This window comes from Medicago sativa, chromosome 1, assembly GCF_051527215.1.
Source record: "Medicago sativa cultivar Bolivia chromosome 1, Bolivia_mono, whole genome shotgun sequence".
Taxonomy (NCBI): domain Eukaryota; kingdom Viridiplantae; phylum Streptophyta; class Magnoliopsida; order Fabales; family Fabaceae; genus Medicago; species Medicago sativa.
In genome coordinates, this window is record NC_140749.1 from 30,189,639 (window position 1) to 30,249,569 (window position 59,931).

Here is a 59,931-nt window from a genome sequence, read left to right on the forward strand (position 1 = left end):
CAACTTAGTTGTGATGTTTCTGATTCTCCTTAATGCCCTCCCTATCTCTTGCTTATAGCAAAAAGAATTCTAAGATAAGATTTTATTAATTTTAGTTGGAAAAACTTCTTTTTGCCGAAGTAAAGTTTACGGAAATTGTTAACGTTATTCTATAAACAATAAAAGTATTTTGAAAGACTGAATAGTCACTTTAGTCTCTGACTCTGCACCTCGTTGTCACAAAGGTCCCTGACTCATGATTAAATAAAAAGAAGTCCCTGACTCTGCACTTCTGTTATCACTTTAGTCCCTGACGTTAAATAATTCTATTAAGTGACGATGTGACACATGTTATACGATGACATGACATGTGATGTGTCACAAGGACTAAAGTGAAAGTAGAAAATGATCACTTTGGTCCCTAAACCAAAAATCAATATCTCCAAATTGAATCTCAAATCCCTAAATGTCATCTAATTCTCTCTTTTGTTCAAAATCAATCTTCCATTAAACACTAACTTACTATTAGGTCCATGACTGTGCATACTTACTATCAGTTAGGTCCCTGACAATAACCATGTACTCTCACTAAGGTCCCTGACAAGTTGTTAGTTTAACAGAATACACGTAGAATTAATTTACTTATTTTAATGCACATTCCTTAAGTTTTATTTCTCTATATTTTTGAGAAAATTTAATAAATATATGCATGCCTTATTAGCTGGAATACATTTGTCATTGATTGTTTAATTGTTTGGTTATATATAGGTTCTGCTTTTTTCTTTGAATATATATATATATATATATATATATATATATATATATATATATATATATATGTGTGTGTGTGTGTGTGTGTGTGTGTGTGTGTGTGTGTGTGTGTGTGTGTGTGTTTTGTTTGTGTTGCAGTTTTGGTGATGTAAGTAGAGTCTCATATTTAATGGAGAGATTTCTTGTCTATTGTACAAACATTGTAAATTTGTAATATTTCCGGTCTAATGTTTTTTGGTTTGATGGGTTTAGCCATGACAGTTTTAGTATTTTCTATTTCTAACTAAGCATAATAAGGAGTTGTTTTTGTTTGTTGTTAGAGTTTGGTTTAAGTCATAAGGGCTTTTTTTCTTTTTGTCTTTTTTCTTTTTGTTGTAGGATATATCAAGACATATTTTTAAAGGTTCACTATTATGATCCTTCACCTAGATTGAAGGCATGCTTGTATGATCCTTCATTATATTTTTATTGTATACTAAAAAGAAGATTAATGAAGTATATTTTATGGTAGTAAATAAACACAGTTATTTTTTACTTTACATAACATCTTTGTAAGTAATGTTTTCACCAATATAAAAACCACTGTTTTTTTTACCCTTAAACAATAAGATCTTAACCCTCGATTAAAGAATTGGTAAAAAGCATATGTTTGCTTTAGGATGGTCCATCAGAAGTTGTCTTAATGTTCAATACATATTGACAATTTGGAATCATGCACTCCCCAACTTATTTACAATTTTAAACTAACAATTTGGTAGGGACCTTAGTGAGAGTACATGTTTACTGTCAGGGACCTAACTGATAGTAAGTATGCACAGTTAAGGACCTAACAGTAAGTTGATGTTTAATGAAAGATTGATTTTGAACAAAAAAGAGAAGTATATGATATTTAGGGATTTGAGATTCAATTTGGGTATATTGATTTTTGGTTTAGGGACCAAAGTGACCATTTTCTACTTTCACTTTAGTCCCTGTGAGACATCATATGTTATGTCATCGTATAACCTGTGCCACATCATCACTTAACATAATTATTTGACGTCATGGACTAAAGTGATAACTGAAGTGCAGAGTCAGAGACTTCTTTGTATTTAATCCTGAGTCAAGGACCTTTGTGACAGCGAGGTGGAGAGTCAGGGACTAAAATGACTATTTCCTCTATATTTTTTCAATTATGTATGTGTGCTCAAATCAAGTGCTCAAACCCTTGTGCCTAATTAAGTATTTTCCACAAACTATACACAAATACCATTTTCTCCCCCCAAAAAAATTAAAGAATATCTCTTTGTAAAAATACAATTCAGCACAGATTCTGTGGCTTTCAAGACTAGTATCTTTTGTGCTTCTTCCCCCATATCCATCATATATGTTCTTCCTTGTCACAATGTAATGGTTGGATACCATATTTTCTCCAAGATGTATATACATAGAGAAATTAACTTTGATGCACTGTGTAACAACCCGTTTTTCGTAAGGATTATTTTATTATTATATGTGTTAAATTGCTTGTTTGTGTATTTGATTTGGGATTAGTGGATTTTTAGCCTTGAAGGGTATTTTGGTCATTTTTAAGACTAAAGTGATTTTGGTCATTTGAGGAGTGACTGTAAATTAGTAATTTTACAAGGAGTAGTGTTTTAGTGTTTTTAGTGAGAATAATTATTTTTATTAAGTTAGAAGTAACTACTGATAATTATTTTGGGATGGTGAAATAATGAGATGTTTAATGAGTTAAGTGTGTAGTAACTTTTTAGAATTAAGTGACAAGAGTTTTGAAGCCCAATAAGAATAGAGTTACCCTAGCCCATTATTGTGATATAAATAGATAACTTATGAGAGGAAATTAGAGTTTTGTAATTCTTCACACATTCTCACAAATAGAGAGGCTAGAGAGATTTGAGAGAGAAGTGAAAAATAGAAGAGAAGAAGGAGAACCATTTGAAGATGGTGAAGAGAAAGCTAGGAATCAAAGAGTAGAGTGAAGATTAACTTAGCTTTTGAAGATTTGATGTAAGGGGGATATGTTTGTTCTACTAAATAAGCTATAATCTACTTTTTCACTTATGGGTCAAAATTGCTTTGTGATAATTATGATTATGTGTGATGAAATTCGGGCTTATAATTGATGTGTAATTATGAGTATGTTGAAATTTGTGGAATTTAAGTGTTTATGTGTTCAAGTTCATGTTTGGTGTTTGAAATAAGTTGTTTTTATAAGCTTGATTGTGTGAAAACCATGAATTTTGTGAATGATTAATGTTCAAACATGCTTCAAATCACTCATTAAATGTTTGAGTATGTTTGTATGTTGTTGGGTTTTGAATTGTTGGTGTTGTTTGTGAAGTTTGGATTGAATTGTGGGAAAATGAGACTTTGGTGAAAAATGTATATGATTTTGATTTTATGGTGAAATGATGATATCATGAACTCATGATTAAAAGTGTTTTGATTGTTTCTTGATGTATGTTAACTGTTAACAAAGTTTGTGCAACGATTTTAGGTCAATTGTGATCAAAATTGGGGTTTTTGGAAAAAATTGTTGTGAGTTCTTGAGAGGAACCCAAAATTTTGGGTTCCTGTTGCTGTGTAACTCGCCGTGGCGAGCGAAAACTCGTCGTGACGAGTAATGCAAGACAGAGAACACAATTTTGGAGCTTTCGGGCATTTGGGGTCATTTTCGAACACCCCTAAGTGTTTCTTTTGATGTGTTTGACTGCTCTTTTACCTTATAAACCTATTGGAACATCTTTTACTTAGATTAAAATTGATTTTTATGGATTAGAGACGAACTTGGTTTGAAAATGGTCATGAACTTGGAATTTTCCGAAACTTGTTTTTCTTAAATAATATGATGAAGTTATGATTTAATTTCTGTAGCAATGAGCTTAGAATGATCATGTAAGGTGAATGTGAGCTTAGGACTTGGTCTTACTTTGAAAATGAGTTGATTTTAAAAAATGAGGAAAATGAGCCGAACTTGTGGATTTTTTAGAATAAGTGGAATGGTAAAATGATAATGCTATATATGCACAACTGAGTTGTGTAATATATGCAAATGATTTGTTGATGAATTTGAGCATGAATGTTTTATTTTGGTGAAATACTTGAAAATAGGAATTTTTAACAAAATAGACGAACTTTGTCAAAATGAGGTTTAATGGCCGAATAACTTGCAAATGAATTTATATTCATGATAATATGATGAAATAAGAATGAAATAATGATTGTTGGGTGTTTGATATGTTGGTTATCAAAATATGATTGTTTGTCGTCTTTTATGTGAATTGTGTTTTGTGAAACGATGTTGTTTCCTTGTGATGATAAATGTTGTTGATGATAGTGATGATGATTCTTTTGGTGATTATAACTTGATGAATATGATGATGACTCTTTGTGGTTTATGACTTGTTTATTGTATGGATGTAAATACTTGATAATGCGAATGTTGGTGAAGAACATAATTGATGGTGATTATTATGTTAATTGGTGAAGATATTATATGATGTGTAAATTGTATAATATAGAGTTGGTGATTTGTGCATTGTCGAGTCTTTACACGAAGTCCATGCATTTATAGTCATGTTGAGTCTTTTGGTGAAGAACATAATTGGTGGTGTTTATTACATTAATTGGTGAAGAACGTAATTGGTTGTGTTTATTACGTTAGTGGAACCTCGGTAATAGTTACCTCCGAATCCACACTTGGTACCACATGCATGTAGGGGTGGATAAAAAACCAAAAACTGAACCAAACTGTTGAACTGAACCAATCCAAACTGGTATTGAACTGAACCGGTACATAAAAAATCTGAACCGATCCATATTTAGAGGTTCAGTTATAAACTGAACCGTTTTTGAAAAAAAACAAAACTGAAGTTAATCTAAAACTGAACCAAAAAACATGTTGACTCATTTCTCTCCCAAATCAGATTTCAATCCATCACAATCGCAAAATCTCATATCCGCAAAATCCACCGTGTTCCGTACGGTTTCCGGCCACCACAACTTTGCTCCGCCGTGGAATTCCACCTGGTTTCAACAACTCAGGTAAATTTCGATCTCTCAGCAAATTTTGATCTCTCTGTATTCTATTTGATTATGAGCTGCGAATTTCGAATTTCGACTTTTTGATTATGTGTTGCAATTCCTTTCATGTTTGGTTATTGCTTTTGAGTTAGATTTAGGCCTTGTTTTGATGAATAGCTTAATTTGCAGCTTATTTATAAGCACTTATTTATAAGCTGTTTCTTTAACCAAATATAAATAGCTTAATTTGCAACTTTGTTTATTGCTTTTGAGTTAAGTTTTTTTATAAGTTGTTTTCATAAGCTATTGAGTTAAGTTTTTTTATAATTTGCAGTTTATTGTTTTTTATTATGCAATTCTTTTCATGCTTGTTTATTGCTTTTGAGTTAGATTTAGGCCTTTTTTTTTTATGAATAGCTTAATTTGCAGCTTATTTATAGGCACTTATTTATAAGCTTTGTGTATAAATGAAAAGAGCTTATGAAAAGGGCAATGTTTGAGAGACCTATGCACACCTCTTATTCAAATACATCTGCATTGTGTATCATGGATCTCTCAAATCTCTCTAATTGTTGGATTGAGATTGAGAAGTTTGCAGAATTATATTCTACTACAAACTCATAGTGAGGTAGTGACATCTGAATTAGTTCACAAGTAACAAACATAATCATGAACTTGAATTGCACATGTTTTATCTTGGTTTTCGGGTGTCAAACATTGATTACGTTTGAACCTTTTTAACCTTTGATATCTCATTTTTTCTTGGGAAGGGAAAAATAAGAAAAACCCTTGAGAATCGAGGTCCGGGAGTTGTTTTCGCTACGGGAAGGTGTTAGGCACCCATAACGACTATAGTATCCTATAGGAACCGTCTTTACTTTCTACGCGCGCGCTTTATTTTTAAATGCTACTTGAAAAGTGATATTTACACCTAAGGATTTACTAAGTCAAGAATTGGAGGGAGGAGAAAGTGTTTGAATTTTTATTTTTATTTGAATTGAAGGAATATTGGTTCCTTGCCTACGTACCCTTTTGAGGGATCAAATCCACCGTAGTTCTCTTCCAAAAATATTTTTTGTTTTTGTTGGTTGATTTTAAGTTTGAAAATTGGAATTTGAAAGAAGAGATAGGAGGCCTCCAAGGGCATGAGATTAAGGAAAAAGTGAAGTTGGAATTAGTTATTTGCAAAAACAAGTCCAAGTTGGAATTAGTTTCATTGATGCTTTTATTAAGAAAATAAAGAGAAAAATTCACTTGGAATGTGTTCCAAGAGTTTATTTGAAAAAAAAAGTTTGAGTGAGATGGTTCAAAATTTTTTTTGTTTGGAAAATTGGAATTTTCTCTAAGCATACATCTAAACATGCAATTACCTAACCATACATCTAAACATGCATATCCTAGCCATACATCTAAAGTGAGGTGTGTGCATGTGTGAGTTTTTAGTGTCCATAGTCCATAGTCCATATTACATCATTTCTCTACATACACACTACTTCCTTGTGGGAACTTAGTCCCACATAAATGAAATTTAAAGCAACATAAAAGTGTAAAGGGAAAGAAATGAAGAATTGAGATGAAGATGAAAGTGATGGAAGATGCTTATGAAACAATGAACAAATGGTTAGTAATAATAGGCATAGGATAGTAGAAAAATTGGCAAGGAAATAAAACATAAAACATGGTAAAAATGCAAGAAAAAGTAGCAAAAATGCACTTAATAAAACACCAAAATTCCAAGGCAAATGCAAGAGACTCATAACTCTCCATTTTGGCATTTTTCAAAGGGTTTAGGTTCAGCCCCAATGTGAGAGTTATGAGAAAATTACAAGTCAAGAAGCTATGGTATGATATTAAGCCTATTTTTGCTTTAATTCACACATTTAAACATCAAGTAACTCGCTATGTAAGTAACCAATTATCACATATTCAAAACAGCCCCAAACACTACTCATCAAGCATCAAACAACACTCCAAGATCATTCAACAAAACAAAATCATTATGAGCCAAAAGATTGGAATTAGAAAGTGCAAAAAAACTTCATGAAATTTGGACAAAACAACACAAAATCACAACAAATCCTACAAGTATATTTTCCTAACAAATTTCAGCATACAAAAATTCACATGCAACAATCCTAAATCAATCAACACAAATGCAAAAAGAACTCACCAAATTTTACAAGCTTTTCATCAAGATTTTTCAACAAAGAGTAAAAGAAAAAGCATTAAACCAAGGCAAAATAATTTTCTAGTATTTCTTGATCAATCTTGACATGCAATATATCAAAATTGATCAAAATATACTAGAAAAATTATAGGAATTTTCTTCGAATTTTTCAAAGAGATTTTAGGCATGCAAAGGTGTATTCAGCAAGAAATAGTGTAGCAAACAGCAAGAAACTAGCAAGAAAACGAAATTCAGCAAACACAGGCCCAAGCCCAAGGTGAAATGGATCCTGGATCATCCAAACGCATCAAGGACGTTGGATTGATCCAGTCCCCTAAGACCATAAATCTAACGGTTGAGGAACAAGGAGAAGGAATCAAAGTGAACCGGTCCGGTTCAAGCGAACCAAACCGGTTTACACCCATAAAAGCCATTTTCGGTTTATTCCTTCCATAATTCCTTCTTCTTCCTCTCTCTACAAACTTCTAGTGAGAGAAGGTCTGCAAGTGCAGCCTTCTTCTCCGATCAACCTTCACTGGTCCGGCGCGGTGGCCGACCACCGCGAGGTGGCGGCACCACCGCGTCGGAATTTTTTTTTACCCGATTCAATTTTTTTTTAGCTTTTTAACATTCCTTTTTCGTTCTAATCACGGATCCGGGCTTAGTTTTTCAAGAAAATCAATGGTGAAGCGTAGATCTAAGTTTGAAGTTTGAAATTTTTTGAAAGAGAAAGTAACAAAAAAGGATGAAATAAAGCTTCTATATCTTTACCTCAAGTCGAATCCGGTTCGCAAGCTTTCTTTCCTCTCTGATTAGGCTCCGGCCGCGAGTTTTTTCTCCCTCTCCTTGTGATGGCCGCGAGTTTTCTCCCTTCCTTGTGATGGCCGAAATCGGCCTTGTGTTTGTAGAGAAAAATGAGTCCGAAAATGACCCAATCGGTGATGAACAGTGATGAATTTGTTATGTATGGGTGATAATGGTGTTGATTGATGATGATTTTTGTGGTTAGTGTTCTTGAGAAGAGTTATTGGAATTTTTTTTGTGGATGAACTTTGGGTGTTTGATCCAAAAAAGAAGAGAGAGAAAAGTGAAAATGTGTTTGTGTGTGATTTGGCAGAAAATAAATAGTGTAAATGATGAGTTGGCCTATTTTTATAGGTGCCATGCAGTGATTCTGAACCAATGATGCGGACTACAAGTGTAACAAACTTTGACTGATCTCTAACTGCTTTGACTTTTGGGACTTTTCTGCAAAAAAGGAAAAATACAAGGACTGGACCGCAATTTTAACAAACTGGACTAAAAATGCAATTTTTAGAAACTTTAGGACTAAAACAAAAATTAAAAATAAAATTGAATTAAAATTGGTAAACGGAAAATAACGTAAAGTGAAACGATTAAAAATAACAAAACGGACTAAAATGAACCAACTACTTAAATGAGGTACTTCAAAGTAACCTCTCTCTGTCAAAATTTCGAGTGAAATGACCAAAATGCCCCTGGGGGCTAAAATGCCTCGAAACGACTTAAATGCAATTTTAAAATGGTTTTTTGACAGGGAATAAAGCAAGAGTTTATACAAGCAAATTAAAAGACTCAGAGACAATTTTTAAAGATTAAAAGAAATCTTAACACAGGAAATGACTAAAATGCCCCTAGGGGCTAAATTAAAATGACTTCAAATGCAATTTTTGAAATGGATTTTAACATGGGATTGAAACATGGACTTATACAAACCAATTGAAAAGACCCAACAATTTTCAAGGACTAAAATGAGTTTGAATGCAGGAAATGACTAAAATACCCTTTTTCATGAATTTTGCAAGTAACATTGAAATAAAATGCAGAGAAAGATGCAATTGATCAGACACAAATTCAAATGACTTGAGATGCAAGAAAAAATGTTTTGGATGACTTGAAATGCAAGAAAACATAGACAAATACACAGTTGAAAAGATTCTTAAAGCTAAATTGGAAGATAAGACAAAGTGAAATACCAGTGTAAGATAATAGCAAATTGGCAATTCTTCAAGAGTAATAGACCTATATCAAAGATGAAAGAAGATTTTGAACAAGTATTTTTAGGTCCAAAATTAGGGTATAACAGCTGCCCCTATTTAAGTTTCTTTGTCCGGAGAGTCAAGAGACGAAGTCTTTGATTTGACGGGACGAAGATACTTAAATATTAACATTTGCACTGTTTTTGGACATAATAATACGCTTCTCACATTTTCAAAAACATGAATGCCATGCAACATTTTGATTATGAATGCAAGACAAACAACTGGAGTCTACAAAGTATGTCATGTCACTGGGGATCCAGGTAGACATTGACAGGGTAGACAGACCAGGAGACAAAAGATAGGTACAAGCTGTTCTTTGGATCGAACTTGCCACTTGACCGAGAGATACAAACAAGAGATGGGTACAAGATGTTCTTTGGATCGAACTTGCTACTTGACTGGGAATAGAAGTACAAGACAGGTACAAGCTGTTCTTTGGATCGAACTTGGCACTTGACCGGAGACATAGACATATAGGAAGATACAAGCTGTTCTTTGGATCGAACTTGTCGCTTGATTGAAGATACAAACAAATAGGCAGGTACAAACTGTTCTTTGGATCGAACTTGCAATTTGACCTGAAGGCATAGACAAAAGGATGATACAAGCTGTTCTTTGGATCGAACTTGCGGCTTGATCAATATCACAACATGTAGGTTGGTGCAAACTGTTCTTTGGATCGAACTTGTCGTTTGACCGATAACAAACATAAGTAGGGTACAAACTGTTCTTTGGATCGAACTCGCCGTTTGACCGGAAGCATAGGCATATAAGCAGGTACAAGTTGTTCTTTGGACCGAACTAGCCACTTGACCCATAACAAGACATATAGCAAGATACAAATTGGAAGTTTGATTTAACAAGATACAAATTGAGAGTATGTTGACATTGACTTGACTTGAAGATAGACATGACCATTATTGCTGGCCCAAAAGAAAATTGAGAGTGGATTAACATTGTCTTGAATTGAATTGAAAGTTGACATTGAAAGAGACATTGAAAGTTGAGAATAATCAGAGACATAGACGTAGACATAGCATTGAATTGAATTGAGAATTTTAACAGAAACATAGACATTGGCATTGAATTGAGAGTTTGAAATGGAATTGAATTGGAATTTGAGATTGAATTGAATTGAATTGGAAGTTGAAATTGAGTTGAGTTGGAAATTGAAATTGAGTTGAATTGAAAGTGGAGATTGAACTGAATTGAAAGTGGAAACCGAGTTGAATTAAAAAATTGAGGTTGGAGGTGCAACATGTATGTATGATATAACAAGATCAGTAAATGTATGAGCCCATAAAATGCATGATTATGCATGTAAGAATGCTTGAAATGCATGATTGGTTTGTAGTTTGACAGAGAAGTTTCACGGAGACAGACAAAACATTGGAAGATTGGGCACGTAGTGGCTCGAGCTGTAACATATTCACATGGAAATCCTCTTTGGAGAGACCGTCGTTGAAAGACGTATCAAAACCATGGCTGAGGGCAATAAAACTTGTAGAGGAGGGACCCTTGGAAGATTCTTTGATACAGGTCGCCGTTGTTAGGCGTGTCAGTGCTGGGTAAACATTGGATGTTCGCATCTGTGGTCAATGCTTTTCATTCTTTCATTCTTTCATTCTTTCATTTTTCAATCCCATTTTTGCCTGAACCGCCCTTTCGGGTTTTCAATTCACCGGGAACAAATTCTTTTCATTGCCCCATTTTTGCCTGAATTGCCTTCATAGGTTGTCAATCAGCGAGGTGCTCAATTTTGCCTAAGCCGCCCTTTCGGGTTTTCAACTTAGCGAGCTTTCATTTTCATTTCATTTTTTTTCTTTCATTCTGTTTTTTCATTCTTGCCATTGACCACAGATCATCCTGGGGAGTAACCTGCTCGTAACATGTATTGGAATAGATATTGACACTCATTTATTCATGCATGTTTCACTGGAATGTACCTTATTGCTCAGGTTTGCTTTCAAAATAGACAGAAAAAAGGTTTTTTTAGTTTTCAACGATGTTCGTTTCGGATATTGACCTTATCAAATAAAAAGAAAATATTTTGTATACAACATTTGAAAATAGAAAGAAAATAGAGTTTCGAACAATAACACAGGCTCAAATTGATGTAGAAGAGTGAGAGTCAGCCAAAGACATGACTCCACGGATTTACAAAGCTTGGAAAATGGTAATTTTATTGGTTGGTGGTACATTGAACACGATGACCGCTACATTTCATAGAAATTTTGAATTCACAAGTACATAAGTTTCTGATGAAGACGATCATCGACAGTTGCAGATGCCCCAAGGAGTGATGGTGATTTGCCAGATATAGTTACTTGTCTTTTATTATCCACCTCATTTTTGCATGAACCGCCCTTTCGGGTTTTCGACTCATCGAGGCGCTCATTCTTACCTGAGTTGCGTACAATCTCAGCGAGCTTTTTCATATTCATTTTTTTTGTCCCTAACTTTTGCCTGGACCGCCCTTTCGGGTTTTCGATCCACCGGGAAGCGCATTTTTGCCTAGGCCGCCCTTTCGGGTTTTCGACCTACCACGCTGTTCTTTTCTTTTTAGACAAAGTATTTCTTGACTATATCGGCATTTACAGGATTCGGAAGTTCAACACCATCCATGTGTGTAAGGATCAAAGCACCACCAGAGAAGGCCTTCTTGACAACATAAGGACCTTCATAGTTAGGTGTCCACTTGCCCCTTGGGTCGGGTTGCTGGCTTATCCTTCTTTTCAATACAAGTTCGCCTTCTTTGAATTCTCGAGGTCGGATTTTCTTGTCAAAATCATTCTTCATTCGCACTTGATACAACTGTCCGTGAGCCATAGCATCCATACGTTTCTCTTCAATCAAGTTCAACTGATCATACCGACTTTGACACCATTCAGCCTCAGTTAGTTTTGCTTCCATGATCACTCGAAGAGACGGAATCTCTACTTCCAGAGGGAGAACTGCTTCCATACCATATACCAAGGAAAAAGGTGTTGCCTCAGTTGAACTGTGCACTGTAGTACGGTAACCATGCAATGCAAAAGGTAGCATCTCATGCCAGTCTTTGTAAGTAGTGACCATCTTGTGAACAATCTTCTTGATATTCTTGTTAGCGGCCTCAACTGCACCATTCATCTGAGGTCTATAAGGAGAAGAGTTGTGATGTTCGATCTTGAATTCTTCACATAAAGCTTGCATCATGCTATTGTTCAGATTGGAACCATTGTCAGTGATGATCTTGTTGGGAACACCGTTGTTTTATCTTGGTTTTCGGGTGTCAAACATTGATTACGTTTGAACCTTTTTAACCGTTGATATCTCATTTTTCCTTGGGAAGGGAAAAATAAGAAAAACCCTTGAGAATCGAGGTCCGGGAGTTGTTTTCGCTACGGGAAGGTGTTAGGCACCCATAACGACTATAGTAACCTATAGGAACCGTCTTTATTTTCTACGCGCGCTTTATTTTTAAATGCTATTTGAAAAATGATATTTACACCTAAGGTCTTACTAAGTGAAGAATTGGAGGGAGAAGAAAGCGTTTGAATTTTTATTTTATTTGAATTGTAGGAATTTTGATTCCTTGCCTACGTACCCTTTTAAGGGATCAAATCCACCGTAGTTCTATTCCAAAAAATGTTTTTGTTTTTGTTGGTTGATTTTAAGTTTGAAAATTGGAGTTTGAAGAATGAGAGAAAGAGGCCTCATGGGTATAAGATTGTGAAATTGTGAGGTTTGATTAGTGATTTTGGAAAAAGGTCAAGTATGATTAATTTTCATTGAAATTTGATTAAGAAAATAAAAAGGAAAATACAATGGGATTTTGATCCCAAAGTTTATTTAGAAAATGATTTGAGTGATATTGTTCATATTTTGGAAAAGAGAATTTTTCTAAGTATCGCGATTCCTAAGCATACATCTAAACATACATTCCCTAGGCATACATCTAAAGTAACCATGTGGTGTGTGTGCATGTGTCGGTGCTTATGTCGGTGTACATCATTAGAGTCCATAGTCCTTTACATCATTGGCCTAGATACACTCTATGGTCTTGCAAGAAATTAAAATATAAAGGAAATTACAAAACTCCTAGGTCTTTACATACTAAGTCTTGGTAAAAATTAAAGTGCAAGAAATTAAAGTGTGAGGTGAGGAATGCTTATGGATGAATGGAAACATGAAATGAAATGGTTAGTAGGACAAGACATAATATGGTAAAGATAAAGCAAGTACAATACTATAGCAAGAGCATAGGAATTGACACAAGACATGGCCAAAATAATGCAAGGTATAGCTAAAATTCAATCTCAAAAATGCAAGAATCATATGGCCTATAATTCTCACAATTCAACCTATTTTTTTAAAGGCATAAACTCTGGCTTTAAGATGAGAATCAAGGCAACATGATGTACTTGACATTTTAAAGTGAATTTAGACACATTTGCATTACTTATTCACAAACATAACTTGCAAACCAAGCAATTAAGCAAAATTCACACACATGCAGCAAAAGCACATACAAACAGTAGCTAAAACTTCACAAAACCATATGATATAGGTCACAAACATTTATCAAGAAATTGGAATTAGAATTAAGCAATTTTCACAAGCTTTTCACATAAAATCTAAGGAATAAGACAAGAAAATACATCCACATTTTTTATCAAATTTTCCAGTAAACAAGAAGCACAAAAAACATCACAAAAATATCAAGAACATGTGTAAATTTTTGAGGAATATTTACAAGGATTTTTAGACTCAAAAAGTATACAAACTTCACAATTTCTAACAAGAATAGTAAACAAAATAACAAGAAATACTACATATATTTTCCTCAAATTTTGACACATAAAAACATCACAAAAAGGTCAAGAAAAATATCACAAACATATGGGAAATTTTATGGAATTTTTATAAGAATTTTTGAGTGAATAGGGGTGCAGGAAGCAACACAGCAGGTGTACATAGCAAAAAATCCAACACAGACGAAGAAACCAAGCCCAAACCCAAACCTGCATGGATCCTGGATCACAAGGAAGACTATGGAGCGTTGGATTGATCCAAACGGATCAAACCCTAGATCCTGTGGCTACGAAAGAAAACCAGATGGACCAAGAATGAACCGGACCGGTTCAGGGGCCTATAAAACCCCAAACCTACCGGTCCAATTCATTTCCTACGTTCACTTCTCTCTCTTCTCTCATCCTAGTGAGAGAAACTCTCACTTCTCTCTTCTCCTCTGGTCGTCTTCTCCGACGAACACAACGGAGGAGGTGCGGTGGCTCGCCGGTAGCGCCGCCGCACCTGAACTCTTTTTTGGAAATCTTATGTCGTTGTGTTCGTCTTTGACTCCTCTTCATGATTTTGAAACTCGTTTTTTTGAAACAAGGCTTGGATTTGAACAGATCTACGCTTGAATATTACGTTCTAGGGTTTCAAATCTTTTTCTAATCTTCTTGAAACTAAACCCTAACTTGACCTATTTTCTACGCTGATGATGATTATGAACTCTAATCTTGCAAATAAACGGTGAATCTTCATGATTTTACATTTTAGGGTTTCGGTTTCAATTCTTTTTCAAAACTTTCAAGATTTTCACTTCGATTCACCGTTTGTTTTCAACTACGAACCTTCGATGATGATTTAAAACGAAAAAACGAGAAGGTTTCATGGATTTACCTGGAGATTCGAGTGAGAAGACGAAGAAAACCTTCGTGAATCTTCTCTGAGCTTCTGGTAAATGATTTGTTGTTATTGAACCGAGGAAATTCTTCTTCTCCTTCTCTGACTTGATTCTCCTTCTTCAATTCCTCTTCTTCTCCACTTTGATCGTATGGATTTGTCACTTTGGTGGCAAATTCACACTGGAATTGCAGTGTTTCAGGTTCAGTGATGAAGATTCAGTTTTGAATCTCTGAGAACCTCACAAAAATCACTTCAATTTTGTTCGAATTGTGCTTCTGGAAAATTAGGGTTCATAGATGAAGATGAACCTTCATCATGTTCTTGAGAGGATTCGGTTTCAGATTGTAACTGAATGGAGAGAGAAAATCTTTTATGTTTGTGTGAGTTGGCAGAAAATGAATGGTGTTCTTCTGTGCAATTGATGAGTTGGCTCCTTTTATAGCTTGACATATGGGTTTGTTGACCTGTGAAATTGTGACACCTGGATTTGAACTTGTGAGAAATTCGGCCTTGCTGGATTTTGATGAAAGGACCTTTCTGCAAAATTAAAAAATTACAAGGACTAATCTGCAATTATTGAAATTAGAGGACTGGACTGCAATTGACCTAAAAAGGACTTTAAAACAAAAGTTTGACCTAAAAAGGACTAAAACCTAAATTAAAAAGACTTAAAAAGAAACAAAATGAAAAAGGACTAAAGTGTAAAACTGTTTTTACAAGTTTGAAGGACTGATATGCAATTTCTAGAAATTTTGAGGACTAAAAATGAAAAATTAAAATAAAATTGAATTTAAAATTGGTAAATGGAAAATAACGTAAAGTGGAACCAATAAAAAACACAAAATGGACTAAAACGAACCAATTACTTAAATGAGGTACTTCAAAGTAACCTCTCTCTGTCAAAATTTCATGTGAAATGACCAAAATGCCCCTAGGGACTAAAACGACTCAAATGCAATTTTAAAATGGTTTTTGACATGGAATTAAAGCAAGAACTTATACAAGCAAATTGAAAGACTCAGGGACAATTTTTAAGGATTAAACAGGGTTTTAACACAGGAAATGACTGAAATGCCCCTAGGGGCTAAACTGACTCAAAATGACTTCAACTGTGATTTTTGGAATGGATTTTGACATGGAATTGAAATAAAGACTTATTCAAACCATTTGAAAAGACTCAAACAATTTTTAAGGACTAAAATAAGTTTGGATGCAGGAAATGACTAAAATACCCTTTTTCATGAATTTTGCAAGTAACATTGAAATAAGATGCAGAGGAAGGTGCAATTGATCAAAGACAAATTCAAAATGACTTAAAATGCAAGAAAAGAAGAGTTGAGCTAGTATTTTTAGGTCCAAAATTAGGGTATAACAACCGTATCGACAGATGATGTTATTCTTGATAAACTTTACTACCACTTGCTTGGTCACATTTGCATAGGAGGCAGCTTCAACCCACTTGGTGAAATAGTCAATTGCCACTAGAATGAAACGATGTCCATTGGAAGCTTTTGGCTCAATTCTTCCGATCATGTCAATGCCCCACATGGAGAAAGGCCATGGGGAAGAGATAACATTGAGGGCATGTGGAGGTACATGAATCTTGTCAGCATAGATTTGACATTTGTGGCATCTCTTGGCATGTCTGTGGCAGTCACGCTCCATAGTTATCCAGTAATAGCCGGCTCTTAACAGTTTTCTTGACATAGTGTGACCTGTAGCATGGGTCCCAAATGTACCGTCATGTACGTCATGCATCAATTTCTCAGCTTCTTGTTTGTCAACACATCTCAACAAGACCATGTCATAGTTCCTCTTGTATATAATTTCTCCATCCAGAAGGAATCTGCTAGCCCATCTTCTCAAGGTCTTTTTATCCCTGTTGGAAGCACCAAGTGGATATTCGTGATTCTGCAAGAACTGTTTGATATTATAATACCAAGGTTTTCTGCCATTCACATCTTCATCAGCCTGATCTGGGATATTTTCAATAGCAAACACGTGAGCGGGTCTATCAAGACGCTGCACCTTGATTACGGGCACGTCATTCCAATGGTTCACACGAAACATGGAAGACAAAGTAGCAAGAGCATCAGCCATCTGGTTTTCATCACGAGGGATATGGTGCAACTCAACCTTGGTGAAGTATGTTAACAGACGTCTTGCATAGTCACGGTAAGGGATCAGCTTCTCATGATGAGTCTCCCATTCACCCTTTATCTGATTAATGACAAGCGCGGAATCACCATAGATGTCAAGATGCTTGATTCTCATATCAATGGCTTCTTCAATGCCTAAGATGCATGCTTCATATTCAGCCACATTGTTCGTGCATTCAAAAGTTATTCGAGCAGTGAAGGGAATGTGGTGTCCTTGCGGAGTTATAATAATGGCCCCAATTCCTTTACCATAAGCATTGACAGCACCATCAAACACCAATCCCCATTTGCTATTGGGATACGGCCCTTCATTGATCAGTGGTTCTTCACAGTCTTTTGCTTTTAGATACATAATCTCTTCATCAGGGAAATCAAACTTAATTGACTGGTAATCATCAAAAGGTTGACAAGCAAGATGCTCGGCAAGGATACTCCCTTTGATTGCCTTCTGAGCTTTGTACACAATATCATATTCGGACAACAACATTTGCCAACGTGCAATCTTTCCAGTAACAGCACGTTTTTCAAAGATGTACTTGATTGGATCCATTCGGGATATCAACCAAGTTGTATGATTCACCATATAATGACGCAGGCGTTTGGCAGCCCAAGCTAAAGCACAACAAGTCTTTTCAAGCATTGTATACCGAGTCTCACAGTCGGTGAAATTCTTGCTCATATAGTAGATATCATGCTCTTTCTTTCCAGTCTCGTCTTGTTGACCGAGAACACAACCCACGGAATCATCTAACACTGACAGATACATAATCAAAGGCCTTCCTTCCACTGGCGGGACAAGGATAGGTGGTTCCAACAGGTATTCTTTAATGCTATCAAAAGCTTCTTGGCATTCATCATTCCATACAACAGGCTGATTCTTTCTGAGCAATTTGAAAATTGGCCCGCAGGTAGTAGTCATGTGAGATATGAATCTTGAAATATAATTCAGGCGTCCGAGGAAACCTCTGACTTGCTTTTCAGTTTGAGGGGCTGGCATCTCTCTGATGGCTCGGACTTTGTCAGGAGCAACTTCAATGCCTCTTTGGCTGACAATGAAGCCTAGCAACTTTCCGGATCTCACACCGAATGTACACTTGTTAGGATTCAATCGCAGCTTGTACTTTCTTAGTCTTTCAAACATCTTTTTCAAATACACAATATGTTGCTCTTCATCACTTGATTTCACAATCATATCATCAACATATACCTCAATCTCTTTATGAATCATATCATGAAACAGAGTTGTCATGCCCCTCTGATACGTTGCACCAGCATTTATCAAGCCGAACGACATCACCTTATAACAGAATGTTCCCCATGGAGTAATGAAGGACATCTTTTCTCTATCTTCAGGTGACATTCGTATCTGGTTATAGCCAGAGAAACCATCCATAAAAGAGAACACTTTAGACTGAGCAGTACTGTCAACAAGCACATCAATATGAGGCAATGGAAAGTTATCTTTTGGACTGGCTTTATTCAAATCTCTGTAATCAACACACATTCGAACTTTCCCATCTTTCTTTGGTATGGGTACAATGTTGGCAATCCACTCGGGATATTCAGCTGTCATGAGGAAACCCGCATCAATTTGCTTCTGCACCTAAGCCTTGATCTTGAGAGCCATGTCTGGACGAGACCTTCTCAATTTCTGTTTGACAAGAGGACATTCAGGTCTTGTCGGTATCCGATGTTCCACAATCTTGGGATCTAGACCCGGCATATCTTCATAGGACCATGCAAAGACATCTAGATAATCATGGAGAAGCTGAGTAATCTTCTTTTTCACTTCTGGCTCGAGTGCAGCACCGATCTTGATCTCTCGCTTGTTCTCTTCAGTACCCAGGTTGATAAGCTCAATCTCTTCCTGGTGAGGTTGAATGGCTCTTCTTTCTTGCTCCAACAGCCGAGTGATTTCATACGGTATCTCTTCATCATCTTCCTCATCTTCAGCTTTATATACAGGGAATTCAAAATTTGGAGGAACCATAGGGTCACTGTGTTCAACGGGTTTATTATGGTTCAATCTGCATAATATGATTGGGATGATTTTAGAAAATGTTTTTCATGCAGATTTTTGAAATTAATAAGAAAATACAGATGTTTTGGTTTTTTCTGGCATTACCATTATTTCCAAGAAAAAGGCACTAAAAAAAGTAAAAAAACAAAGAGTCGTGAGAAAAACAACAACTTTTATTGATAACGGCAATGCCGAAACAAACATGCCCTTACAAGGATATCACTTTCGCCTTGGGCAGAGAGAAAGGATTATTATTTTGAAAATGAAGAAAAACATGAGCAACAAGACACATTACATGGAAGCATGCATGACTAAAGGAACATCAATGGCCTCCCAATTTCTCACGGTGCCTCCTGGTACAACAAATGTAGGCACATGACTACTTTCAGCAGCATCTTCGGCAATAACATTGATGAACCCAACACTATAGAAAGTTCCTGTTGAAACGCCTGAGGTCGGGGAGAATCCAAGGCCCTCTTTACGCTTGTTTTCCAAAATCTGTATCACTTTGCCCCAGCCAGCAGCTTGCCCCTCTTGAACAGCTTTCTGGGCGTCTTTCAATGAAGCCATACTAGCACTAGCTCTCCAGGGTTCTGCACCTTCAACAGTCAAGCCTTGAAATGACGTCCCTTCAGCGAACCCTGCTTCAACATAAGAGAAAGATGATACTTGGCTAACCAGATACGCTTCTTCACCATGTACAGTGACAAGCTTACCATTCCTCACAAACTTGAGCTTCTGGTGCAGAGTAGAAGTTACTGCCCCAGTGTCATGAATCCACGGTCTTCCGAGGAGACAACTCTAAGAAGCATTGATATCCATGACCTGAAAAGTGATCTGGAATGTCTCAGGACCAATGGTAATTGGTAGATCTACCTCCCCAAGAACATCCTTGCGAGATCCGTCAAAAGCCTTAACCAGATAGCTGCTTCCCCTTAGAGAGAGTCCATGATGAGTTAACTGTCTCAGTGTAGACTCAGGCATTACGTTTAAGGATGATCCAGTGTCCACCAGCACATTGGATATCATGTCAGACTTACAGTGTACTGAGATATGCAAAGCTAAGTTGTGGTATTTCCCTGCTTCGGGGAGCTCATCGTCACCAAACCCCAAGTTATTGCAAGCAGTAATGTTACCCACTATTCCATTGAACTGATCCACGGAGACTTCATGATCAACATAGGCCTGTTCCAGTACCTTCATTAACACTTTCCTGTGAGCTTCTGAGCTTATGAGTAGAGACAAGATGGATATTTTTGACGGGGTTTGCAGCAGTTGGTCTACAATCTTATAATCGCTCTTTTTGATGAGCCTCGGAATTTCGTCCAGATTAGACTCCTCAATAGATTGGCCTGATGGGCCGGCGTTCCTGTCAATAGGAGGAGCAACTGGTGGAGTTATTGTAGCAACAGGTGTAACCACCTTCTTTTGGAACAAGGCTGGACAGACTTTTTCGCTTCTCAGAGCTGTAATTTCTCCAGCGACATTATCAACCGTAGCTGGGGATACTAGAGGCACTTCCACTCCATTCTCAATCATGGTTGCATCGTACTTGTAAGGGATTGCCTTAGTAGAAGCATAAGATATTGGGCCAGGTAGCCTGATCACCAAAGGTTCAACATTCCTTGTCTGAGATGCACTTTTAGCCGGAGAATCATGAAACACTGGCACAATCACGCAAACATCACTGGCAATCAAGTGCTTGTCATCCATTAGGCTTTGTATATCACCTTGCACCACACAACAACCCATAGGATTTTGCAGACATTCTGAACAAGAAGTATGATCGTGATTAAACAAAGAAGCTTGGCAAAGTTTGACATGTAGTGGCACCAAAGGAGTAGCGACATTACGGACATCTAAAGTGGGAGCCTCTCTAGGAACACGAACTTTTTCGAAAGCCTCAATCATGTTAACAGCAGCATGGTTTGGAAGTGGATTGTCATGAACATGAGGAACACTATTTTCAAAAGTCAACCGTCCTCTGTCTATCAGGTCATTTACGACATACTTCAGAGCATAGCAACCTTCAACATCGTGGCCTTGAACGCCTTGATGGAATTCACATGTGAGATCCTGTCGGAACCTGGGAGGCAATGGTGTAGGCGGAGGCTTACCTGGTCTGGTGTCGCAGTGGCCCTTAGCAAGTAGAGTTGGGAGCAGATCAGCATACCGCATCGGTATTGGTGGGAAATAAGTCTTGGGCCGCGGACCCTGTAGTTGCTGCTGTTGCGGTTGAGCAGGAGGCTGTTGTTGTACTTGTTGAGCAATGGCATTAACGGGCACTGGTGGTTGACCCGGTGGCAGAGGATATTGCTGGTAGAATGGTGGGAAGAAAGGATGTTGAGAGTACTGCATATATTGGTAGGGTAGAGGTAATTGAGTAGCAGCAGTGGACTGGTTACCAGATACCATCCCTACTTCAGATTCTTTCTTCTTATGGTGGCCATTACCATACTTCTTAGGTGCACTAGCTGAAGATTCCCCCTTTTCAAGAACAATGATACCCTCTATGACAGCCTCCTCTAGACGAGTTCCCATAGTAACCATGTCGGAGAAATTATTCGGAGCAGAGACTATCATTCTTTCAACATATTCCTTCTTCAAAGTCTTCAGGAACGTCTGCGTTAATTCTTCCTCATCAAGCCGAGGAGAAACACGGGCAGCTGCCCCTCTCCATCTCTGAGCGTATTCACGGAATGTTTCATCTGACTTCTGAGACAAAGACTTAAGAGAATCCCTATTCGGCTTCAAGCGGGTGTTAAACTCATAATGATTTTCAAAAGCAGCAGCGAGTTCCTCAAAAGTGTGGATATTATCTTTGCTTAAACCAGTGTACCAATCTGCCGCATCTTCCATCAAGCTATCCTGGAAGCAGTGGATCATCAGTGCATCATTATCTGCATAGTTGGCCATCTTTCGGACGTACCGAATGACATGGCTATGTGGACAAGAAGTTCCATTGTATTTGTCAAAATCTGGCACTTTGAACTTCTTAGGAATCTCAAATCGGGATACCAGGCATAGATCACGAGCCTTAGCAGAAACACCGTTCCCACGGCTAGCTTTGACCTCAAGGAGTTCTCCAGCTAACTCCCTTAACTGTTTCCTCATAGCCTCCATTATAGGGTCTTGTCCACGCGGAGTATCAACATCAATTACCTGTTGCATAATGTGTACAATAGGATCGGTAACAACAGTAGTCACTTGAGGCATAGAGGTAGTCGTGGGAGTAAAAGTTGTCACAGGAATCTGTCCTTGATTGCCAATACCAGAAATACCAGCCGCGGTATTAGGAGCATAGAATGCTGAGAGTCCATAAGGGCGTTCATTGGGCATAACAAACCGAGCATCAGACATCATAGTAGACAGTGGGATAGAGGGAATCATTTCAGTGGAAGTTGGGACAGATGTGGCTGGTTGTTCTTGTGCAGCCATCATAGTGGACATAGCGTCATGAGCCTTAGCCAAGTCTTCTTTCATAGCAGCCAATTCGGCACGGAGCTGAGCATTTTCTTCTTCAAAGTTAGCCATATTTCTTCTCTTGTACAATCTTGTTTGATGAACTCTATCTGGTTGGTAGACCTTACGAGCACGAGCCACTTTTCAGACTCTGTGGCAGAAGAACCAAGAGGCAATGAGCACGAGAGAAGTCTTTTGTGACCAATGAATGCACATGATGCATGAGATGTGTTAATGTATATGCAAAAAGACTCTTTTTTGTGTTATCGAAGGGTTTTAGACAAATTAGAAACTTGTAAACATTACTAAACGATTGAAACATCAAAATTAGACAAAACAATCAAACATCACAGAGTCTTACAAAATAATTCCCTTTGAAATACTAAGCCAAGGGATAGACTTTGAAACATAAACAACTGGAAATAACAACAGGAAAAAGAAATTCTCAAGCATAGGAAGTGGAAGCATCATCTTCAGACTCATAGCTGCAGTATCGGGCATAGAAGTTACGGGCACCCCTAGCCCTCTTGGAGTCCCTCATAAGCAACTTATCCTTTTCTTCAATTTCTTTCCTAGCTTTAGCCAACTCTTTCTTTAGTGCCAACACCTCATGAGTCTTCTGCTCATCTTTTCCATCCAAAGTCATGATCAAATTCTCAGCCTCATAGTATCTAGTCTTCCACTGATGCTTCTCCCGACTCTCCATAGCTAGATGCTCCTGATACATCTCCTGGGTAGGTGGTAGGAGTGGCAAAGGCATGGTTGGAATAGATGCGGACACATATCTCATGGCGGGGTAAGGCATGACAATCTTCTCAGCTTGGTTTATCACCCACTGTGTATAGGCCTCATGAGCAACACCGGACCTTACACCCATATGTTTCACCTCTTTCTTCCGTAGTTTGGACCAAGCCTCTATGAAATCCTCTCTTATTCCTGTGGGTGCATTGGAGTAGTGGAAGAAGTAAGGAGATGTAGCAAGATTGATGGGCTTTTCTTTCATTGGGAAACCAAATTGTCGCAAGGCGAGCTCCGGGTTATAGTTGATTCCACCCCGGGTACCAAGAAGAGGCATATTAAGAAACTTTCCACCACCAAGGATAATCTCTTTGACTCTAGCAGCGGGAGTGAGCCAAACCACTTCATTAGGGGTGAGAGCCATGATCCTCTGTGAAATAGTCCAATTCTCTGCATTGTCATGGAAAGACTTCGGAAGGTGCGAAATAAACCACCTATAGAGGAGAGGCACACAACAAAGAATGTATCCACGACCCTTGCCGGATCGATCGTCAATAGCATGGTATGTGTCAGCTAGCAGAGTAGGAACCAGATTCTTGGAGTGGAAGATCATAATAGCATTCATGTCCACGAAGTCATCAAGATTTGGAAAGAGAATAAGCCCATAGATGAGGAGTGCAAGAATAGCTTCAAGAGTGTCATGACAAGTGGTCTTGAGGTTGGCTTTCTCAAGTAGATACTCCAAAGTGAACCCTCGGATGTGAGCCTTAGTGACAAGATTCTTGGAGACATCGGTGGTCTTGAGATAGAGATCTTTAGCAATAACCAATGGAGTAGGAGGATTCTCAAGTCCCACAAAGGGTACCCCCTTAGCAATAGATAGATCCATCAAGCAAGAATAAGCCTCGAGTGTGGGCACCAACTGAAAGTCAGGAAAAGTGAAGCACCGATAGTCCCGATCATAGAATTGCACTAGAGTGTGTACAAGCTTCTCATCCACATTAGTCTGGAGAAGAGTAAGTAAAGCCCCGTAACGATGTCGAAAACTAGTCAGATCCTCGATCTTGAGTGCCAAATCTCTCAAACTAGCCAAATCCACTTCCTTGAACTTATAGGACTTAGTCTTTCCCATTCCTACAATGTTTACAAATTCAATTGGTCTAAGCCCTTCGATAAATGCATGGAAAAAGAGTTTATGCATGTATGCATGTATGCATGCATGCATGATTATGTTCAAGTACGGAGAAAACATGGTGGGTTGAAATTCAAAGTCAAGGAGTCATGGGTGGACACGGGGTCCGGTGAAACTAGGGCTTTAGGAGATAGTAACCGGGTTCTATAAAGTTCCCAAGTTGCAACCTCTCCGACGTATATCATGGTGTCACGAGACAAACACTCGCTCCATGATTATCCGTAAGAAGGTCTAACTTGAGTGTAGTATCGCGTGACGACTAAAACTCGAGACAAACACTCGGTTTAGCCTCCGCACTACATCCTAAAAAATGGCCATGGATGGGTTCGGTTATCTACGGTTCATAGCGTTATAGAACAATTAGAAGTAAAGTGCCTAAACGCGACAACACGCGCCGACAACATCACCCCCAAAATGCCTCAGCTATGTGGGATTGATCGCATAATCCAATACACGAGGCAACCCTCGAAATGAATTGTCGATTATATCCCTCCTAAATCCTAAGTTCACTTAGCCCGGGTGTAGGACTTTTGATATTCTTACCCCACACGTTTGCAAGAAATTAAACATTTATTCACAAAAGAAGCAAGTAAAAGAAACAAGTAAAAACGAAAGCGCAAGCGTGGAAATAAAGACTAGGCGTAACTCTCGAATCTCCCCAGCGAAGTCGCCAGCTGTTTTATCTTGGTTTTCGGGTGTCAAACATTGATTACGTTTGAACCTTTTTAACCTTTGATATCTCATTTTTTCTTGGGAAGGGAAAAATAAGAAAAACCCTTGAGAATCGAGGTCCGGGAGTTGTTTTCGCTACGGGAAGGTGTTAGGAATATTGGTTCCTTGCCTACATACCCTTTTGAGGGATCAAATCCACCGTAGTTCTCTTCCAAAAATATTTTTTGTTTTTGTTGGTTGATTTTAAGTTTGAAAATTGGAATTTGAAAGAAGAGATAGGAGGCCTCCAAGGGCATGAGATTAAGGAAAAAGTGAAGTTGGAATTAGTTATTTGCAAAAACAAGTCCAAGTTGGAATTAGTTTCATTGATGCTTTTATTAAGAAAATAAAGAGAAAAATTCACTTGGAATGTGTTCCAAGAGTTTATTTGAAAAAAAAAGTTTGAGTGAGATGGTTCAAAAAAAAATTTGTTTGGAAAATTGGAATTTTCTCTAAGTGTAAAACCTAAGCATACATCTAAACATGCAATTACCTAACCATACATCTAAACATGCATATCCTAGCCATACATCTAAAGTGAGGTGTGTGCATGTGTGAGTTTTTAGTGTCCATAGTCCATAGTCCATATTACATCATTTTTCTACATACACACTACTTCCTTGTGGGAACTTAGTCCCACATAAATGAAATTTAAAGCAACATAAAAGTGTAAAGGGAAAGAAATGAAGAATTGAGATGAAGATGAAAGTGATGGAAGATGCTTATGAAACAATGAACAAATGGTTAGTAATAATAGGCATAGGATAGTAGAAAAATTGGCAAGGAAATAAAGCATAAAACATGGTAAAAATGCAAGTAAAAGTAGCAAAAATGCACTTAATAAAACACCAAAATTCCAAGGCAAATGCAAGAGACTCATAACTCTCCATTTTGGCATTTTTCAAAGGGTTTAGGTTCAGCCCCAATGTGAGAGTTATGAGAAAATTACAAGTCAAGAAGCTATGGTATGATATTAAGCCTATTTTTGCTTTAATTCACACATTTAAACATCAAGTAACTCGCTATGTAAGTAACCAATTATCACATATTCAAAACAGCCCCAAACACTACTCATCAAGCATCAAACAACACTCCAAGATCATTCAACAAAACACAATCATTATGAGCCAAAAGATTGGAATTAGAAAGTGCAAAAAAACTTCATGAAATTTGGACAAAACAACACAAAATCACAACAAATCCTACAAGTATATTTTCCTAACAAATTTCAGCATACAAAAATTCACATGCAACAATCCTAAATCAATCAACACAAATGCAAAAAGAACTCACCAAATTTTACAAGCTTTTCATCAAGATTTTTCAACAAAGAGTAAAAGAAAAAGCATTAAACCAAAGGCAAAATAATTTTCTAGTATTTCTTGATCAATCTTGACATGCAATATATCAAAATTGATCAAAATATACTAGAAATATTATAGGAATTTTCTTAAAATTTTTCAAAGAGATTTTAGGCATGCAAAGGTGTATTCAGCAAGAAATAGTGTAGCAAACAGCAAGAAACTAGCAAGAAAACGAAATTCAGCAAACACAGGCCCAAGCCCAAGGTGAAATGGATCCTGGATCATCCAAACGCATCAAGGACGTTGGATTGATCCAGTCCCCTAAGACCCTAAATCTAACGGTTGAGGAACAAGGAGAAGGAATCAAAGTGAACCGGTCCGGTTCAAGCGAACCAAACCGGTTCGTTTACACCCATAAAAGCCATTTTCGGTTTATTCCTTCCATAATTCCTTCTTCTTCCTCTCTCTACAAACTTCTAGTGAGAGAAGGTCTGCAAGTGCAGCCTTCTTCTCCGATCAACCTTCACCGGTCCGGCGCAGTGGCGGCACCACCGCGTCGGAAATTTTTTTTTACCCGATTCAAAATTGTTTTAGCTTTTTAACAATCCTTTTTCGTTCTAATCACGGATCCGGGCTTAGTTTTTCAAGAAAATCAACGGTGAAGCGTAAATCTAAGTTTGAAGTTTGAAATTTTTTGAAAGAGAAAGTAACAAAAAAGGATGAAATAAAGCTTCTATATCTTTACCTCAAGTCGAATCCGGTTCGCAAGCTTTCTTTCCTCTCCGATTAGGCTCCGGCCGCGAGTTTTTTCTCCCTCTCCTTGTGATGGCCGAAATCGGCCTTGTGTTTGTAGAGAAAAATGAGTCCGAAAATGACCCAATCGGTGATGAACAGTGACGAATTTGTTATGTATGGGTGATAATGGTGTTGATTGATGATGATTTTTGTGGTTAGTGTTCTTGAGAAGAGTTATTGGAATTTTTTTTGTGGATGAACATTCATGAGGTGTTCATGATGTTCATGAGGATTGTTGATGAATTTTGGGTGTTTGATCCAAAAAAGAAGAGAGAGAAAAGTGAAAATGTGTTTGTGTGTGATTTGGCAGAAAATGAATAGTGTAAATGATGAGTTGGCCTATTTTTATAGGTGCCATGCAGTGATTCTGAACCAATGAGAAAGTGTCATGCGGACTACAAGTGTAACAAACTTTGACTGATCTTTAACTGCTTTGACTTTTGGGACTTTTCTGCAAAAAAGGAAAAATACAAGGACTGTACCGCAATTTTAACAAACTGGACTAAAAATGCAATTTTTAGAAACTTTAGGACTAAAATAAAAATTAAAAATAAAATTGAATTAAAATTGGTAAACGGAAAATAACGTAAAGTGAAACGATTAAAAATAACAAAACGGACTAAAATGAACCAACTACTTAAATGAGGTACTTCAAAGTAACCTCTCTCAGACAAAATTTCGCGTGAAATGACCAAAATGCCCCTGGGGGCTAAAATGCCTCGAAACGACTTAAATGCAATTTTAAAATGGTTTTTTGACAGGGAATAAAGCAAGAGTTTATACAAGCAAATTTAAAGACTCAGAGACAATTTTTAAAGATTAAAAGAAATCTTAACACAGGAAATGACTAAAATGCCCCTAGGGGCTAAACTGACTTAAAATGACTTCAAATGCAATTTTTGACATGGGATTGAAACATGGACTTATACAAACCAATTGAAAAGACCCAACAATTTTCAAGGACTAAAATGAGTTTGAATGCAGGAAATGACTAAAATACCCTTTTTCATGAATTTTGCAAGTAACATTGAAATAAAATGCAGAGAAAGATGCAATTGATCAGAGACAAATTCAAATGACTTGAGATGCAAGAAAAAATGTTTTGGATGACTTGAAATGCAAGAAAACATAGACAAATACACAGTCGAAAAGATTCTTAAAGCTAAATTGGAAGATAAAACAAAGTGAAATACCAGTGTAAGATAATAGCAAATTGACAATTCTTCAAGAGTAATAGACCTATATCAAAGATGAAAGAAGATTTTGAACAAGTATTTTTAGGTCCAAAATTAGGGTATAACAGCACAGACCACTTTTTTTTTCTGTCATGAAAATATCACTAAACTATACTTTAGTACACACATGTTTGGTATGAGACAAAGTATAGGATGCCATTGATCTGGATCATTCAAGTGCCTTTGTTCCAAATGGATAATGCATTTAATTTTTGAGTTATGACGAAGAAACATGTTTAGCTATTGTCAATCTGGGTATATGTTTCTAGTTTTGGCATTCTTCTTCCTTAACTTGTAACCCAAACTACAGAGCTTGTAACCCAAATGGATAACGGGCCATTGTTATCATCAATCTCAACATGATCTTATGTTGAGATGGATAGATGATCAGCCAAACAAATCAGTTGTTTTTCTATGTTTTGGAAGCGTAGGTTTTAAATTATATCAATAGGACTTAAGCATAGTGGAGTTAGGTTTTTGTGGGCTAACAATGCTGAGAAAAAAGGGAGTGCCAGAAGGGTTTTTAGAATGGATGGAATTGGAAGGTAAGGGAATGATATGTGGATGGGCCCACAAGTTGAGGTTTTGGCACATAAGGCTATTGGTGGATTTGTTTCACATCGTGGATGGAATTCTATTTTGGAAAGTTTGTGGTTTGGTGTGCCAATATTGATTAGCATTGGAGTTGAGAGTGGATTATAAAATAGGTAGTAAAGATCTTGTTATGGCTAGGAATGCCGTTGTTAGTGGTGGATCTTATTTCATTTCTGTTTTAAAACTTATTAATAATGATAGGAAGCAACTGATAATAATTTTTTTTAAGGCTTGGTGAGTTTAACTTTGGTCCATGGTTCAATATTTTTCTGCTATAACAGAGGGAAGATAATAGATAGTTTGTGAAAATAACTTGTCCCCTGTTGTGCTATTGTAATAACTTGTCCCCTTTTGTGCTATAGTAATAAGAATGTGCATATATGTTAGCTTCTAATAATATTTAATATAATTTTTGCAGAGATGATTTCTTCATCGTCTTATGGAATGACATCAGCTAGTGTGGTTAATCTCGATGATTGATGTGGTTGCTGATTGATGTAGAGTTTTTTTTTGTTACATGTCAATACATTTTAGTTTTTTTAGAGGCATACTTCAAGGCCTTCAAACTTATGTAGGTGAATTACATGTTGATGTTGTGTAATGCTGGGAACAATTTGATTCCATGATAACATTTTAATTTTGTGATGATGTTGCTGTTGCGTAAAACTGTTTGGTTCAGTTCAATGAATATCATAACAGTTCAATTTAATTCGGGAAAAAAAACCACTTAAGTTGACAACAGTTCGGTTTAGTTTTTTTTTAAGTGAAACAGTTCACTGTTTTAAAGAACAGTTTCAGTTCAGTTCGAGTTGTTACATTACAGTTCAGTTCTAACGAACTGAAAAACAGTTCAGATCAGGTCACATGCAGTTTTGGTTCAAAACCAAACTTTGCCCACCCCTAATTATAATATCAAAATATTTTCAATTATTGATCCACAAAGACTTGGTAAAGGTTAAACCTTTTAGAAATTTTCAATATTTTAAGCTAGGGTTCGTAAAAAGTGATTGTCTGAGTCACAAACGAGAAAGGAATGAAAATATCAGGATTTAAAGTTATGATGGGATTAAGTTTCATCAATCAATCCTTTGGTGTCTTTCCTTGATCAATTATATACCCACAATGTTTCTGTTATACCTCCACGCTCAACATACATCTCTAAGTATGGAAAACAACAGGAGATCTATGTTATATATTAACTTCTGATGTTTCGCCTAGTTAATTGATAAAATAGAATTATGTCTCGATAGTGATTTGTGATAGTAAACCTACCCTAATGTCTCAAATAGAACATAGAATTGCTTATATTCCACGTGTTAAATAAAAAGTCTATGTCTAGCACTTTTTAAATCCAATGATCAGTTTCGTAGTTTAACATCGAAAAAAAAAATTAATTATGGGAATAGAAACATTATCATAACGTCTCAGTGAGCTTAGCTCAGTTGGTAGGGATATTGCATTTTATATGCAGTGGCCGGAGTTCAAACCCCGGACACTCCACTTCTCCACAATTAAATTGTGTGAGCTCTAGCCATTAGGCTACTTGACAAAAAAAAAAAAAAAGAAACATTGTCATAACAAAACAAAACTTATATTAAACAAGTCAGGTCAAGTATTTACATCAAAATCATAATTGACTATGTCTAATTCTTTTTTTTGTTACAATTGACTATGTCTAATTCCAACACAATAAGAAATTTAGTTGCACATATTAATGGTATCTTATAACAAAAAATAGAAATGAGATGATATTGCAATAATTGCTTGAATAATTCCATCATAACTAAATTATTGTTACAATAATTTGCAAATTAAGCTATTCATCAAAATAGGTGCTTATTTAAATAAGTGCTATAAATAAGTGCTATAAATTGGTTAAAGAAACAGCTTATAAATAAGTGCTTATAAATAAGCTGCAAATTAAGCTATTCATCAAAATAGGGCCTAAATCTAACTCAAAAGCAATAACCAAACATGAAAGGAATTGCAACACATAATCAAAAAGTCGAAATTCGAAATTCGCAGCTCATAATCAAATATAATACAGAGAGATCAAAATTTGCAGAGAGATCGAAATTTACCTGAGTTGTTGAAACCATGTGGAATTCCACGGCGGACCAAGGTTGTGGTGGCCGGAAACCGTACGGAACACGGTGGATTTTGCGGATCTGAGATTTTGCGATTGCGATGGATTGCAATCTGATTTGGGAGTGAAATGAGTCAACACGTTTTTTGGTTCAGTTTTAGATTAACTTCAGTTTTGTTTTTTTAAAAACGGTTCAGTTTATAATTGAACCTCTAAGTATGGATCGGTTCAGATTTTTTATGTACCGGTTCAGTTCAATACCAGTTTGGATCGATTCAGTTCAACAGTTTGGTTCAGTTTTTGGTTTTTTTTCCCACCCCTAATTATTATCAGACTTTATCAAGAGACTTCATGAGAAGGTTCAGGTTCATGGTTCAATTTTATTGAATATGAAAATGCATTGTGTATTAGTTTGGATTCACCAATTATGGAACCATATAGTTGTCTACTTCTATATTGGCAGGCTTATTCTTGTGAGTTGTGAAAGTTTAAGGTTGGCATGGTTGTGTCCGGTAATTTTGGTTTTATTTTAGTTTTAACTAGTCCATTGATTTTTTATGTTTTTACTAGGAATAATGCTACATGTAGCGACAACTAATTTCACGAGGCTTCACGAATGTGTATTTTACTCACATAACACCACCACCACCATGAAATCCGGAATACATTATTAAAATTGTTTTGCAATATTTACTTATATTTAAGGTTTTTGAGATTTTCGGGAAAAATTCCTTCGTTGCATATAGCAACGCTGTTTTACTAAATAGATGTCAGATTATATGTTAGACTTTTTTTTTTGGTGGTGTCCAGGGTTCGAACCCCAGACTTTGCATAAGTTAAGCTCACGGGAACTTATATGTTAGACTTTACCGGATACAAATATCACTGCAACAAATAAAGTTAATGTTGAACTTGATGAAAATGATGTTCAATCTATAGTGCTGAACACGATGTTGAATCCGATGGTAACACTCTAACAATCAAAAATAGAATTCTGCTCTTCACCCTGCACTTTTCGCTCGCGCCCTGCAGCTATGACCAAAATACTCCTGCACTTGTTAACTAATGCAAATGTAAAAATAAGGGACTTAGTTTTTACACATGCGTGATTTAAGTCACGCTGCATGAGTTAACTTACGCAGGTGTTAACACATGTGTGAGTTAACTCACGTTAGTTACAAAATTGCAAAGTTGCAAAAGTACACATCTTATCTTATCTTAATCTTAATCTTAATCTTAATCTTAATCTTAATAATATACAAGCATGGAACAACAAATAGCAAATTTTTTTACATCAATCCAATGTGTCGCATCCTCAAGCCTCTTCATGTCACATCATCATTAAAAAATAATTTTATTTTTGCCACTTTAAGCATTCACACAATACAAATAATAAAATATCATTATCACACATTTTCCCTCTTCAATTCAAAATTTCAAAATTTTTCAAATCCTTCCATCCCTCCTACTTTTTCTCTTATCCCAACAAACATCACTTTCAAGTCACATTATCTCTCTCATTCATTCCAAACTTTTTTTTTCTCCCTATTAAAAGTTTATTTCTCTCTCTTTCTTCACTCATTCACTCTTACGACCCCTTTCTCTCTGTTCCTAGAATCACTCATCCTCCACTATTCTCTCTCCCACCTTCAATCTCTCTTTCACAATTCATATTCAATTCACTCTCTCTTTCTTCTTCTCTTTCTCAACCTTCAGTCTCTCTGATCCTTTCACACCGTCTTTGTTCAATCTAACCTAAATCTGAGAGTTCATCACATTCATTGCCGCAAACGAGAGCTTGAAAGAAGCAGATTACGAAAACACGGATTTATTAAGCAGATTACAGAAACACAGATTTAGGAAGCAGAAAGTTTCACTAAGGTATAATCTCATGAAAAACTTTTATTGTCTTGGGTTTTTTCTTTGATGTTGAAATCATATGCTATATTTTCATGAACATCTTCTTTCTTTCTCCTAATCAGGCATCATTAGAGGTGATTGATGCATTTGCTGAGTTAGCAGGGATTCTTTTCAAAGGTACAACTTTCTGGTATACATTTTAATTCAAATGTTTTATGTTATTAGCCTTTTGATTTGATTTTGTTCAGAAATTTTGTTTAATGTTTTCTGCTTATGAATCTATTTGGTTGGATGTGTTTTGTTTACAAATGAAAACCCTGTTTTTAATGGTTTACATGTAATTTAATTTTTGGATTTCATATGAATTATTTTTGTGAAATTGAACACTCACCAAGTGTTTAAGAAAATGTCTCAACATTGAAACTGATATGCAATTTTTTATTTGATTTATTTATGAAAAAATTTAGTACTCACCAAGTGTTTGAGGAAATGTCTCAATAAAAAAATTTCAGGAATCTTAACAATTGGAACCATTTTTGTGTTCCATGTCTCTATTTTCCTTGCATTCACTTTACCTGTAACAATAAAAAATTTTAATTTTGATTTCTATGGAAAGATAACCCTATTTCTTCATTTTATTTTGCAGATTCAATGTCTCTATTTGTACAAGAGAGAAAAAAAAAAAAAAAGGTATTTGCTTTGTACCCTGTTTCTTCCGAGTATTGGAACTGCAGTAGAATTTTGGATAGCTTTGGAATAGCATTAGACAATTTATAAATAAAACACTAATTTCTTAGATTAGTCATTTGTTGATTGTGTAATTTAGTAATTTTTTTAGATTAGCGGTTTGTGGAATCTGTAATTTTATAAATTTGAGGAAAACCATATTTAATGTGTACTTGAAGACATAAATGTTTTAAGGACATGAAGTTTTATATTGTTTTGAATCTTATGTGTCACTAACTTCATATTGTGCTATGTTGTTTTTAGATTTTGAGTTTAGTTTATGTTGTTAAGGTCGGTCTTTATATGTGTGATTCATGGTATCACGTTTTGTTAAAGAGATCCACTTATCTCTTAATATGCTTCTTTGAAGGACATTTGTTTTGTACAGTTGATTGTTGGAGATTATCATTTCTATATTTTTATTAGAAATTATAAGATCTATCATTAGAGAAAGATTCTATAAAAGGGGGGTTTTATTGTTGCCTTTTGTTTTATAACTGACATTGCCTTTTGTGTTCTGATTCTTCTTTTTCTTTGTTTTGGCAGATTTTAAAGCATGATATGAGATATTTGTATTTGAAATAAAGACCATGAGGTAATTTTGTTTCCTATTTTTGACTTATTTTGTTGTTGTTACCGGCTTAATTTTAAAGCATGGTATTAGAAGTCTTTTTTTTTTTTTTTTTTTTTTACAGTTTTTTTATCTAATTTATAGTTGGAAATTGACGGAAAAATTGTATTTGATGTGGCTGTCATATATAAGATTTTAGTCCAAATTTATAATTGAATATGGCCATTTTGATGTGTTTATGTTTCGATTTGCTCATGCCACTATTATTGATTAGAGTGAACTTGAAAGATTTGTTTGTTTGGTTGGTGAATTTTCCATAAATATATTTATTCTTGACTGAATTTGTTTTACCATAATTTTGTTTGTTTCAGGTCTTAAGTTCTTTTGGTAATTGGTTGTTGATTATAATGTATTAGCAAAGAATCAAAAGAAATAATAAATTTCAAAACTCAAAGTTCATGCTCTCTCTTCAAACCACCCTTTTTTCAAACTCTCTCTAACCTTTGATAATTCATATGTTTTTTAACCTCATTGAATTCAAGTTGGATACTTTTAAATTTTATTTCATTAATTTTTTTCTATTAATGTTTGGTAGGTGATTCAGACATGTGCTTGCTGAGTTGAACCAACCTGGTAGCTAACATTAGAAATATTCAATAAGGTAAAATATTTAAGTTTTATAATGATTCTAAATTTCTAAATTTAAAAATCAAAAAGTGATTCCTCACTTACAATACAGTAGAGAAGCCTAATAATATTTGTAATGATTAATCTCAGATTTTGATTAGAAATTTGAATTAATGTCATTCTGTAATTATAAGCCTTCTATTGTTGTAATGACAATTAATCAAAAGGGTTATAGTATGAAGCACGGACACCGGACACACCGACACAGCTAATAATTTGAAAAAATCACATAATTCAGTGTAATTACAAGCGTCGGTGTCGTGTCGGTGTCGGACACGACACGTGTTTGACACCGGGATACGCCTAATCCGAGGAGTGTCCGTGCTTAATGATTAAGCTTTCTATTGTTCTTTATTTGTTTGATTTTATTCTGCTACCAATCCCATTGATGCTATGTTGCTTTCTACTTTTTCATGTAGCAGACATCAATTCATGTAGCAGACATCAATCAAACCAAAGGTATTTTTCCTTTAATCAGTTTTATGTTGGAGTTTTATAAATTGGGATTGGTCCTTGAATAAATGTGAATATGCTTGAACGATCTTTTATAATATATGAATTATTTGCCTATATGCTTGAACTCCATGTTTGGAATGATAAATTACATGTAAAACTATCTAATAAAATTTCACTATGATAAAAGGCTCATGTGCTCTAGAATGAAACTCTCATGTCTTGGAGATCTTACTGTCAAATTACTAGGACAAGGAAAGTAGTTCTACATGTTCGCATTAACCCGTATGGCAATTTTGGCAGGTGTCAATCTAACTTGAAACATGAGCCTTTTATCATAGTGACCACATTTTAGTATATAATTTTATGATAATGAATTTACATAAGATAGTTTTACTTTGCCTCATAAAGTATGGTAAATTGTGTATTGGATGATTAGTCTTCATAATATGAATGGCAACAGTTACTTAACCCAAAAGAAATGGATTAAAAAGGAAAAGATTGTTTACTAAGAGGCTCCGATTGCATTTCAATTACAACCCAAATTATATTATACAAGTTAGACTCAATTTGACTTAATTAGAGATCATCTTTTCCATACATCCTGTATTTGAGCTACTACTACTTTTTCATGAATCTTTCTCCATATACACCTCAAAGCTGTACAACAAAAACAGGTTGTATGATTCCTCAACCTCACCTATTTGTCTGTGAAAGATTCCTCACCTCCACAATTCAAATTGGATCAAGTTACCCCCTCTTTCTACTTTTTTTTTTACTAACCACACTCTTCTGTTGACATTTTACTATTGTTTATTAGTTGATATTTAATAAAGACTAATTGAATTTCAAAGACATCATCAATTTATTTACTCATTACTTAATAAGACACATTTCTCATTACGTATTAGAAGGATAGTTGTATGTGCCATAAATTAGATGTAATATACATTGAAGATTTGTGATAAAAATTTGCTGCTTTTGGCCTGAATTTGGGTTAGCGATAACCATATTAAGATTGTTTGAGCTTGCCTTTTTATTAGAATAGATTTGTTTTGGTGTTTTCATGGCTGTGTATACTTCAATCTCACTGTTTTGCTGATGATAAATTATAGCATATGTGGTTCAGCCTGAGTTACTCTCCTTTACCATAATGAGATGATATGAGATGAGATGTGCATTTTTGCTTGGTTGTGTGGTTTCTTTATTGCGTTTGTTAGGTGTTTGATTATGTTATGTGAACTTTCTGTTTGTATGTAGCCACATGTGCACAACTTTTGCTTGGGGGGTGTTTTGTTATTATTTCATGTTTTATTTACCTTTGCAATTTTTTCTTTCAGTGGACAAATCTGAGAAAGATTTCAAGACGTTGGACAAGCACATTGTCATTATGTCAATGGAGAGACCTAAGAGGAAGCATTCACTGTATCTTGTGTGTGACAGTTCCATTTTATTCCATTTATTTTCTTCATTTTTCAACAACATTAGTTGAGAGTATCTCCATTATGGTATGCTGATATTATTGACATTATTCTGTAGAGCTTCTATATATTGTTCAAGTGCTTTCTTAAGCTTTCCAAATTTTATTCAATCATTATTTTATTTTTTTGTGACCGGAGACTTTCTACGGATTTTACATGTGGTTAGCTCCTCGACAAATTTGAAGACTTTGAATTGACAAGAAAACATGCAAACTAAATCATATGATCAACTAAATCATATAATGAACTTCACAAATAAAACATATGACGAAATTCATGCGTGCTCACACTAAAAACAATTACGAAACAGGAGAAGTTCCTTGACATTTTTTGTTCTAATAAAAGTTTCTTGACATGTTAGTAGCTTTCCTCATAAGACTACTAAAACTTACGTCAAATGTAGCAGGAAGATTAACACATGGCCCAAACTCATTTTTTTATCAGAAAGAAAATTGTTTTTTTTTTTGATAAGGAAAGAAAATTGTCCTGCTTCCTTTTATATTACCATTGATAGTAAACTAAGGTTTAATAACAAAAAATATATTAGTTTAGATATGCTATGGAATTTTAATGTAAGTGATGCATTCAAAAACACGGGGGCTATAGGATATATTATATGATATCAAAATCAAATATAAGACATTTTGTTATACATTTCTACTAATTCTTATGTTATTTAATGTAATTATATTTTATATTAGGTATAACAAACTACGTACAAAAAAATAGAGAAATGATATTTTGACAACCACTTTTTGACAACTTTTGAACAACTTTCTCTCTCATACTCACATGATGTTGTTATCCTCTCTCTTCCTTTTTCTCTCTCCATTGTTTTTGACCAATAAAAAGTGAGAAAAACAAAGTTGTCAACAAAGTTGTCATCAAATAGATGTCAAAATATCATTACTCATAAAAATAATACGTGTGTTTATATTGCAAATACTAGTGTGAAGGACATGCATCACACATCACACATGTGAGGGACAGGCATCTACTTTGCCCTATTCTTGCTAGGGAAAAAGGACAAAAACAACAATCTCATAAAATAAACGTTTTCTATACTCTAACTTATATTGTACACTTCTATGTACATGTTTTATCAAATCTCAAAGATGATTTTCTATCTTTGCGAATCATGAACAGTGTGATGGAAGCATTGATGCAGTAGATGCCTGTCCCTCACATGTGTACTTCGCAACTTTGCAATTTTGTAACTAGCGTGAGTTAACTCACGCATGTGTTAATACCTATGTGAGTTAACTCATGCAGCGTGACTTAAATCAAACATGTGTAAAAATTAAGTCCCTTATTTTTTACACTTGCATAGTTAACTAGTGCAGGGATATTTTGGTCATGGCTGCAGAATGCGAGCGAAAAATGCAGGGTGAAGAGGAGAATTCTCAAAAATATCAGTCTTATGTGTGGACCTACTTCAAACAGTTTCATAGTAACGTGGGACCTAATCAAGAAAAGGAGAAACACCATTCCAAAAGGGCAAATAGTTTCTCCTTCGGGCATTTAAAAAAAATAGTTTTATTCTTTAAAAAAAAAATTGTTTTGGTAATGTGAAGAGGTCTACATTCCATTAAAGTGTAATTAAAATGTTAGCGTAAATGATTGATATTTGGCGTATTTTACTTTCTTTTTTTTTTTTTTTGGACAGCAAACACATATGAAGGAAACTAATGACAAACAACACACACTAACAATTTTTTCATGAACAATTAATTAATTTCCAACGTTCATAACTATTGTTGTTAAAATCCCGACTTAAATCCTAAAATCCCGACTTATAAATTAAGTCATTTATGACTATATATCATTTATGACATATATTTAGTACTCCCTCCGTCCCTTAATGTAATCTCCCTTTGCTTTTTTCACATTTCTTAAGAAAAGTTGTCAATGTAATTATTATGTCTGTTTTGTGTGTTAATATTATCACATTGTCCTTTGTTTGTATATGTATTAAATTTGACTTTTTGAATTTCAAGATAAGTTAGTAGTATTAATTAGGGGTATGTTTAGGAAAATAATAATAAATGCATCTAGTAATTTGAAAAGAGGTTTAGATTTAGGGACAAAAATAAAGTCAAATGGGTGGTTAGATATATGGACGGAGGGAGTATTAATTTTTTTTGAGTAAAATTCATCGATTTTGATTGCGATTTTACAATTTCCTATATTGATTCTACAAAAGTCCTTGAGTAAAAGCCTTCGATTTTGATTGCAATTTTACGAGTCTCAATTTTGCTATTCCCTTTTGACTTGAAGTAAAGTTCCGGTTTTGACAACCTTGTTTATAACTATTCCAAAAAATCATAACTTTTTAGTCCTTATCTTCACCATATAGTCTTGTCCCTACGAATAGTTTCTCGATCTCCTGCTTCTTGTATGTAGACACCATTTACATAAATCATATGGTTGCCAACTATCAATTTATTTGAACATCCATATTTCCGATCTATGTTTCGATAGACAAAGGAATAGAGTGCTATAAAACAATTCTGAACCGAACCAGACAAAAATTAACTGAACCCGATTCTCGAACTAAACCGTTATTTTGACAAGAACCGTTAATAAATGCACTTCCGAACCGTTAATGAGTTTGTGTTTTTGCTTCTAGTTCATAAGATTGATATGTTAATGATATGAACGCTAAAAAAAGTGCTTCTGTTTGATGAAATTCTACTTCTCTGCACTGTATGTGTGGAGTTTTACTCATGGCTTGGCGTGAGTTAACTTCTTATGAATTCTACATGACATATCACAATCACACCCCTAAAAAAACAGATACTGACAGTTTTGCAGGACTCCCACCATGGGGTGATACATACAAAATTAATGGCCTGCTGTTATAGTAGATAGATTGGCAAAAACGCATGTTTAACACCTTGGTGAGTTAACTCACCTTGATCGAATGTGACTTAAGTCACGTTGGTTGTATTCCAACGTGATTTGGGTTTAACATCTGCGTGAGTTAAGTTACATGGGAGATGTATTTTGAAAAGTTTAGTTGGGAGTGAACAATTTTTAATGGGAGAAGAACAATTTTCCAATTCTTAGTCTCCAATATGCTTAGCATTCCTACGCATTAAGCCTACTGTTGATGAGTCTATGAATGAAATGGATGTTTTTTTTTTTTTTTTCCTTTAGAGATAATCATCTTACGAACTCAAGCTCCTAATCCCATGTTAATAGGTTAAGTATTTTTTTTCCTCAATAAAATTAAAATAATTATTGTAATATTTGCATAAATTTTATTTATTTAGTACCTATTTTTATTAAGTATTGCAAAAATGAGTATTTTTGTGTCATTTAATTGTATGTGTCTAATATAGACCTTTCAAATGCAGTCTAAAGGTGGATCTTTACTATTTTTAGTAAAAATATATAGTATTAAAAAATAGAGAATTACCACATTTTATTAAAGAGTAGTGCTAGGTACCAACACATGTTGGCTCAGTTGGTAAGGAACGGGACACTTCCCCTCAGAAGGTAGTGTGTTCGATTCCCGCTGCCGATGTGAAGACGGTGTTGGTGGGTAATCTGTAAGTGTCCTTTGGACTCGGAGGCCTGCCCTGACCCTGGTGGTGACCGGAGCCAAATCCACCTAAACTTTTTGTAACAAAAAAAAAAGAGTAGTGCTAGGTGGTGGGAATGATTTTTCGCGTAAAAGGCATGTAATTGAATTTGATTAAAAAATTATATTCAAAACCGTCAAAAATATTTTTCACGCTTGTTGCATTTATCTCTTGCTTGACTGTATATTTAAAGTAGAACCAAACTCCAATTACAATTCTTAAACCATAAAAACAACTATGATTGACATTATTAGTCCTTAGTTTAAGTTTAGTCTCTATAAAAAATTATTCACTTTTAGTCTCTCTTTACATCATATAGAGACTATTTTAGAGAACTAAAAGTATCATTTTTTTGTCAAAATTTTTTAAAATAGGGACTATTCTTATAAACTTCAATATTATGGAGGATTAAAATTACCATTAAAATTTTATAGAAACTAAAGTTGAAAACTCTTAATTTTATAGGGACTAGAAAAATAGTTAACACTGAATTTATTGATATTTCTAAATGCCAAAATATGGTTCAGTATAGTTAAAGTAATCAAAGGCTACTCCATAAAAAATAAATAAATAAATAAAAAGTAGTCACAGGCTTCTTTTTTTTTTGACAAAAAAAGTAGTCACAGGCTTGTTTAGTGTGAATCATCGTTATTTGACTAGTTTCGTGTGATTCCCGCGAATTAATTGTCGTATCAAACAACATTTTTCTTTATTAAAATTTACCAAGAATAAAAGGATACATCATTGGACTGGGTCTATATGAAACAACCCTCATTTAATCCCATAAAAGCAAATAGTTAACAACTAAAATTGACATGATTAAATTCATATAGGGATGAAAATTCAATTTACAAACTCTTGTAGAAAACAATTCAAAACCTATAGGACTGAAAATATATTAGTTAACCCCACAAATAGTACTCTAATTAAGGATATCAACTATATATAGTACTCTTGTAAGCCTACAATCATGATAATGTTAGGGAGTTGGAATTTTAGGGAGTTAGAGATGATAGAAGGAGAGATCAACAACTTCATCATAGTATGGAGTGTAGCAACAACATTATTTTGGTATAGCTACACAATTGGGAAGGTGATTCCCAAAGGAAGAAGACGACTTGTATCTCTTTTTCCACCCATAGTCATCCTTCTCCTTCTCCCTATGAGGCTAACCTCGGTCCATCTTGGAGGATTTTCTTCATTCTTTCTTGCTTGGCTTTCCACTTTCAAGCTCCTTCTTTTCGCCTTCGCCAAAGGTCCCCTGTCGTCAAATCCTCCTCTTTCTCTCCCTCATTTTGTTCTCCTGGCCTCCCTTCCCATCAAATTCCAACATAACAACCACACAAATAAAAATCAAATCAAAGTCGTGCCTCTGAATTGGCGCGAGTTAGTAGTCATGTCGATTCTCTCGTATTTTTTTATTCCTAGCTATGAGAAGAAAGAAAGTTTCCATCCATTAATTTTGATGTCCTTATACGGACTCCACTTGTACACTGCATTGGAGATATTTCTTGCCTTGATTACTACAATCGCTCGTAAAGTTTTACAAGTAGAGTTCGAGCAACCTTTCAACAAACCCTATCTAAGCACATCAGTGCAAGACTTCTGGGGAAGAAGGTGGGACATTATGGTCACACGTATCTTACACCCCACCGTATACAAACCAATGTTGAAGGCATCTAGCCATGTAATAGGGAGAAAATGGGCCCCAATCCCCTCTGTAATTGTGACGTTTACTGTGTCAGGGTTCATGCACGATTTGATATTCTATTACATGAAGCGGAAGAAGGCCACATGGGAGGCTTGGGAACCATGTTGGGATTCAATGTGTTTCTTTTTCATCCATGGGGTGTGTGTGGCTCTTGAAATTGCATACAAGAAGATCTTCAAACCGAAACACCCGTTATTACCTAGGGTTGTGTCTTGCATCCTCACAATGGTATTTGTTGTGTCTACTGCGATATACCTCTTTGTTCCGGCTCTTGTTAGGTGTGGTGTAACATTCAAACAAAAAATCTAGAGTTTCCATTGTATTTTATTTATATTGTAATTTTAATTATATTAAATATGCGTGACGATTTGATAAATAATGTCCCTATTGTTACAGCCTAATAATTTGGTTACATTTTAGGGGTACATTTTATGTGATATCACGTGTTTCCAAACTTTCCCCTCTTCATGTGTATAATTATTTGAGTATGTGTTGGTCATAGGCCAACAAAAATAGTGGTTACTTTGTAATGTCAAATATTAACTATGCCCTTTTTCCAAAAAGCCTTTTATAGTTCACACATAAATTAAAAAAAAAAAAAAACAATTTTCTTTCTGTTTTCTGTACTATGCAGTTTAGACTAATAGTAGCTAACTGCTGGTAACATATATCCCAGCTATACATGCTACTCATAGACTATATGCAATATTAACAAACTATACACAAATACAATTTTTTCCTCTTTTTCTCCCCCCAAAAAAATTAAAGAATATCTCTTTGTAAAAATACAATTCAGCACAGATTCAATGGCTTTCATGACTAGTATCTTATGTGCTTCTCCCCCCTATACCAATAATATTCATCCATTTCATCAAGTTCATCCATACTTTCTCCAAGAGGTATATACATAGAGAAATTAACTTTGATGCACTGTCTCTATAAAAATTTTTACACCGTCAACCAATCATAAACGGTCATTTTTATGACTTTTAACAGAGATATAATTAAATTGATCGACAGTGTAAAAAATCATTATATTGCAAGTGCATATCATCTCCTCTTTGCTAAATGGAATGTCCTCTTTAAGAAATAATTTGCAGCTCTATCATTTCTATGGCACAAAACTCTCAATATTGTGTTAGGGTCTGATCTATGCCACCTTCCAGTAGTAGGAGGCATAGGCAATTTCTGTCCATTCGTATTCATAACTCCGATCCCCCCTTTTTCACATGTTGCAATGCTGAAATCTTCCATCAACTGTTCAGTATTTTGTGCCATCAATCCAACTACACCTTTCACAACTGCAGCCTCTCTCTCGACCACGTTTTCCGACACCAATCCTTCACCGCAAGAGCAGAAAACTCTATTCAAGCTCTCGAAATCTTCTTGAATCATAACATGATCTGACCTATTGAACACTCTTGAGTTTCCTCCAGCTAGCAGAACCATTAAGAATGCATCAAAGGAAGCTCTCATTACTTCCTTCATTGCCAATGGTTGAGCTCTATCAACTAAGAGTGTAGTCAAGAGTGTGAGATTTTGTTTCAAGATTCTCAATGCTGGCCTAATACGCGCGTTGGCTACATCATCGACGTAGAGGCTGTCGTAGAATACTGAGCTTGAATCAAGGAATATGAGACGGTACGCGGCAACTTCTGAAACATTTTGACATGCTGGTGGAAGTGATGAGATTACTGTTTCAAAATATGAACCACTTTTTGTGCTTTGTGTTCTTAGGTTGCTTGTGAAGCTATGCCTTGTTGAAGGAACTAGGCAAGGGTTTTGAGATAGCGATTTTTCGAGAGATTGGATTTGAACAAGGAGGTAGTGTAAGGTGTTGAGACGAATGTAGAGTCGTTGTGTTCCTCGGCTAGTTGATGGTTTTGGATTGTGACCTTCGTTTGTTCCGGTTATATGATCTAGCTCTGATAAATTTGTAGCACAAGGGGCAGCTTTCTTCCACAGCTTGAAAATCTTTGAATCGCGGTTGCATCTTGTTAATGTAGGAAGTGGAGGAATATAGCTTTGTTTTGAGCCTGAAAAAGAGTGTACTTTAAAAGTTAAAACCAGTTTTTTGCAAGTGCTTATGCATAAGCTATTTCATAATCAACTAGATTTATTCTTTAATTAATTTTATATATTTACAGTACTTACCACATGCTGCAACAAACATCATGTAGTCCTCTAAGAGACTTTCCAATCCATTAGCAAGATCTTGAACTAGTTCTTCAGTTATTCCTATTGGAATTTGAAAGAACTCTTCCACAGTTGTCTTTGCCAATTTCACTATCTCAGCTGCTGATTGTGCATATAGCTCAGATTTTGACTTTGGATTCCATGTCTAGTAAAAAGAGAGAAAAGAAATTAATATCCACATTAAATTTTATCAAAATACATATTTTCATAAAGTGTAAATATCATATAAGTTATAAGCTACTTTCACAAGTTATTCTGGAGAGCTTATGAAAAAAAGTTGAAACGATTTATGGACATGGCATACTTGTTTCCAATTTTCCATAAACTCTCCCAAACAGTCTTACAAGTACTTACGACCTTACTTGAACAGGATCTGTTCTATAGGATCGTACTACTGTGTCTTTGATTTCTAAGGAGTCTTACAAGTACTTATGCCGGTAGATAAACCTAAATAAACCAATCCAAACAAACCTTTAATCATTGAAGCAAAAAAGATTATAAAACCAAAACTTACTTCAGTTTCTTTTGATTTTTGCACACACTCCCTTCCTTTATTCAATGATTCATTTATCCATTTTCTCAAAAGGTTGAATATAACTGAATCAACTTCATATGGAACCATATCTCTTATAACTGTTTTCACATTATCATCTTCTTCAAGAGAATCTTCAACGACCATTTGAACAAGAACCTTTTCTAATCTTCCAGCCCTTTGAAGTACATCAACTGTCTCAGAAGTGAGTGAGGTCACATCGCTTAAATATTGTCGTAGCAAATGACCATAGCAACTGTGCAACATCAAGGCTGCAACTTCAGCTGCTGAAGGGTGCCATTTCTTTAGTATTTGGCTAAAGTTTTGTCTTTCCTTTAATGCTAAATCTTCTGTTTCTTGAGCTATATTAAGAAGAATGGCACTTAGTTCCCCTTTTATTTGCAATTCAGCATACTTGGCATTTACTTCTTCAATTACCTGCATTCATGGAAAAACAAACCAAATTATGTAAATAAAGTACTAATTACTTCTAGAAAAAATAACTTTGTTTGGATAAACAACCTAATTAAGCGCTAGGGCATTAGTTCAAACAAGTGTTTATGTTATCATATAAGCTCAAATAAGTCAATCCATACATGGTCGTAGTGATAGAAACTTAAAGAGGAAAAATATGAAATCTGTCTCTAATTCTATCAATAAAGACGATAGAATTGGAGACGGATTTCATATTTTTTTTTTCTTCTATATGTGATCACTTTTTTGTTTTTCTTTCTAGGAATACTAATAGAGGAAGGAAAATAAAAATATAGGTTAAATACAAACCTTGTCAAATGAATTTTTCATGGAAGATCTAATATAATAATCAACCCTATCACCTGACGAATCGACAATGGTAATGTCTCCTTTTTCTCTTCCTTCACCAACATTAGATATCATCAGATCTTCACCCAAAATCTTTGAGACAGACAACATCAAAGGAAGAAGATTTTCGATTTGAGAAATAGTCCCTCTAGGATAAAACTCATGATAATTAAGCAACCTTTTCTCACCCCAACTTTGCATTGAACTTAAAATTGAAGTCAACAACTTAAGATAAAAAGATTCTTTTTCTTTCTTAGCATCATTAGCAACCTCATTCAACATAACATGTGAAGCACAAAGAAGATCAGAATCAACTTGACCAGTTGCTACATATTGTTGAAACAAAACCCAAGCGAAACACACATTGTGAATTGACCTAGTTATCCCTAGTATAGACCAAGTCTTCTTAATCAACTCGAGTAATTCATCGACTTCATCAAGGACTAATGTCTCTTCTCGAATATCAAAAATGGCTTGAAGAAGTGAATTATAGAAATGAATGTTTAAAGGGAATCCATCAGCCCAATGACAAACATCAGCTGGTGTTCCATTTGGACCTCTCCATGCTAATGAAACAACCGAGTTACTAAGTGTTCTCATTGTGTCGGAGTTTTTGCTTGTGTCTATTGGTTTTGACTCTGAAATACGCAAGATGTCTCTAAGTCGCATAGCGAATGTATTGTTTTTTTCGACAGGGACTGAAGGGTGCATAAGAAGGCCTAGTTCAAGGACTTTGAGTTGTCTCTTTTGCCACATATAGTACTCATGAGAATCACTGAATTCTGTCGGTTTTAGGTGGCGTAATAGTTCTAATGGCAGAATTATTGTTTCTGCTTTTTTTAGTGCCTGCAATTCAACCATTTTTATGTAGTTAGAACAATAGCATGCAAGTGCTTTACATGTTATAGTAGTTATCATAAGCACTAAGCACATTCTATCTAACAAATAGACCAAATTCAAATATGTTAACATTTTAATTGTTTGGATATTCTACTCATTTGATATATCTATCTCTGGTTTGGTTCTTGAAATTTACCTAAATACTCTCCTTGTCCCACAATTTATGACACTTTTAAAAAATGACTCCAAATGAATGCTACTTTCAATTTTCGAGCAAGGTAAAACATCTTGCTTGTCACATAATTTAAAAAACAAACGAAAATCATAAATAAAATAATTTCGAGAAAAGAAACAGATAAAAAATGTGAAATTTATCGCTAATTCTCTCGTTAAATTTAGCGATGAAGAAATTGTTAGTTCTCTCTATTATAATAGTAACGGTTGCATACGTACTTGGCCAACAAGGATTCTCGTGACGGTTTTTCTCAAGCGATTATCATTGTGCTCGGTCACCTTCATCTGCTGTCTCATGATCTCTGCCGATGTCATTGGCCTCCGTGGCCTCAACATCGACAAGGAGTGATGAAAAGGGCTGCCTCCTATTGGCGAGGACGGCCCTCCACTGTTTCCACCAGACGTCATTCTCCTTGACGGTGACCTTTTTATCATCCTCAAACCTAATGCCTTCTTCACCCTACTCGTCGGTGACATCACCACATTGCTTGGCTTGGACTCATTATGATTATTATTTGAATTAAATGAGTGCGCATTTCGGCCTCCAAACCCAGGAGATGACCTACACGCCGTGAAAAATATTTCATAAGCGGTTTCCCTAATGTCATCTAGACTCAAGCGTTCGAGTTTGTCAAAAGGCGAGACTAAATTGTTGGTCTCGTCTTGAGCAACAAACTCTAATAGACGTTGTTGGTCATGAGGGTAACTATGATGATGGTGATGATGGTGGTGATGATAATGACGATCCTTATGAAACGAGGTTGACGACAATGGACCAGAATATGAAACACGGCGACTTGGTTGAGCCATAATTAGGTGAAGGAGAAGATGTGTGGTGGGTCAGACACCGACGACAAATGGTGGCGTCGGCGACCACACAACAAGAGATGTATATATTACAATGCCAAAGAAATGGATTTTGGAAGAGAGTAGTACATTTGAATTAAGGAAGGGATTAGAGAAAGGAGATGAATATTAAGGGTGATGAAATTCGGTTTTGTTTGTTAATGACAGCATTGTTGTGCATGGATGGTGAAAGGAAGAAGAGAAAATGATTAGTGATTTCGGGATTATCCACGTTGTCATGAGCGAAGAAAGCGATAATACTTTCTAAAATAGAACACTTAAGCATTTGAATACTATTTTTTAGGAAATTAAAAAATTGCTGTCTTTTTTTTCTTTTTTTCTTCTTTTCAATTTCATTATTTCACCTCATTTTCTGTTTTATTTATCTATCTTTTTAGTGTGTACTGTCACATTCTTTTTTTAGCTTAAAGAGTAGCTTGAGAATTGAGATGGCATTTGACACATAATTATTACGTTAAATGTTTCTTTGAGAAAATTTGTTACGTTAAATGTTGTTAAATTCTTCTGCGGCGGATGCTTTATACAAATGGTCAAGAGTCCGATTTTTGTCTCTTTCCTATAGAGAAAATTTGGTTAGGAAAGAAGAATTCATCTTGTGCACTGTTTTTTGTAGCCATTAGTTATTATTATTAAACGATGATGAAAACTTGTATCAATATCATAAAAAAAGGGTTAAATATGTTTTTGGTCCGTATAAAATTGGGACCTTTTAAGTTTAGTCTTACGTAATTTTAATAATTTTTTTAGTCCTTTAAAAAAATTTCTGCACTCAGTATTAGTCCCTCCTCAATTTAAATTTGTTCAATTTATGCTTAAATTCTTGAGTTTTTGAACAATTTTTTACAGACGTGTTAAGAACATCACTAAAAGTTCCTCTGCAAAAAATTGTCGCAAAATTTGATTTTCTACGTTCAGGTTTTGTTAATTTTATCTTTAACTTTTGTAGTTTTAAAAAATTCATATTTAATTCGTTTCATGTTAAAAAATTCTAAATTTTAGTTAATGAACCTTTCGTAGTATTCTAAACTTGTCTCAAAAAAATCGTACAAAAATTTAAGAGTTTAAGGATAATTAAACAAACTTTGTTGTAACAGGAACTAAAATTAGAAACAATTTTTTTTGTAGGGACTAAAATACCTATAAAATTCCTTCAAAAAAAACTATAAAATTTAAGTAAGGACCAAACTTAGAAGTTCTCAATTTTATAGGGAGTAAAAACATATTTAACCATAAAAAAAAATGCTGGTAGTACTTAATTTACTGCAAAAAATTTAAATAGGAATTAAAGTAAGTGTATGAAAAACAATAATCCATTCCCCTAAAAAAAAACAATAATCTTTTTAAATATTTTTAGTGTTTATTATTGACAACTTTAAAATGACAACAACTTTAAGTCATGTCAAACATAACAGACTTAGTCCTCGTGAGTTTAACTCAATTGGCAAAGGACAATGCATAATATATGCAAAATCTGGGGATTCATCCCCGAACACCAAAAAAAAAAAAAAAAAACATAATTGACTTCAGACTAAAATTTTGAAAAGGTAGATACGGTGACATTTTTGCAATTAAAATGTATATTCAAATGGTTCAACACATTTTAGGCTGGTTATTGGCTTAAAATACAATGTTCAAAATAGATACTTTCCTACTATTGTCTCTAATGTTCCTTCTGCTCCACAAGCTTCCTCTACTAATTGAAAGAGAAATTCTTGTCAAGGTTTTGGCAGATGCTTAATGAGAGCATTCATCATGGTAGCAAACTAAAACAAGTCTTTAAATTTGTAAAAAAAAAAAAAAAAAACAAGTCTTTAAATAGATCTCATGTGTATATATCATTTTTGAAAAAACTACTAAATAGTTATGCAATAGCTTAAATAAAAAAAGTAATAACATAAAAGCTTAGATGAGTTGAATTCTAAAATATCATCTGAGCCATGACAAAACTCAAAGAACTCTTAGAGAGATATAACAATTCTTAATGTTTAATAAGCGGAACAATTTTTTTCATACAATATAAAATTGTTGCGTAAGTGAACTTGAAGAAATTTAATATATTTCCAAATAAATTTATTCAATGATATAAGTCCAAATAGTTATACAAATCTAAATAATGATCCATACAAGTCACACATTATTATCTTGCATTGATACACTTGACTTATTACATGAGATGACACCTAACTTTATTGCAGGATGATGCTTAAAAAATTGTTGTCTATCTACATGCAAAGTGCAAGTATCTACCATCGCAACAATTAATAAAGTGTAAGTAGAGTATTTATCTCACGAGAATTGTAGTGGATAAGTTCTAAGTATTTTCAAATGCTAAGTTTAGTTATTTAAGATCCAAGGGTGTAAAAGAACAAAGATAAGTTTTTAAGATTCTTAAGTAAAATGCAGAACTAAATAAAGCATGTAATAAAGAATTAGAGATTCAAGTGAAAAAGTGTGGTAAAGGAATTAACTTGGTAAAGATAGAGGTTTGCAAAATTTAGAAAGTTACAACTCTGAGATGGAAGTTATAACTTCGTACAACTTCTTGAGGAAAACTTGTAGAGGGTTATAACTTCATACAACTTTCTGGCAACCCTGTGGCCTTTGGGGTCTTTCGACTCGACCATCATGTTAAGCATGTGAAGACGTCCTCTCGGGATATAATCACAATATTTAACATGCAACGTTACTAGGTTAGGTCATCGGTAGCTCCACAACAGTAATAGTTGTTGAGCCTTTGCATATGACAAGTGATGACATGTCATCTTACGTTATTCATACATATTTTTCAGTCATTTTTATTTAGTTTTATCCAAGATAGAAGAGTTTTAGAGCAATTGCCTATGATTTTCGGGTCATTTTGTAATATTTTCATATCAAATGAGGTAATTCTAGTTTTCATAGAGAAAAGGGAATACATGATTTTATCCAAGGTTTGTTTGTTATATATTGTTGGTGTCATTTGAAAAGATAAAATTATATATTATTTTTTTCTATAATATAATCAAAGTCAAAATTTATTCGTAATTTATACACATTATCGCATTAAAAATAGTGAACAAACAAACACTGAATGCAATAATCATAAAGAAAATCAATAATTCCTTATCTTAATCTATAATTTTTTTGAAGTATATAATATAATGTTACCAAATGTTTCTTATTTATAAAAATTTAACACTTTAGTCTTTTTTGCTAAAAAAAAACAGTTTAGTCTTTTATTTTTTTATTTAAAATACAAACTAACTAATACAGGTTCACTTTATAATACACATCATTCTTACAATAAATTCATAAGTACAAGAAATGAGTGTTTTACATGACCGTATTTCTTTGATTTATTGAAGTAGAAAACTGTAATTACGAAATGACGTTGTACTTCTCCAAATCTTCAAATAGCTAACTAACCTTCTAAGGCTGTCAAAAGAAATTTAAAAAACATATAATTAAACATAAATCGCAATATCATAGAGAAATCATAAGATTAACAATATCATATAGTGTTGTAGATGGGTTGATCCAAAGCATTTACACCACTAATTATAACACAAATGAAATGATAGACTTTGAAATAACATTGAATTATTTTTAAACTTACCAATCGAAGGCATTTACATATATGATCATGGCATACCACAACAAGAGGAAGGTGGCACATATCTTCTGGACAATCAGTATATTCAATACATCTATGAACTGCTATCATTTAAATATAAAATAATATAGTTGTTACTAAAAGTTGATGAAAGTTTGTGTAGAAACTATCGAAGAAAAATAAAAAAGGACTTGAAAAAATGTTTACCTTTACCACCGGCGTCGATAAGAGAGAGAAATAGAAATATGAAGATGAACATAACATAGGTCATCATATGAAGAAATTCAGCCATATTTTTTTCTCTCGTAGAAGTTAGAACTATAAAATTATGTGATCATTTTATATTAAAAATCCATAACTCAATCTACATCAATTAAATACTTTTACCACATATGGAGTTACTAGAGATTTTGTAAAAAAAAAAAAAAAGAGTTACTAGAAATTCTTCTTCTACAATTAAAATCATTGTCTGATGGCTCTCAAATATACTAATGTGTAGTGTTTGTACCTTTAACTTACTTAATTAACCGTTCAACCATAACTAACTAAATGTTGTCTTTTTTTTACCACCGTTTTATTATTTAATTTCTTAGTTTTTCCTGATAAATAAAGGTCACTAACCAAAAGATAAATAATAGTGGTGTATGCTGTCTTAATGATAGGAATAATGCACCTATGAGATGATAATATATTTACATCACGGTATCTCAATTAAAAGCTTCTCCCTCTCCAACAAATCAACTTTAGTTTTTTATCTTAGATTTTTTTTTTCTATTTTCTTCATTAATTGGGGTGGTTTTGACCTAGAGTGTGTTTTTTTTTTTAAAGTCTGGTTCGATTCTCGTCAATGTCAATTTCGGTAAGCTAATTTAGCTTCTAAAAAAGTGATTTTCATATAGATCTAGGCTTTTTCTTCATGATTTTGTCGTCTGAGTGTGGCGCTATGTTGTTCATTGTCCTGTGCGGTGTTATTTAATTTTCCGTATATTTGAGATGCTCATTTTGTTCCTATCAAAAGATCGGTTATTCAATCAAATTTTAGCGTCAACATTTTAAATCCGGAGTAATTGGTATTCCTGTCACTTTATTTTTATCATATTATTTGTATGCATTTTGTTGTTCTCCTATTGTTTACACTGATTTTTGGTAATACAAACAATATTGTCCAAAAACAGTTAAGGACTGAATTAAAATTATTTTTAGGATTATTTTGGTTTACTGATTTATGGTCTCTTTCCTTATGTGTTTGTTAAGAACAAATCAAATTGTTCTTATTAGTGTTAGAATGCTTCCAACAACTTTAATGAAACAAGTTATCAAATGACAACTTAAAAGAAATAACACTCAACGAGAAAGAAAATGAAAGTAAAAGTGCATAATGTAGTAATAAAAAAAGAGAAAATAAAGCGGTAATAAAAGCAATTAAATTGCAGAGAATATGATGGTGGCTGGAATCCGTTTATTTTTCCACTCCTGAACCTGAATTATAGATGATTGCAGGCAACAACAACAAAAATTATAACAAGAGCAACACCAATAATTTACTATGTTATAAGAGAAGTAACATAAATATAGGTAAGAAAATAATAGAGAGATAACAATGATATATTAGGATTTTAACAAAAAATGGAGGATAATTTTGTCCATGTAATAAATGATTTTTTATCATCTCTTCCCTCCCCTGCAAAAAATTCCAATTCGGATGGAGCAAAAAACGGTGATAGGGGGATTTGACTCTCCTCCGTTCCTTACTAAAATTTGAATCAAATACAAAAATTAAAATGCTCCTTCTCTTCCCCTCCAAAACCTCGGCACCAAATATACCATTATTGGTATGATTCCTCATCTACATTTTGTATTTATCTCTTTTGAATGGATTCTCCATTTATTTAAACAAATGGAGAGAATCCTACAATCCTGTGAACAAGATTTCAGCTGGTTGCACAAAATCGGATACAAAACTGCTCAAACCGTTGGAAGATAAAATGCAGTGAGAACTCAATATCCAATATTTTAGATTTCCTTGACTCGACATAGAGAACTTGCATATACCTAGAGGTCTTCCTTTTGATTACAAGTGAATAACTTCATAAATAAAGGATTTGAAATAAAACACTTGTATTGGTGTTCCGATTTTCGCTAAGTACAGTGAAACTTCAGAGTAACAACATTGTTTAGAGGTATCTTTTTCACTTAGATGAAGTCCTTAAATAGATAAGTTTGATTTAGGACTTTTGCAGTCATTTGACGTTTGATGAATAACGTCGTTCAAATCTTGTATTGACAAATAGTGTCGTTGAACCTTGTACTGACAATCAGAGGATATGTCTGATTTCATCGTATGCAATATTCTATCCATTGATTAGAGCTAGCATGAAACTTATTATCTTTTGTCGCGCTTATCTTGGAATATTCCAGTTGGAACAATTAAACGTTGGACAGAAAATATTCGCTTTGTCATTTGTGAGACCACGTAGTAAGCTTGTTTGGAGGCGCATCCAATTTGTGATCCTTGTATGATCAAATGATGCTATTATAGAGGATGTTCTCACAAAATCTTTTTCGCACCATCAAATAATTTGTTATCATCAAAACTCAAAATAGAGGTCATAATTCTTAAAATCACTTTTGGTTTAACTCCCCTTCATTTTATAAATCCACTAGAGCATGATGAGGCAAATATTCATCTGGTTGTAGTTATCGTATTTCCACTTTAGAGACTATTACTGGTTATTGCAAGGTTGGAGTATTATGACCATCAAACTTTAGGATTACAACCAGTGTCTTTTCAACCGACATCTTGGTGGTGGAGGTGCAGGCTACAACTTCATGTTGTGTTTCCTATGAGCTTCCTTCAAATATGCACCTCTTTTCTATCATTGTTCTCCTAGTGTTACGATGAATTAACAAAATAGTGTTGATCAATCTCTTAAGTGAATATGTAACCGTAGGAAGTTTGACTTGTCCGTTAATTCCTACATCTTAACTCAACAATTATCTATCTTTACCTTAATTTGTTAAGTTAATCAGATTTTCTAGGCCAGATTTAAAAGTTAAGGCTAGTAGTCATTTAAATTTAAATTATAAGATCAATTCATATATCTAAAAACCTAGGGCTAGTAGTCATTCATAAACTTACAAAAAGCATTACACTCAAGCAGCCTAAATAATACTAGGATTCCATTGATTTCAAAGAGAGTTCATACAAATCACATGAATACAACCTACAATAGATTTATTTCATGGCTTAATCAAAAGACAATTGGCTACTCATAACTAAAGCAACGAATAACAAAGGATGATGACACATTACATAAACCAAGACCAACTATGAGTTGGTTTGAGATCCACTTCTTGTTCTTAGGTTCTCAGCGGCTAAATATGCTCTTAAGGCTCCAAATTTTTGAACCCTTTGCTCCCAAATGAAGTTTGGCTTTTATGTATCTAGTTCTGTAACAATCAAGTCATGGCACGTGGTGTAGAAATCGTGCCACAATTTCTCATTAATCTTACGTGTCTGAAATTTTAAAAAGCAAAATCGTGCCACATTGCTGATAAAATGTGGCACGTTAACTCATTTAATGCATACTCGTGGCATGTTAACTTCCAATAGTGCTGCAATTTTTTTAGAAACTTGAAATCTTGCTCTTTGCGCTCCTCAAATCGTGGCACGTTGACTTCAAATCGTGCCACGATTTTCTAGTAGAGACATGTTGAATATTAGCACAAAAAACGTGACAGAAGGATCATATTACCATGACATATGACATCACTTCACTTCTGACTAATCTTAACCTATTTCAACATGTAGACAATGCAAAATTCTCTAAAACTTGCTAAAATGGTGTGAAAATGAACAAAATAACATAGTATGATAGAGTGTCATCATTGTGCTTGGATTAAATTTAGATAGCTTTTCATCGAATGTTTCCTCTTAATCAATCATATGCTTTTCATGCTTCATATATAACTACACATGTCCCTCAACATATGTCTCCATTCCCAAACAACCAAAGAAGATCCATTAAATCAACTGACTTTTGATGCTCGATGACGCAACAACCGATCGTTTCAATGGCATACACTCTGACGTTATAGACCTTTTTCTTATCATCTATCACGATTACCACTCATTCTATCATATTCACCAACATATTACTTAACTAAAAAAAAATACTTTTTAGCTAAGGGACTAATAATTCTGAAGCCCTCAATGTCTTCCTTCAAAATCTAGATGTCATAGATACTAATTTATATGCATGTTCGTATGTTAATTTCATACTAAAATATGATTATAGCTTTACTCTAATTTACAGAACATGTCTTGTATTGATGAATTGATAAATTAATTCCAAACAAAAACCACTTCAATATTATGTATCCAAACATACATAACTTTTTTTAAAAAATGATTTTTACTACAAACAAATATATAAAACAAATTTTACTCCTTTTGCAAAATCTTTAAAAAATAATCTCTAAATTATTAAATGTCAAAATTGTATGTTTTTTTTAATATGTAACAAACTAGCTCATAGTTTCGTGCTAGGGAAATCATAGTAATATAAAGATAATTTTTTTTTTTTCAATTTCTATAATTCAACTTACGGTTATTGTTTGTTATTCACAGTAATATAATTCAACTTACGGAAATCATAGTAATATAAATCATAGTTTCGTGCTAGGGAATTTTTGACTTTTTCTACCAAAAGAAAATTGAATTTTTGGCTTTGATTCAAAATTTTATATTAGTATACACATTCCTGGTTGGCGCCGTTGAGTGATAATCTTCAAATTGGGATTTTTTTTTGTGAAGAAGCAAAAATGAATTATATATACCAACAATAACAGGTTAACATTGTCAGCACAAGGTGTGCCAACAAAATGCAACCACAATTTTATAAACAGAACACTGAAACAACAAAACTAACTAGTGCCCAAACAATCCAGCGGGCATGCAAGCCAATTATGAACTCCTAAAACATAAACAGCATTAGCAGCCTTCATCCACCGATATGAATGAATTTTAATTTTATCAACTAGCTGCTGCATATTTGACACTATATTTTGGAACAACCTGTTGTTGTTGTTGTTACGTTCGGACCATATAACCCAAACACATAAAAGCCATAAAAGTTGCATAAAAAATCTTCTTTTTGTCGATCCGCCTGACAAATTAATAAACTAGATAAAAAGTAGGTTAATATCAAGCGGATCAACCCCGTAGACCCCTATCCACTACCAGACAAGAGACCACAACTCACTAAAAACAGCACAAGAAACAAACAAATGTTGCACCGTTTCCGCTTCACCGCACCCTGTCACGCACCTTTGTGCCTCAAGAGAAATTATCCCGCGAGCCAGTAAATTAGATTTGGTAGGCAACCTGTTACGGAGATGACGCCAAGCCATTATAGACACCTTTGTCGACACCTGTCTGTGCCAAATGAGGTTCGATTCCGCCTCTAACACCTGACTGTTATCTGCAGTAAGCAAATGATAAACACTACGGACAGAATAGCTACCGTTATTATCAAGGTGCCAATTCTATCGGTCAGCAATAGAAACATTTAGAACAACATCCATCAACAGTAACTGACACTCCCTACCAAATCCTCCTCCCAATCCCACAACCGCCTACGCCACTGCAAAGCCTCCCCACCCTCCTCCACCCCCAACGCAAACATTTCCCCCACTAGACAATTTTTATTAACACTTAAATCATATAAGCGTCTAAACCGAACCACCAACGGGACTCCACCTACCCAAGAATCAGTCCAAAACAAAGTATTCATACCATCCCCCACCTTCTTAGAAATATTCTCTCTAAACCACCCCCCACTGACACCACTCCATCCATCACGAATACGCAAAACCTCACGCCACCAATGGGAACATCTACGCCCCCCATCCCTCAACATACCACCCTCCTGACCGTACCGGGCAACTAACGTCCTATACCACAATCCATCTCTATCAACTAACATCCTCCAAACCACCCTCCTCCTTACGAGCACAAACCAAGTTCCAATTAACCCATGATATTTTGTGATGGTCTTCACTCCCTCCCCAGAAAAAATATTAAATAAAGATTCAATAGAAGAGATTATACCTGCGGGAGCTCTGAAGAAGGAAAGGGCATATACAGGCAGTGAAGACAGGACAGACTTTATGAGAATCATACGACCACCAAAGGAAAGGAACCTACTCTTCCACCCGGACAGCCTAGTTGCAATACGAGACACAACGGGATCCCAAAAGCACAACCACCTAGCATCTCCACCAACCGACAAACCTAGATACACAAAAGGGACCTTTCCCACTTTACAATGCAAGGAAGATGTTGCCTCTGCCAACCAAGACTCACCTATATTAACACCCGTCAACATGCTTTTATGAAAATTCACCTTAAGACCTGATGCACTTTCAAAAAGCAACAACACTGCCCGAAGGGCACGCACATTTGCCCAACTCTTCTCCCCCAACAACAAAGTATCATCAGTGAACTGTAAATGAGAAATATGTATTCCTGTCTGCGTTCCAATTTTATATCCAGTGAATAGATTAGACTCAACTAATGCTTGCATCATCACATTAAGGCCTTCCGCCGCAATAAGAAACAAGAAAGGAGATAATGGATCCCATTGACGTAACCCCCTCTTCAATCTAAACTCCGACATGGGGCTGCCATTAACTAGAACCGAAGCAGACGTCGTGCCAACACATACGAAGACTATAAAGAATGGCTTTATGTATTCAAAACTACTGCAGAGCGTATTACATTGAGTATATTTAAATAGGTGTGAAGTGAACTAACTCCTACAATTTAGCAGGATAATGCAGGAGCCTACTTCAGTTATAGCTAAATAAGTTTAACCTATTTACATGGAGGAATAGCAGCAACTATAAGGATTTATCTTGTTGCTGAGTCAATACTCCTATACGCCCCCTCAAGATAGAGTTATCTTCAAGAACTCCAATCTTGTCTTTAAGGAAATGATGTCTAGTAGAAGACAAAGGCTTGGTAAGTAAGTCAGCCAATTGGTGGCTTGTTGGAACATGTGAAACATATAGTTTCTTTTCAGCAACTAGATCACGGACAAAATGATAATCAATTGCTATATGTTTCATCCGAGAATGAAAAACCGGATTCGCACATAGATAAGTGGCTCCAATATTATCTGAAAAGATTGTTGGAGCATTGATTGGAATTCCAAGCTCGCCAAGCAATTGTTGCAGCCACAATAATTCTGGCTTCCTACATAAGTTCAAACAGGCCCTTGTAGAAAAATTCTCTCTCAAAGATTTGGGACAACCAAGTCACTTCCTTGGTGTTGAGATCATACCAACCAACTCTGGTCTATTTCTAACTCAGCATCATTATATCAGAGATATCTTGCATCAAGCAAATATGACTGATTCAAAGCCTGTGTCGACTCCAATGGCAACCTCATTTTGCTCAAAACAGATACCTGATGCCACAACATGTGACAGCAGTGAATTTCGAAGCATTCTTGGTTCCTTGCTCTGATACCATATAAAGAATGGCTTTATGTATTCAAAACTACTGCAGAGCGTATTACATTGAGTATATTTAAATAGGTGTGAAGTGAACTAACTCCTACAATTTAGCAGGATAATGCAGGAGCCTACTTCAGTTATAGCTAAATAAGTTTGACCTATTTACATGGTGGAATAGCAGCAACTATAAGGATTTATCTTGTTGCTGAGTCAATACTCCTATAAAGACAACTAGCCACTGACCGTTTTTTTACAAAAAAATTATCATCTTTTGAATATTTTAATTTCACTAAAAATAATATAATAGAGTAGCTTACTTATTTACGATGCTGGATTGTTTTGTTAATTCATTTTGTTACGATGCTGGATTGTTTTGTTAATTCGTTTTGTTAATAGTCTATAAAATCAGGCAGCGTGTGATTTTTTATATTCTTTTTTATATTATTGTACTTGTAGCTAGATAGCCGGAAATTATCGATTTATAAACTATCCATCTTTTTTTTTTTTTTTTTGGTGGCCGGGGTTTGAACCCAGCTCACGAGGACTATAAACTATCCATCTAAACATACAGTTGAAATTTCAAATATTCAATTTTATGAAGAGTATAATACAGGTTTTCACAAGCTTATTCATTGTGGCTGCTTCTGTATATTTTAAAATGATCACATTGAATGTATTTTAATTACTAAATAAAATTTATTAGTATATTTAGTACATATTTTAACCACCAAATAGACCAAGACTTCCACTAATTAAGCTTTTTATTAGCCAAACAACACTACAACAGAACATATATAGGAGCACGTACAATAATCTTGTATCCATTAGAAAAATGAGAGTTGCAGTGGTTGGTGCAGGGATTAGTGGGTTGGTTTCTGCATATGTTTTAGCAAAAGCTGGTGTGAATGTGGTGTTGTATGAGAAGGAGGACCACTTAGGAGAAGAAGGAATTCATGGCAACACTCAACAATATGTCTTTGATTTTGACCACATGGGATTCATGTTGCTCAATCCGGTAATCACTTAACTGCTCTCTCTTGTAACAAGACATGCATGTTCATTAATTCATTCTATAACGTTTAACAAGACTTTCTTTTATAAAAAAATTGGTATCCAACCTAAGAATTCGGCTCTTTAACCAATTGTTTTTGCTCGTTTCCAACTTAAATTCCCATAATGCCCCTGCGTGAGTTAAGTCACGCAGATTTAACACTAGCATGAATTCACTCACGTAGGGGTATTTTTAAAATTTCAGTTGGGAGCGAGCATTTTC

General features: G+C 34.9%; 1 protein-coding gene, 3 long non-coding RNA genes and 1 pseudogene across 5 annotated transcripts; 3 read left to right on the top strand and 2 right to left on the bottom strand.

Annotated features, from left to right (window-relative positions):
* The first annotated feature begins 2,597 nt into the window (after positions 1-2,597).
* Positions 2,598-29,540, top strand: LOC146954170 (uncharacterized). The gene is made up of 2 exons (XR_015012191.1): positions 2,598-4,797; positions 29,311-29,540. It is a non-coding gene; the product is annotated as an uncharacterized LOC146954170 (long non-coding RNA).
* A 3,426-nt stretch (positions 29,541-32,966) lies between these two features.
* On the top strand, positions 32,967-36,866 carry LOC146954171 (uncharacterized). Of its 2 annotated transcripts, none has more exons than XR_015012199.1 (4): positions 32,967-33,015; positions 34,731-34,796; positions 35,245-35,281; positions 36,616-36,866. It is a non-coding gene; the product is annotated as an uncharacterized LOC146954171 (long non-coding RNA). The 2 variants fall into 2 exon arrangements; XR_015012195.1 differs by lacking the exon at positions 32,967-33,015 and adding an exon at positions 33,913-34,159.
* A 4,466-nt stretch (positions 36,867-41,332) lies between these two features.
* On the top strand, positions 41,333-42,617 carry LOC146954172 (acyl-CoA--sterol O-acyltransferase 1 pseudogene; annotated as a pseudogene).
* A 71-nt stretch (positions 42,618-42,688) lies between these two features.
* Positions 42,689-47,674, bottom strand: LOC146954173 (protein unc-13 homolog). Its single transcript, XM_085714977.1, has 5 exons — positions 46,898-47,674; positions 45,566-46,450; positions 44,765-45,220; positions 44,209-44,395; positions 42,689-44,090 (listed from the first exon to the last, which is right to left on the bottom strand). Exons 1-5 carry the CDS (start codon positions 47,486-47,488, stop codon positions 43,105-43,107), a joined length of 3,105 nt encoding a protein of 1,034 aa, XP_085571103.1. The 5' UTR covers positions 47,489-47,674; the 3' UTR covers positions 42,689-43,104.
* A 3,144-nt stretch (positions 47,675-50,818) lies between these two features.
* Positions 50,819-51,584, bottom strand: LOC146954174 (uncharacterized). Its single transcript, XR_015012208.1, has 3 exons — positions 51,345-51,584; positions 51,141-51,238; positions 50,819-50,959 (listed from the first exon to the last, which is right to left on the bottom strand). It is a non-coding gene; the product is annotated as an uncharacterized LOC146954174 (long non-coding RNA).
* Positions 51,585-59,931: the final 8,347 nt, after the last annotated feature.

What these genes read in the sequence shown, in the direction of transcription:
- LOC146954173 (XM_085714977.1), bottom strand. Translation starts at nt 47,488, where the DNA reads ATGGCTCAACCAAGTCGCCGTGTTTCATATTCTGGTCCATTGTCGTCA. An exon ending in AAAAATCAAAAGAAACTGAA is followed by an intron (nt 44,396 to 44,764) that starts GTAAGTTTTGGT and finishes TCTTTTTACTAG; the next exon opens with ACATGGAATCCAAAGTCAAA. An exon ending in GATGTTTGTTGCAGCATGTG is followed by an intron (nt 44,091 to 44,208) that starts GTAAGTACTGTA and finishes ACTCTTTTTCAG; the next exon opens with GCTCAAAACAAAGCTATATT.